The 70,177-nt window shown below is 35.5% G+C and overlaps 10 protein-coding genes, 1 long non-coding RNA gene and 1 pseudogene across 15 annotated transcripts; 10 read left to right on the forward strand and 2 right to left on the reverse strand.

Moving 5' to 3' along the window:
- The first annotated feature begins 3,862 nt into the window (after window positions 1-3,862).
- LOC125193217 (homeobox-leucine zipper protein HDG11-like) lies at window positions 3,863-7,433 on the forward strand. Of its 3 annotated transcripts, none has more exons than XM_048090977.1 (11): window positions 3,863-4,071; window positions 4,247-4,369; window positions 4,446-4,563; window positions 4,638-4,826; window positions 4,893-5,363; window positions 5,439-5,540; window positions 5,615-5,827; window positions 5,905-6,085; window positions 6,157-6,425; window positions 6,503-6,592; window positions 6,673-7,433. In XM_048090977.1, exons 1-11 carry the CDS (start codon window positions 4,016-4,018, stop codon window positions 7,036-7,038), a joined length of 2,178 nt encoding a protein of 725 aa, XP_047946934.1. In that variant the 5' UTR covers window positions 3,863-4,015; the 3' UTR covers window positions 7,039-7,433. The 3 variants fall into 3 exon arrangements, with proteins under 3 accessions (XP_047946934.1, XP_047946935.1, XP_047946936.1); XM_048090978.1 differs by having other exon boundaries at window positions 3,864-4,136; XM_048090979.1 differs by having other exon boundaries at window positions 3,864-4,018.
- Window positions 7,434-12,526: 5,093 nt separating this feature from the next.
- Window positions 12,527-16,601, forward strand: LOC125193215 (sucrose synthase 7-like). The gene is made up of 14 exons (XM_048090976.1): window positions 12,527-12,651; window positions 12,751-12,883; window positions 13,027-13,181; window positions 13,266-13,458; window positions 13,545-13,663; window positions 13,767-13,983; window positions 14,065-14,160; window positions 14,265-14,438; window positions 14,521-14,637; window positions 14,741-14,907; window positions 14,997-15,221; window positions 15,311-15,877; window positions 15,961-16,099; window positions 16,190-16,601. The coding sequence occupies exons 1-14, from the start codon at window positions 12,572-12,574 to the stop codon at window positions 16,448-16,450; spliced, it is 2,643 nt and encodes an 880-aa protein (XP_047946933.1). The 5' UTR covers window positions 12,527-12,571; the 3' UTR covers window positions 16,451-16,601.
- A 33-nt stretch (window positions 16,602-16,634) lies between these two features.
- On the forward strand, window positions 16,635-18,392 carry LOC125193218 (organelle RRM domain-containing protein 6, chloroplastic). Of its 3 annotated transcripts, XR_007171544.1 has the most exons (5): window positions 16,639-17,007; window positions 17,304-17,372; window positions 17,482-17,588; window positions 17,851-17,924; window positions 18,064-18,392. XR_007171544.1 is itself a non-coding variant. In XM_048090981.1 (4 exons), the coding sequence occupies exons 1-4, from the start codon at window positions 16,755-16,757 to the stop codon at window positions 18,154-18,156; spliced, it is 522 nt and encodes a 173-aa protein (XP_047946938.1). In that variant the 5' UTR covers window positions 16,648-16,754; the 3' UTR covers window positions 18,157-18,392. The 3 variants fall into 3 exon arrangements, 2 of the variants coding, with proteins under 2 accessions (XP_047946937.1, XP_047946938.1); XM_048090981.1 differs by lacking the exon at window positions 17,851-17,924 and having other exon boundaries at window positions 16,648-17,007; XM_048090980.1 differs by lacking the exons at window positions 17,851-17,924; window positions 18,064-18,392 and having other exon boundaries at window positions 16,635-17,007; window positions 17,482-17,838.
- Window positions 17,500-18,174, reverse strand: LOC125193220. The gene is made up of 2 exons (XR_007171545.1): window positions 18,033-18,174; window positions 17,500-17,690 (listed from the first exon to the last, which is right to left on the reverse strand). It is a non-coding gene; the product is annotated as an uncharacterized LOC125193220 (long non-coding RNA).
- Window positions 18,393-23,379: 4,987 nt separating the features above from the next.
- On the forward strand, window positions 23,380-26,035 carry LOC125192066 (glutamate decarboxylase-like). Its single transcript, XM_048089521.1, has 5 exons — window positions 23,380-23,717; window positions 23,789-23,989; window positions 24,085-24,553; window positions 24,977-25,029; window positions 25,407-26,035. Exons 1-5 carry the CDS (start codon window positions 23,427-23,429, stop codon window positions 25,872-25,874), a joined length of 1,482 nt encoding a protein of 493 aa, XP_047945478.1. The 5' UTR covers window positions 23,380-23,426; the 3' UTR covers window positions 25,875-26,035.
- A 1,901-nt stretch (window positions 26,036-27,936) lies between these two features.
- On the forward strand, window positions 27,937-28,833 carry LOC125195145 (metalloendoproteinase 2-MMP-like). Its single transcript, XM_048093338.1, has one exon. The coding sequence runs from the start codon at window positions 27,937-27,939 to the stop codon at window positions 28,831-28,833; it is 897 nt and encodes a 298-aa protein (XP_047949295.1).
- Window positions 28,834-32,262: 3,429 nt separating this feature from the next.
- Window positions 32,263-35,559, forward strand: LOC125195146 (metalloendoproteinase 2-MMP-like). The gene is made up of 2 exons (XM_048093339.1): window positions 32,263-32,579; window positions 34,728-35,559. The coding sequence occupies exons 1-2, from the start codon at window positions 32,263-32,265 to the stop codon at window positions 35,557-35,559; spliced, it is 1,149 nt and encodes a 382-aa protein (XP_047949296.1).
- A 1,884-nt stretch (window positions 35,560-37,443) lies between these two features.
- Window positions 37,444-40,749, forward strand: LOC125195147 (annotated as a pseudogene).
- A 2,174-nt stretch (window positions 40,750-42,923) lies between these two features.
- On the forward strand, window positions 42,924-44,010 carry LOC125197431 (metalloendoproteinase 3-MMP-like). The gene has a single exon (XM_048096168.1). It carries the CDS (start codon window positions 42,945-42,947, stop codon window positions 43,875-43,877), a length of 933 nt encoding a protein of 310 aa, XP_047952125.1. The 5' UTR covers window positions 42,924-42,944; the 3' UTR covers window positions 43,878-44,010.
- Window positions 44,011-49,587: 5,577 nt separating this feature from the next.
- LOC125195148 (metalloendoproteinase 3-MMP-like) lies at window positions 49,588-50,520 on the forward strand. Its single transcript, XM_048093340.1, has one exon. The coding sequence runs from the start codon at window positions 49,588-49,590 to the stop codon at window positions 50,518-50,520; it is 933 nt and encodes a 310-aa protein (XP_047949297.1).
- A 6,370-nt stretch (window positions 50,521-56,890) lies between these two features.
- LOC125195149 (homeobox-leucine zipper protein ATHB-40-like) lies at window positions 56,891-57,244 on the reverse strand. The gene has a single exon (XM_048093341.1). It carries the CDS (start codon window positions 57,242-57,244, stop codon window positions 56,891-56,893), a length of 354 nt encoding a protein of 117 aa, XP_047949298.1.
- Window positions 57,245-60,417: 3,173 nt separating this feature from the next.
- Window positions 60,418-63,089, forward strand: LOC125193518 (protein TIFY 6B-like). Its single transcript, XM_048091332.1, has 6 exons — window positions 60,418-60,831; window positions 61,099-61,277; window positions 61,350-61,440; window positions 61,528-61,843; window positions 61,936-61,996; window positions 62,092-63,089. The coding sequence occupies exons 1-6, from the start codon at window positions 60,667-60,669 to the stop codon at window positions 62,132-62,134; spliced, it is 855 nt and encodes a 284-aa protein (XP_047947289.1). The 5' UTR covers window positions 60,418-60,666; the 3' UTR covers window positions 62,135-63,089.
- The last annotated feature ends 7,088 nt before the right edge of the window (window positions 63,090-70,177 follow it).

Here is a 70,177-nt window from a genome sequence, read left to right on the forward strand (position 1 = left end):
ATATTTACACTGTTGGGGATATATAGAAGACCCCTGATTCTCAAGGATCTCGTAGGATGACATGCAATATATGTGAATTAATTAGATTCTTAGGCATGCTCATATGGATCAAAAATTACTTTATTGCAATTCTTCTTTTTGTAGACGAAAGCTTACAACTGTCGTCACTGCCCTAGTTGAATTCAACCTTAAATCTTCTAATCAATCATCCTTACTCATGGTTTGATATGAGCAATATCATATCAAATCTTAAATCTATGAAATATATATATATATCATATCAAATCTTAAATCTATGAAATATATATATATATATCACGGTGTGTGTGATCTAATTCTCAAATACAAGAAATTTAAAAGACCTTATTTATTGAACTAGTTAGAATAAATTTCAATTTGCTAGATTTTTTTAAAATAAAAATTTATTCATAACATCTCTTGGGGACAACATCATCCCCGACATCGTCGAGACACGATTCTTTAAAGTAATCACGCTATCCAAGATGTCATGATCATTGAGTTGCGAACACCCAGCACATATTGTAAATCAAAGTAACACATGGTTAATATCGTATGCTCAATGCTACTTATATATATTTATAAATAACAATCATTGAATCTTGTATTTGGTTTAACCAACATGAAGAGCTTACTTCAATGTGATATACCACAATTAGTCTAGTGCTATCAGTCAACCAAGATTGGAAGTGACTTCGAGTTAACATAAACAATCATTCAAAAGTGTCCATATCTATCCAGACGGACAATATTATTAACTTATATACTTCTACAAGTTATCAAATTAGAAGTCCTTTTTAACCATGAGTCTGCGTCAATTTGCAGCACAACCAACGTACCTATTCATGAACAAACGTGTGCATGGTATGTGCTTTAAAGATCTAGAACATATATAGTGCTTTATGCCAAACACATTTTTTCCTTTCTTTAAGCGTGATGATGAGGATGCCCTAAGAACTTTAGAATCAATTTGACATCTATCTGAATTTCGTTAGTTTATAATTATAATTTGATAATTGATACTCTAAATTCACATAGATTTACTATCATCTAAGTATATGATAAATAACCAAAAGTATAACCAAAGTTCTTAGATTTAAATCTAATAAAACACAATTATATAAAAAACGAATAAGCCAAACATGTTGGCATTGCAACTGCAATCTATTACATTAATTACTTGAAACAATTACGTTACAATTAATAACAGTACAATTTATTGTCAGAATTTTGAGCGAAAGTTATTGTGAATATATATTAGCGTATATAGACACGACGTTTGGGTTTTCTTGAAGTTACAAACAACCATTTTTCGGTAGGAAAAATCAAAATTTAATGAGATTCGAAAAAGAGGTTCCAAAAAAGAATTTAATTGAAATTATTAATTAACTAAAGTTTTTACTGAAGAAGATAGATATGGATAAAAAAAACATTAAAATCACAACACAAAAATATATTGTAAAATAATCGATAGTTTTTTTTTTTTCCGAGTAAAATATAACAAGAAAATAATTTTAAATAGGAGTATTTTTTTCTTTTTGAACGCACTTTTGATTTGTCTGACTTTGTACATAAATTTAATTGTCCCCAGATTGATTTATATGACAAAAATAGAGTCAACAAAACTGCTAAATCATAAGAAATTTCGGAGACAATTCAATTTGACGTGCAAAATCAAACAAATCAAAGGGTCATATAATTCCGTTTAGAAAATGTCATTTGCATATTTAAAAATCGGCTAAAGTTCGTGTATTCTAATATGAATGATCTCAACTACGAAAAATATTTAACCTTAATATGATTTCGCATAAATAAGTATACACGTGCCAAAATAGGATATAATAAATTAATTTATTTAATAGTAATTAATATATTAAATAAAATACTATAATATTTGAAATGAATGTTATGGTGGAAAATTATTTTGAATATAAGTTTTTAAATTACTATTTTTCGTATTTTTCTTTTAGTTTTCAATTTAGAAAACAAATAAAATAAATTAAAATCAAATTTCAAAAATAATATTTTTACTAAATGAAAATTCCTACATTAAATTTGAATTGTTACACATCCTATAAATTAGAAGAAGAATGTAGGTAGAATACTGTATTAAAAGTTATACTTTAAAAAACAAGGGTGGCTGGAAATGTTGCAATAAGGCAAGGAGAAAACTAGGCGGACCACCGGAATTTTTGACGGCCTTGATTTGTGGCGGAGCAGCAGCATTTTGCAGCCTTATTGCGAATGATCTATAAATAGGAACTTTGAGGATGATACAAATTTTAACGTGAAAATTGATAAAATATGAGAGATAAAAAGAAAAATAGTTAAAATAGTAGTATTAGTAGATGATGTGACTCAGTCATTAATAATGTAATGTCCTACGATAAAAACGTTTTAATAAATAGAAAGTGGATTAATTGCATGAGGCAAACCAAAATGATAAAGAAAAGATTTTTTAGGGATATACAAAATTGATATAGACATTGACAATTTATAGTTTTGTTCGTGGATATACTCCTAAGTTAATTGACAAAAATGATTAATTAATATTAATCATATTTTTACAAAATTAGCAGCAAATGAAAAATATAGTTAAATTTAAAATAATTATTATTATAAATAAATGCACAACAACAAACATAGGACTACTTATTACTAAAATTGGAACCTTTATTTTTACTTAATTTTCTTTTTCCACTTAACAAAAGATGAATAAAATCCCGTACCGCCCAAGGAAGAGGTCATCTTCCCTTGGTGCGAGGGAGTAATATTTTTCCAGTAATTATGTCAAAAGTTAAAAATAAGTTGGAATTGGAGTAAAATTGAATGAGTATACCAAGATAGATATGAATAAGGACTGACAATTTTTAACACAATATGATAATCCGACATAAACACGTACGAAGTTAACTCGACATGAACACACAGTTTTTGGGGTTGTATCCTTATTGGATCGACTCAATAAGAACACGATGGTTTCAGAGTCAGTTCGGATTGGGTTTGGATTATTGGTTAAGAAATAAAATTATTATTTTAATTAATTTAAGTAATTAAAAGTATTATATTTTAATTTTTCCCTGTAATATCAAATTTTAATAGTATAATATAGTGTTTTGGTCGTTATCGTGTTATGTCAAACTATATTGTATAGTAACTTACTACTATAAACGGTAAGACTGACAATTTTTGACATGATACGATAATTCGAACAAACACACACGAAGTTAATGAGTTGAGACTCGATATGAATCAGACTATTTCAAATTGAGTTAGAGTTTGGTCTTATTGGGTTGAGTCATTACAAGATTAACTCGACAATGGCCCAATACGTATGATTTAACAGTCTATTAGATGGAGCTAGAATAAATATATTAGAGATAGAAATGGTGTTTTCAAATAAAATGACGAGGCCTAGGAAATAACTATATCAAAGCATAAGAATGAAATGAAGCTAGAAATTATGATTCAATTTGCTCCTTAATTGTATCATACCATAGATCATGGACTAAAAATTATTGGATGCCCTGAATTTAGATCGAGATTAAGCCTGAGCCTACAATAGAGCTTTCATCACTCTAAAGTCTAATCTATAGTCTAATCTAACGCTAATTGGGGTAGTAAGTAGACTTTTTAGTTCATATTACAGCAATTAAAATTTTTCTCTCACACGAGTGATTCATATAGGTGGATGCATATATTATTATATATATACATAAATAAATAGGGTGAGTAGTTGGAAGAAATATTAGTGCAGCAGTAAGTAGTGTGTGTACTTAGGTAAGTGTGAAGTGTAAAGTTTGCAATGGTATGCCTCTCTTATTTTCTCCCATCTTAATTGCCCACACCTTCCTCTTTTCATTCCTATTTCCTTCTCTCCACCAACATCAACCACCTCTCTCTCTCTGCATATACATATATATATATAATATGTGTGTGTGTAAGTTGTTGTAAATTGTAATTGTAAAGAATAGAAGAGTCGCAAAAAAAGGAAAGCATGGTTGACCAACGCTTCTCTCACTTGACATGCTCCGAAATTCCATACCATTTCCCGTATTTAAATGACCATTTGTTTTCCGTTGCAATATTCTTCTTCAGTTTTTATTAGTATTATTATAGTAAGCGCAGTTATTACAGTTGTATTATGGGAATAGAGCTCCTAATCTGCCACTCTTTTCTCAATAACATGACTATTTATATCCATATTCACACCCCCTTGTTTTCCCAGTGATCCCGCCGGCGGCAAATCTTCTCCCATGGAGTTCAGCAGCGGCGGCGACGACCCCGACTCCCACCGCGGCAAGAAGCGGTACCACCGCCACACCGCCCACCAGATTCAGCGCCTCGAATCGTCTGTGCCTCATAACTCATATCATTCATTCTCCCTCCATGCACATCAAGAATGTTTTGTTCTTTCTTGGTTGCAGGATGTTCAAAGAGTGCCCCCATCCAGATGAGAAGACAAGGAGTCAGCTAAGCAGAGAGTTGAATTTGCATCCTCGCCAGATCAAATTCTGGTTCCAGAACAGAAGGACTCAAATGAAGGTCACATCTCTTTTACAATTCATCTAATCTCACTCTCCCTCTGACTCCGACTTCCTCTGTTTTGAATGGTGTAGGCACAGCACGAGAGAGCGGATAACTCTGCGCTGAGAGCAGAAAACGATAAGATCAGATGTGAAAACATAGCTATCAGAGAGGCCCTCAAGAATGTCATCTGCCCTTGCTGCGGAACCTCTCCTGCTTCTGAAGATCCGTATTTCGACGAGCAAAAACTGCGAATTGAGAACGCACATTTGAAAGAGGAGGTAATCAATTTACCTCTTTTCTCATTCTGTTTTTAGCAGATTCTGAATTTTTGATTGATTTTGCAGTTAGACAGAGTTTCCAGTGTTGCTGCAAAATACATAGGGAGGCCTATTTCACAGCTGCCACCAGTGCAACCCATTCATGTCTCCTCACTGGATTTATCCATGGCTAGTTTTGGGGGGCATGGGATTGGAGGCCCTTCCCTTGATCTTGATCTTCTCCACGGAAGCTCGTCGTCTGTGATTCCCACTTTGCCCTTCCCACAGTTGACCATTTCTGACATGGACAAGTCCCTCATGGCTGACATTGCAACCAATGCCATGGAGGAGTTGATTAGGCTCGTGCAGACCAACGAGCCCTTGTGGATCAAGGGCGCCGCTGATGGGAGGGAGACTCTCAATCTTGACAGCTATGAGAGGATCTTCCAGAGCCCTTACAGTCACATGAAGAATCCCGGTATTCGGATTGAGGCCTCGAGGGATTCTGGCGTTGTTATAATGAACTGTTTGGCATTAGTCGACATGTTCATGGATGCGGTTAGCTTCATTCGTTTCCCCTAATCTGACACGAATGATCTGTTTTTAGTAATGTTGCTGAATTGTTGTTTGCAGAAAAAATGGATGGAATTGTTTCCTACAATTGTATCAAGAGCTAAAACTATTGAGGTTATATCATCTGGGATGCTTGGGAGTCAGAGTGGCACATTGCAACTGGTAAGGATGATTATATACTATTCCCTATTTAGGTCTTGTGCAGCGATCTTCGTCTCATGGATGCGTTCTGACAGATGTATGAAGAAGTGCAAGTTCTTTCAGCCTTGGTTCCAACAAGGCAGTTGTACTTGCTCAGATTCTGTCAGCAGATTGAGCAAGGCTTGTGGGCAGTAGTGGACGTATCATACGAAGTTCCTCATCAAGACAGCCAGTTTTCGTCTCCCTCCAAAGCGCAGAGGCTCCCATCCGGCTGCTTGATCCGAGAGATGCCTAATGGCTACTCTGAGGTAGGTGTGAGGCTGAGGCCTAGACTTGATGAAATAAGTGGTGTAACTTACTAAGTAGCATCTTTGATTGGAAACAGGTTACATGGGTTGAGCATTGGGAAGTCGAAGAGAAAGCACCAATTCACAGGCTTTACAGAGACCTAATCCACAATGGATTGGCATTTGGTGCAGAGAGATGGCTGTCAACTCTTCAAAGGGCGTGCGAGAGATTCGCTTGCTTGATGGTGTCTGGAAACTCGCCCCGTGATCTTGGAGGAGGTAAGCCAGTCAGTTAGTCCCTAGTTTGTAGCAGCCTAAAAATGGATTGATGAATTTATGGTAAATGACAGTGATACCGTCGCCTGAGGGGAAAAGAAGCATGATGAAACTTGCACAAAGAATGGTTAACAATTTCTGTGCAAGCATCAACCCTGCCAATGGCCAGCAATGGACCACACTCTCTGGTCTCAATGAGTTTGAGGTGCGAGCAACGCTGCACAAGAGCTCCGATCCTGGCCAGCCCAGTGGAGTGGTGCTCAGCGCGGCCGCCACCATTTGGCTTCCCCTGCCTCCTACTAGTGTCTTCAATTTCTTCAGGGACGAGAGAACGAGGCCTCAGGTAAATACATACAAATGTGGCTATGTTTCTAGTTTTGAATGTAAAATTATAAGCTTTCAATCCTTTTTTCTTTGCAGTGGGATGTGCTTTCAAATCAGAATCCAGTGCAAGAAGTTGCCCACATTGTGAATGGCTCTCATCCAGGGAATTGCATATCTGTGCTAAGGGTATAAATTGCTTGATAAACTCGTTGTTTTGTACTAGTTTTTTAATAGTAGATTGACGTGTTTATTGTTGAGTTTTACAGGGTTTGAACACGAGCCAGAACAACATGTTGATCCTCCAAGAAAGCTGCGTGGACTCATCGGGCTCAGTGGTGGTGTACTGCCCGGTGGATCTGCCAGCCATCAACATGGCGATGAGCGGGGAAGACCCATCCTACTTCCCCTTACTCCCATCGGGGTTCACCATATCCCCCGATGGGAGGGTCCAGGAGGGAGGGGCATCCACCAGCATCAGCAGTGGGTCCCTCATCACCGTGGTGTTTCAAATCCTCGTCAGCAACTTGCCATCTGCAAGGCTCAGCCCAGAGTCAGTCACCACTGTCAACAACCTCATAGGAAACACTATTCACCAAATTAAGGCTGCGTTGAATTGCTCCACTACTTGCTGATTACCGTGCCACGTCATCATGTCCACGTCAGCATTATGCATTAAATGCTGCGGTTGGTTGGGGAGTGTTAATGCAGTGAACATGATTCGTTGCTGTTGCTGTTGTTGTTGCTGTTGTAGAGGATTCACGTTCTAGCATGATTATATTGGTCGGGAAGGGGTAGTAGTCAAGAACGCACCATATCGCTCGTTTTTTTGTTGCTGATCTCGTTTTAGCAAAGAAAATGGTGTATGGTTCGGGTATTGACTTCTGTTAATTAGATGATTTCGGTCTGAATTGGTTATGTTGATGGGTTGAATATGTTGGTTTGTCTGAAATTTGGACAGCTTTGAAACAAATTAATGTTGATGCAATATGATCATGTGTGGTCCAATGTAGAAATAAATACATCATCAGAGCTTGGCTTTAATTTTAAAGTCATGGCAGTGGGGGGCATGCAATAAAAAATTGACAGGTTGGAAATGTAGATTCACCTCTTTACCCCTAGAGCTCAAGGGAAGAAAGCATTTGAAAATTAGGGGTAGGGGCCAGCACATCTGTATTTCCATACCCATCAATTTCATTTTCTGCTTGCACAATTAAGTCTTTCCTTAGCTTTTGATAACGGTATTTTTATATTATTAATAGTTTCATTTCAAATAATATTCAATTACCTTAAAATGGGATAATATCAAACAAATTATTAAAGTAAATGTGAAACTCATTAATTGTGTAAGTAAAGTGTCTCTTAATATCCAGCATTGTGGATAATCTGAAAATTAAATTTAGCGACTTTATTATACGTTTTAACACCGAAAAAAATGAATCTCCTTAGCTTTTGATAACGGTATTTTTATAGTAGCAGTAATAGTTTTACGTACGTGTTTATTTCAAATACTAATATTCAATTACCTTAAATTGGGATAATCTCAAACAAAATTATTGAAGTAAATGTATGAAAACTCATTAATTGTGTAAGTAAAGTGTCTCTTAATATCCAGCATTGTGGATGATCTTACAAATTAAATTTATCGACTTTATTATGCGTTTAACACCGAAAAATGAATCCTCATTTAAATACTAGTGCGAGTAGTAAATTTGGATATAACAAGTCATTCTCTTAGGCTAGGGAATTAAATTAAATGTGTAGAATTAGACGTAGTCCTTTACGATTTAGTGAAATTAAATGTGCAGTGTAACGCACATTAAATTGTATTGAAGATTTATGGAAAGCATTTTCATGGCGACATTCACACCAAACGTGTATTACCGTTGGTGAAAATTAACATACCGTTTTTACGTTTTATTCTTAATTGCTGCCACTTTCAGTTTCACTTAAGTTTTAATTTCCTTATGTGGAAATTTATGCGAAATTATTGATCTCTTTTTTTTTTCTTCTAAAACTAATCAATGCGTAATTATATGGCGTGCTGATCAGAGATGATATGTAAATTAGGTGTACATAATTTTGGCATTTAAACTTTTTAAGATTTGATAGAGTAACTGGTGACGCAAATCATACCAATTAATTAGCCAATTTTTTACACTAATTACGTCTTAATTATCAAGTTCTTATATATGGAGTAATTTATATTGAGACTAATATTTTATTAATTTCCCATGCTTTATTAGTGGTAATTTACCAATGTACTTGCCAACAAATTATTGTTTATTTAATTTATTGTTGATCATCGACGGATTGTGTGTTGATAAAATTTTCGACACTAGTAACGGTCGGTAAATTTTTTGGAAGTACTGGTAATATTTTCAACGGAATCCATCGTGAGCTTGATTATGTACGTGGAAATTGAGTTACACACGACGTCGTATTCGGTTGAATTGAATCTTTGACGACATAAGAAAGCAAAACAATATATTCAGATTACAAACCAAATTTTGTACTATAAACTTGGTGTATTTAGAGGCAATTAATCCTCCGTAATGTTATATTCGTGCATACGTGATTATAATTTATCAAGGATATAAATTATATTACTAAATATAATCAAACATCAAGTGTAATTAATAAATCAAGGCGCATGGACCATTGAAGTAACTAAGGACGAGGCACATTCCCTTTATATTATGTACAGCTTCGAATTAATTGCAAGTTAGTTAATTGTTTTTAGTTGTTCTGACAAAATTAAATAATATTGAAACATCCTTAACCTAAGTCTGGGCCTAGGTAGGGGCAGGAGGGGGGTAGGGGTCCATGCAACTTCGCAAATTTCATTTTCTTATGCTCAACTATTCTATCAAAAAAAAGTATAGTACTAGAGAGATAGTAATGCACAAAACGTAGATTGCAAGTTGAAAAGTCTATGATAGTCATGCATTCACATAGACAAACAGCAACTCACGTAGAACTGAATATAAGTTTAAAGGAATTAATATATTGGTATCCCAGGATCAAATATTTAGTGTGTTTATTTCATGAAATTGGATCACTCAACTTAGTCCTAGATAAATAATCATGTGGTAATTAGTCATAGCCAATCACCTCCAACTAAAATAATCTCATGACAACTTAATCTAAGATTATAATATTGGTACCATTTTATCTAGTAAATCGAACACCTTCTAACAGTACTAAGTTTCATAAGTTGATAGATGAATATGATGATGTGAATAAATAAACCATATAGCTAGATTAGATGGTGTTGCACAATGATCATTTAATAGCATATGCCAAAGTCATTAAATGGGTGGATTTAAAGCTTTTTAGTAGTTGTTCATGTACCAAGATTGATCTTGACGTAGCATGCATATGAAGTTTTTAGATGTGTGTTTTCTGCACTAATTTTGAGTTAGGTAGGGCGTTCTATTTATGAGATTTGCTCATTTAATAATCGTGTCACACTATGTGGTGTTGTAATTTTGAATTCTACAAATGGTCACTTATGTATTGATGAGCCATTAATACCCTACCCGATAATGAGTGTATCTGTTATTTAACCGACCGCGTAAGTATATTTCACTTTATTTATCCAAAAATGCATCATGAAATGTTGCACATTGCATGTGAATGTGTGATATTATATCACTCTACGAGATGTATATTGTTACAAAATCACAAGTAGATATATTGAAGTAGATTTATTTATTTATTACGAATCTCTACGTACGTTGTAATTCAGATCACTCATATCTCGTTTGCGCTTGTTTTGGTAAAGGACATTGCCTTATCACTGGCGCGGTGTCATTAACCTCGGCCGTCTGCTCAGTCATTGAAGATGTGTCGAAAAAAATATAATCAAGTGAGGGGTGGTAATCATTCTCGTTAACCTGACTCCCTCCAGCCATCTGACGTCCAGCCATCTGGGCGCACGTACGCTCTGCTGCCTTATGAAGTGCTTCTGCCCCCAGCCCGGATGCTCTATCTTTGCCAAAGATACATTTCCATGTCTCCCAATACGGCCACGACTTGGTTCGCATAAATTTAGCTTCTTTGTCAGCCTATAAACATATAGTTACCAATGACGAAACTTGAGATATATCCGGCTACTCACCGCAACAATTTGCTCCCACTGTTCATCGGTGCAATCAATCCTATGATCACCATCATGATTGAATCCAATTCCAGTGCGCGAAAGGATTGATCTTAGGAGTCCATAGCTCTTTTTCCATGCTCCAATCTTAGATTGTATGTGAGGTTTCCCTTTAAGTCGGTGGTGGGGAACTCTTGATGAAGGCTATCCTCAATTTTGGCTAGATACCCCGTACGAAATCCGTTGTCGGATTTTCATCCTGTAGCAACCAATCCCAGTAAGCTTGTTGCCAAAATCTCCTCCTCACGCTCAACCCACATTCTCCGAGTGCGGTCGCCCTTGCGGTACTTCTGCCGCGGTATGTGATGAAGACCTATATCAAGCAAAAACCGAACAGCAGAAACTTTGGAGGACATGACTATAAATAAAGGGATTTTATCCACTGGGAAGGCACAACAAATACCTTCGCTTGCAGTTACACTGTCATGACCCATGAAACTACTCTTTGACCCAGACATCCCACCCTACAACCAAACCGAAATATTACAAATCAGACATCAGTTGTATCAACAAAATAGGCGACAAATGCTTCGCCCACACAATGGAATCAAACAGAGATTGCACATAACACTCTCAAATGAGTTCAACAAAATTAAAGCATTATCTTGATTACAAACTAAATTGTCGTTAATCCCCGAACTCAACCAAACGCATACCATATACCATAACAACAAACACAATCGAAACAACCAGTTCGATTCTGAAAACACATGAAACGCCTAACCTAATTAACCTGGGTAATCTGAATAAAGCTAGTAAGGAAAGGCATACTGGGCATACCTGCATTTTGACAAAACTCTAGAATGAATGCTCTCCGAAATTGAGTCTATCCACTACACGCCCACTAAATTATTGATATGTAGACACCGAAAAATTTAAATATACCCACTCTGCCGCGTTCATTTGGCTTTAGCAGGGAAATTTCAAAATTTTCACTTTTAGGGGCACTTCCGTCTTTCAATAATTACCTTTAAAATAAAGCCATTATTTTAGTGGTAAATGCCAACCTATTTCTAAAACACCGAACCCGAGAAATTATGCTCTCATTTGGTGGGCCCTATTGTAACAAATCTAATCCAGATTTATACCTAATAGCCCATATAAAAAATACTGAACACGCCCTAAGACAAAGATGCCTTAAAGGATGTCCGGATCCAGATTGTTGGGTCGGGTCGGGCAGGGTCAGATCATCACCATATTCGTGCAGAACTGCTGATTATCATTTGAGTCTTGGGCTTGGTATTGGGCCAGACTCAAGTCGTACAAAAAATCAATATAACGAAACAAAATTTCATGATATAATAATTAAAAATGTGCATATGAAAAATTATACTCCCACAAATAACACTATCATATTGGTCCACTCCAAGTAGTACGCGACTGTTATTAACTATGGTATCATACAAATATATACATATTAAATTCGAGAACAATTCATCAAGTACAAAATGCTCTATTAGCAAGAAATTAGTGGGTTGTCTCACGTAAGTGTCTCAAAAGAATATAAACTAGATCCTATAACTTTCTCTAAAGCAATATCGTAATTTAAAAAAAAGGTTACTCGTTTTTTTTTGTTAAAATGACCACACTCAACATTAACATTATGGTTTGAACTCAAACGTTTCAATCACAATGTGGCCACAAGTCAGCTGTGAACTTCTTAAAGAAAAGAATATATTTCCAAAAAAATACTTTCCCTCCACTTTTTAAATTGGTAGGGCAATTAAAGGAGGCAAGCTCCTGTGAAATTTTACCTGTTTGAAAAAGTGAATTCTTTTCTTCAAGACAAGTTTCTCTTCCCCACAATCAGCTCAAAGAATGTTCTTTCCTCTTGGGGCTTCCATCAGCTATATGCAGCAGCCTTCTCAATTATTCCAACATGCATCTCAAAACACATGCCATTTTCATCTCCTATATAAGCAACCCCACAATCATGTCCAAAAAACAGATAACCCCACAAACTTCCCTTCTTACAAAGGCGCCTTTCCAGTCTTTCATCAAGTGTGATGGCTTCAGCTGCTGCGGTGGATACTATGCCCGATGCATTGAGGCAGAGCCGGTACCATATGAAGAGATGTTTCACTAGGTATACAGATATATATATATAAATGATCCATGTAGATACTGGCTCTTTTCTTGTGTTGTGAGGATTTCTGACCTTGTTGGCTTTCTTCGAAATTTGAAGGTTTACTGAAAAGGGAAGAAGGCTGATGAAGCTCCAGCATTTGCAGGAGGAGATAGAGCAGACCATTGAGGATAAGGCGGAAAGATCCAAAGTTATGGAGGGTACACTTGGTGATATCTTGAACTCGACGCAGGTAAGGGTGGTGGTTTTGCACATTTCTGTACCATTTTGTTATCCTGCTCCTGGGCCACATTTCTAGGAGCTGATACTCGAGAGTCTAGCATAATGAGCTCTGCTTGCAAGTACTAAGCATTCAACTCTGACATTAATATGCAGGAAGCAGCAGTCGTGCCACCATATGTTGCCTTTGCAGTAAGGCATAATCCTGGTATCTGGGACTATGTGAAGGTGGAAGCTGACAGCCTTTCTGTCGAAATAATCACATCAACAGATTATTTGAAGTTCAAAGAAATGATATATGATGAGAACTGGTGAGTACCTGATAGAACTTAAGTCTTAATTTGTAGAGGATTTTTCCCCGAGCTTGGAAAAATAATGTTTTTATTTTTTCACAGGGCAAATGATGAAAATTCTCTAGAGATAGATTTTGGAGTATTTGATATTAGCACTCCAAAATTGACTCTATCATCTTCAATCGGAAATGGGCTTGGCTATGTCTCTAAATTCATGACTTCGGTGCTTGGTGGGAAACCTGAGAGCGCAAAGCCTTTGGTTGATTACCTGTTAACTCTTGAACGAAATGGAGAGGTAGGGGAGTTTAAGGATCAGACAGAACCTGCAGAATGAAAAGATACTTATTAGATGCATAACTGTTTTGGAAATTCCTTTTGCAGAAGCTTATGATCAATGACACTATTGATACTGTTATGAAGCTTCAAGAGGCATTGGTAATCGCAGAAGTTTTTGTATCTGCTATGCCTAAGGACACTCCATACCAGAATTTTGAGCAGAAGTAATGACCTCATTTTCTTTACATAGTCCAATTTTTTTATATTGAGAAGGGGGGATATAAAATTGAAATTTAACTTTGTTCTTCAAATCTACACATTCTCCAGGCTTAAAGAATGGGGATTTGAGAAGGGGTGGGGAGATAATGCAGAAAGAACTAGGCAAACAATGAGGATACTTTCAGAGATAATGCAAGCACCTGATCCTGCAAACATGGAAGCATTTTTCAGTAGGCTTCCGGTCATATACAATGTTGTTGTCTTTTCTATTCATGGATACTTTGGACAAGCAGATGTCTTAGGCTTACCTGACACTGGTGGCCAGGTGAACATGTCGTTTGGTTTATTAGTCAAGATTAGTAGTACTTTTCAGTGTGAACCTGCTGATCAAGAAATACGTCGACAGGTGGTTTACATCCTTGATCAAGTGAGAGCTATGGAGGAAGAAATGTTGCTAAGAATAAAGCAGCAAGGTTTGAATGTCAAGCCCCAGATTTTAGTGGTGAGTCTACTGATAAAATAGTAGCTAAAGTGACGTTTTGATAATCTTTGGGAACGCCACTAGAGGTGCAGATGGCTAAAGCTGTTTTGTGCATGTTTATGCAGGTCACTCGTCTAATCCCGGACGCAAAAGGAAACAAATGCAATCAAGAAATGGAGCTTATTGAGGGCACAACACACTCCCACATCCTCAGGGTTCCATTCATTACTGAGAAAGGAGTTCTTGGACCATGGGTGTCTAGATTTGACATTTATCCTTACCTGGAGAGATATGCTCAGGCAAGCTCTCAACACGAACTACACTGAAACGAGTTTCTTACTATGAATTAATCAAATTCTATGTGTTCTTTCATGGCTTTAGGATGCATCGGAAAAGATTGTTGAGCTAATAGAAGGAAAGCCTGACCTTATAATTGGAAACTACACAGATGGAAACTTAGTTGCTTCTTTAGTGGCTAGCAAGCTTGGAGTGACTCAGGTAAGCATTCAAACAACTTCTACTGCAATGCGCGGGTGTGTGTATGTGTTTACGGTTTTTAAAAGAAAATAACGTCCATATACGTACATGTCCTTGATCCTAGGGAACGATTGCTCATGCTTTAGAGAAGACAAAATATGAAGATTCAGATGTCAACTGGAGGGACTTAGACTCAAAATATCACTTCTCCTGCCAGTTCACTGCTGATCTCATAGCAATGAATGCTGCAGACTTCATAATCACAAGCACATATCAAGAAATTGCAGGAAGGTTAGAAAGCTTAAGAGTTTTTCAGAATCTTACATTACCAGCAAGTAGAAAGTTTAAGGTTGCTGTTTACTGATCTTTCAACCTTTCAGCAAGAACCGGGCAGGGCAATACGAAAGCCATGTTTCGTTCACAATGCCAGGGCTTTATAGGGCAGTTTCAGGCATTGATGTATTCGATCCCAAGTTCAACATTGCCTCCCCGGGAGCCGATCAATCTGTCTACTTCCCGTCCTCTGAGAAACAGAAGAGATTCACGAAATTCCAACCTGCCATCGAGGAACTGGTCTACAGCAAGGTGGAAAACGACGAGCACATGTAACTACATAAACTTGATAAAGATAAATAAACTCATTCTTCTCCCAAAATCATCCAACTGAAAAACTAACTTTATATGTCTTGGCCAGAGGATATCTTGCAGACAGAAAGAAACCAATCATCTTCTCAATGGCAAGGCTAGACATTGTCAAGAACATTGCAGGACTAACTGAGTGGTATGGCAAGAACAAGAGGCTCAGAAACTTGGTAAACCTTGTCATTGTAGGTGGATTCTTCGATCCATCCAAGTCAAAGGACAGGGAAGAAATGGCAGAAATCAAGAAGATGCATGCCCTCATTCAGAAATACCAACTCAAGGGCCAGCTAAGATGGATAGTAGCTCAAACTGACAGATACCGCAATGGTGAGCTATACCGTTGCATTGCAGACACGAAGGGAGCTTTCGTGCAGCCTGCATTGTACGAAGCATTCGGCCTGACAGTGATCGAAGCCATGAACAGCGGACTGCCCACATTTGCAACCAATCAAGGAGGGCCAGCAGAGATCATAGTTGATGGGGTCTCAGGCTTCCACATCGATCCCAACAACGGAGATGAGTCCAGCAACAAGATAGCTGATTTCTTCGAGAAATGCAAAGCGGATAGCAGATACTGGAACAGAATGTCTCACGGTGGCCTCAGACGAATTAATGAATGGTAATACACGCAGCCCTCTCGCTTGCACATTACACAAACACATTGTGATCACTTCTAAAACACCCATCTTTTCTCCCACGCAGCTATACATGGAAGATCTATGCAAACAAAGTTCTCAACATGGGATCAGCCTATGGATTCTGGAAACAGCTCATCAAAGACCAAAAACAAGCGAAGCAACGATACATTGACATTTTTTACAATCTCCAGTTCAGGAAATTGGTGAGTTTACCAAAATTCAAAACCCTCATATTCTTCACCAACTTAACTTTTGGATGAATACGGTTAATAATAACTTGGTAAATTTGGTAGGCCAAAAATTTGCTGATCAGCGAAGAAACCAAACCGGCAACTTCATCGAAAACTCCAACACCCAAACCGGCGGCGCCAAAACCAGAACCGGAGCCACTAGCTCCAAAGCCCAAACCGGAGGATGAAGACACAACGTCGACGGCGATTGAGAAGTTGGGAAATTCGAGAGCATCACCATGCGCTTGCCACTGGTTTTGCCTGTGCATCTCTTCCGCCATTGTTATGTATGCTTTGTTCAAGATGTATTCGATGATCAAATGATTAAGCTGCGCTGCTGCCGCGGATCTCACTTTCTCTCTTTCTTCTTCTTCTTGAAATAAATTGTTTCTGTAATAAAATTGAGGGAAGTAATTATGTAATTTTGTTTCTTTGAAATAAAGCTGGAGGGAAAATATGGTTGATTTCATTTTTACTCTGTTCGTCGTTATTTAAACGTATTTGAAATATCGCCTCTCAAAGGGGCGAATCTGGGTTTAGTCAAACTTGAGGGGCTCTAAATTAAATTATATCAACAAATTGAGTGCCTAATCGACTCAATCGCGAAACAGAATATTAGCCGGAGAAGATGGCCGCTCCCGCTCTCAGTCACCGCATTCTACCGCGTCGGTTTCTCACACCACCGCCGGTATCTTCAGTTACGTTGGTAGTGCTTGAATCGAAAAGACGGTTTCATCCTCCATTCCCCTCTCTGTTATCCATCCACAACAATCCTCCACACTTTCCCCCAAATTTTAATTTTCGCGTATCTTCATGCCTTGATTCTCCTTCGTCAACGCCAAGAACTAGATTGAATCCTTCTAAAAGGCTATTCGTTAGTGGTGAGTTGTTGCTCATTATATATGCGGCTGATTTCGTGGATAATTTTGAATTTGAGTGCTTCAATTTTATACTGACTTATGATTGGGTATCTGTATCATCAATAAGAAGCCATTTTGTTGTGTTTTCTGTTTAATTGTGTAAATAGTACTATCAATTCAATATTTTTAAACCAGAAAGCATATGTTAGCAAATCAGCTGCATATTGTTTGATAATGAATACGAGATAGAAAAATCAACTAAGCTGAAAGATTACACTGTGCATCCCAGATGTTTGATTTATTGTCTTGCTCTACAGGTCTCTCATTCCGGACAACGGAGGAGAGTCTAAGAAACGCATTCAAAAACTTTGGTGAACTCATTGAAGGTGACAAGATTATTTTTATACTTGATTTAGTTTTTGGATTCTTTTTCAAAATCAATAATGTCTGTGGATTTTGGTAGTTGTGGTAAAGGATATGCGTTGGTTATTGTAGTTAAGTTGGTGATGGATAGGATAGCGAATCGGCCTCGAGGTTTTGCATTCCTGCAATATAAGACAGAGGAGGAATCCAATAAAGCTGTTGAAGGAATGCATGGGAAGGTTCAGTCTTACTTCTCAATCTCATTCATCGAACTCCTCTTCTCTGAAACATTAGATTTCGATACAAATGAGCTGTGTTTTCTTGAGCTACCGACCATCTTCCTGCATTAGAGAATAGGGTAAATTCTTGAAGATAGGTGTGTGTTATTAGAAATTTCAGAAATGCATAGGAACACATACAGAAATGCATGATAATATTAATGATATCTTTTAATTGGAAATATTGTACATATTCCATTCATTTAGATTTATTTCTATGTAGGATCTAAAAGCATAAGCTGGTAGAGAGAAATATGATTTTGATGCACAACATTCATGAAGAGATACGTTGTGAAAGTAAGTGGGAACAAAAATCTATGGTTTTTAATTTCTTCTGATTATTTTGCCTCTCAGAATAATGCAGTTGGTGTTGTAATATACTAGTAAACACACAAAGTCACTAACCGGCCTTGTCTGATTTTGAACTTGTCTGCAGTTTCTGGATGGGCGGGTTATCTTTGTTGAGGCTGCAAAGCCTAGGGCCGAACATGGGCAAGAGATGAAGCAGCAGAACCCCAGGCAGAGGTGAAGATGATACCAGTGCTTGGCCAGGCCAGACAAGGCGACAGTGCGCTGATCAGAATGTCGTCACACCCCACTTGTGATCAAGGTCTATATGATGAGGTTAAGTTTTACTCTGTCTTCTTCATGTTCTTCACAACCTTGTTCGATTTCATTGTAATTGCATTCAAATCTTACTACATCATTGTATCCAAAACTAGTATATGACATTAACAGGCTAGTATGACTACATTTGTAGACTAATCAACAAACACACAACAGTCAGCACAGAAGGGGCGGATGTAGGAAAATATCGCGACGGAGCTAAAATAAAATTTCAGGCAAAAAGCTAAGCATAAAAACCAAAAAGAAGCAAAATTTCAGATAGCTAAGTTTCAATATCGGCACTTAAAAACACAATTGCATGAATCCGAATCGAATTCTAATTTAGAAAGGAAGTGTCTGGAAACACAATTTTATGTAAAAAATATTGTTCCAAAAAATATTGGAGATGCTCTTACAAAATATATTCTGTAGTTATATTCCCTGCCATAAATTAAGTATTCAATCACTTTAATCGTGTAAGTATTCAATCATTTTAATTGTATCACTTACAGTTATCTCCACGTTATTCACGACGATGAGCGACAAGTCAAAAGAAAAAGAAAAAAAAAGTTGGGCATATGATGCTGCCAAAAATTCGTGATTAATTATATAGATCCATCAAGACCATTCGAAAAACTTCGAAAAGCACATTTATTAGTAGTAGTAGGGCCAAAAGGAATCAATTTATACAAGACAAACTCAGAGTGTAAATGTTACTATTATTACTCACTCCGTTCCATAGTAATAGGGGCGTTTTTCCATTTCCATCCGTTCCATAATAATAGAGTCATTTCCCATTTTAGTAAAAGTCAATACATTTTTCCACACCTACTTTACTCTCTCTTACTTTTTTCTCTCTTCATCTCTCTACCTTTTTCATTTTCCACTTTATTCTCTCTTTACTTAACTCACCTAACACAATTTTTCTTAATCTTCGTGCCGAAAAGTTTTTCCTCCATTACTATGGAACCGAGGGAGTACTTAATTAGAAATAATATTATGAGAAAAAATGTGCTTGCATGTAATCAAATGAGATCCTGTACACGTTTCGGGGATGGATCCCCTGCTGACTGATGTGATAAAAAACACAGCAGGGGTTGCTGTGCATAAAACGCGAGACATAACTCTTGAAACGCAGCAAGGGGAGGCAAAGGGGACCCACGAACACATTACTCAATTATACTCTATGAATTAAGAATTAGAATATATGCAAGGAACTCTATGAATAATATATTCATTTTACATTTTCACTCGTCTTTCTCACACCGCATAACCCATCTTTTTAATTAATGGTTTTTCATTGTCAAAAACTCACTTTTTATTTTTTAATATTTTATTTTGAATGAAAAAAATGCACACACACAATATTATTTATCATTTACTCCCTCCGTCCCCTATTAGGAGTCACTCTTTGACCGGGTACGAGTTTTAAGAAATGTAAAGAAAAGTTGGTTGAAAAAGTTAGTGGAATGTGAGACTCATTTTTTTATATTGGTTTTATAATAAAATGTGAGTGAATTGAGTTAGTGGAATGTGGGACCTACTTACTATTTATGGTAAAAATGAAGTGTGACTCTTAATTGGGGACGGATCGAAATGGAAAAATGTGACTCTTAATGGGAGACGGAGGGAGTATATGTTTCAAAACTTCTTATTTTATAACACATGTACTCCCTCCGTCCCAAGATAAGTGACCTACTTCTTTTGGGCACGAGATTTAAGGAATGGTATTTAAATAAGTTAAAGTGGAGAGAGTGAAGTATGAGAGAGGGAAAAGTAGAGGAGAGAAGAGAGAATAAAGTAGGTGGAGAATAAAGGAAGAGAGATGACTTTTTGCTAAAAATGGAAATAGGGTCACTTATAGTGGGACACCCCAAAAAGGAATACAAGTCACTTATCTTGGGACGGAGGGAGTATTACGATATTATTTACTATAATATTAAAAACTATAGTAGTATAATATTATTACGCATGTACTATAAGTTTTTAACACATCTCGTTATAAAGAATTAAAATGTTAAAACTACTAATATCAACTAATTTCGGTAAACTAAAAATATAAATATTTGGATAAATGGTATACATAATTTATTTACTTAATTACATATTATACGGTTTATAAGTATGTACTATTAATCAATAGAAATAAAATGACACAGTAAAGCATAAGAGCACTCCCAATGGTGCCGGCTAAAAGTCGGCGTTTTTTCGCCGTCTATCGCCGAGTTATCGCCGACCAATGGGAGAGGTCGGCGATAATTCGGCGATTTTTCCTCCCGTTTTATCGCCAACCGGCGAAAAATGGCCGGATTATCGCCGACCACTGTGGGCGATAATTCGGCGATAAATATATATATATATATATATATATATATATATTTTAATTTCCCCCCTATAAATACACACCTTCTCTTCATTCTCTCCCCATCCTCATCTCTTTTCTCTCTTCATTTCCTCCTGTTTACCCATGTTTAATACAACGAACTTTATTACTATTATTTGTTTTGTCTTATAAATTAAATTAGCTAGCTTTATTATATACAAAAATAAAACAATTAAATTAGTGATGATGTAAAAATGAAATGTTGAATTAGGGAGAAATAAGGGAGAAACCATTGGAGCAGTTGGCTAAAAGTTGGCTAAAAACTGGAGATAAATTATGGTGCTGATGTGGCAGGAGTTAGGGAGAAATAAGGAAGGTTTTAGAAAAACTGTTGGGAATGCTCTAAGTAAGAAGTTTATTGAATATATTATTTATAGAATTCCTTGCCTATAGATAGGGCTGGCAAATCGTGCGGATTGGGTCGTTATCAGGTCAACCCGATAACGACCCAACCCAATAAGGCCAAATCCGAACCCAACCTGTTAAGGGAGCCCCAAACCCGAACACGAACCCAACTCGCCACCTTCAAACCCAGACACGACCTGGACACGACCCGAACACGATAATGACACGAACCACTTTGGGTTGATCCGACACGATAAGAACACGATATCGACCTGGACACGATAAGAACACGATACCGACACGAACCACTTTGGGTTGACCCGACACGATAACAACACGATAACAACCTAAGCACGATAACAACACGATTACATATTGTTCCATTTTAAAAAGCCATATAGCATGAAGATGTTCCATTTTAAACAACAAAACTCCAACAAAATCCAAAAAAACCCAACAAAATCCATAACTTTTGTTCCAAATACATAACTTTTGTTCCAAAACCCAACAAAAAATTTTGAAACAAGATAAAAGAACTAAAGAAGTAAAAAGAACAAAACAAAAAAGAGTGAAAATACTAATATTTAAATTAAATTTATTAAATCAAAATAAAAAGAATATAATAGTAATAAATTATATTATAAAAGTATTTGTTGATTAGTTTTGCTAGTACATAATATCTGAATTAACGTTTTGTATCTATAAGTATAAACTTACTTTTCATAAATTTATTCAAATTATCCTTTTATTCTAAACACTAATTGATTTAGTTTTATTTTTCACTTGGATCTCTCACGTACATTGTATTATTTCATTTCTTTCGACTACTTAAATTTTTGTAATTTGAAATATAATTTGAAGCTTGTAATTTCAAATATTTTCTATATATTATAACATGAAGGAATATGTAAAGTAGGGTCATTACATGGTCATTTAATATTATTATCTAAAATTACATGAATGAAGACATAATTATATATTTTGAATATATTAACTAATATACTTGAAGTGTCACACGCCTAGACGTTGATAGCAACAACCTTCTATCGTCGAACTAGCTCTTATGTATCATTTGATGCACTATAATATATAACAGATTATTAATCATAAATTAATTTTATAATATGGGTCTAAAATTTGTTGTGGTTTATCATAATATTTAAATATATCAATTTATATAGTAGTCATATAATTAAAGGATATGTTATAACTTACATGTTGGGTTCCACATGTTATCATCATACCATCTCTATTATGATATTATTACGCACTATGAAAATAATTATAAAAGTAATATTAAAATAATACAGTAAATGAAATATTGAAAATATTGTGATTTATAATATAGTAATACTAATAATTTTTCATGATCTTATCAATTTATGGAGCAAGTGCTATACATTTGAATGTTGTATTACTATTATATGTGTCGAGTCCAACAATGTTTCATCATTGAATGACCCATATTATAATGTTAATAATTTTAGATAGAATAATCAACCAATATGTATAATATTATTTTCAAAATTAAAAGTTAGAAATTAATGATAAAATATCAATGGTTTCAAAAATAATATGAGAGAATTTCCTAACAAAAGAGTGTTTTCCTAATTTATACTTTGTAAAAAAAAGCAATTTATTTATCTTTATATCATTGTGATAGTTTAAATAAAATGAATAAAAAATTATTCCATTATTATTCCATTAAAATACTATGGATGATTATTCTCTCTAAAATTTTATCTTTTAATAAGGGTCTTGGTACATATTGTACAACAATACAAATGAAAAATGAAAAATTATAAATAAGGTCAAATTAGTCACAAAAATATGTAATTAATGATGCTATCTAATCAAAATAAATTAATATTATCCTTTTTAAAATTTGAAGAGCATTTTGTGTATACAATTTTTGCAAATTTATCTTTACTCAAAATAAAAATAATAATATTAATTTTTAACGGGTTACCCGACCCGACCTGCATCCGACCCGATTTTTTCGTGTTCTTAGTGGGTCGATCCAATAATGACCCGCATCCAATAAGACTTGATCCAAACCCAATAATTTCGTGTGGATTCGTGTCGGATTATCGTGTCGTGTCAAAAATTGCCAGCCCTACCTATAGAGTATAATAGAGTAACGTGTACGTGGATCCCCTTGCCTCCCCTTGCTGCGTTTCAAGAGTTATGCAATGCACCCCCGCTGTCTTTTCCCACACATTTCTCTTCCATTTAACTGTACAATTAGAAGACTTAATTAATTAGATACATGAAGGGCATCCTCGAGAAAAGAGAATGAATAAATAAAATATATTGATGGGAAAATGACGAGTGGCGAGTTTGAATGGCACGTTACAGAAGTAGCTTGCTACATGGCCTTCTCACAGCGCTTTGACATATGATATTAATATATGTGCGTGTGCGTGTGTGTGGGATTGCCGAATCATCCATCATTTGCGATCATCATGGTATTGAGCAAGACCGCAGGCGACGCCGACGAGAATCTCCGGTGCACCTTTGCTTCGAGATATGCGTGCAGTTCCCTTCCCCGGTTGAAGATTCCAGAAGGGTCGATGCCCAAGGAGGCTGCCTATCAGATTGTGAAGGATGAGTTAATGCTGGACGGCAACCCTCGCCTCAACTTGGCCTCTTTTGTCACCACTTGGATGGAACCCGAGTGCGATCAGCTCATCATGGCCGCCATCAACAAGAACTATGTCGACATGGATGAGTATCCTGTCACCACCGAGCTTCAGGTTTCATCATCATCACTCATCTTGTGTCCACAGATTAATCAATTACTTAATTAATTAATTGTTCATTGCAGAATCGGTGTGTGAATATCATAGCACATCTGTTCCACGCCCCGGTCGGCGACGACGGAACAGCCCTTGGTGTTGGCACTGTGGGCTCATCAGAAGCTATAATGCTTGCTGGCCTTGCCTTCAAGAGAAAATGGCAAGCCAAAATGAAGCTGATGGGCAAACCCTTTACTAACCCCAACATCGTCACCGGAGCTAATGTCCAGGTATTTCTTACTCGGTTTTATACAATTTGATTGATTACAAGGATAATGCAGAGCTACTCTGTTTATATAGTCCAATTAAAGGTGTGTGGTGTCAGGTTTGCTGGGAAAAGTTTGGTAGGTACTTTGATGTTGAGCTTAAAGAGGTAAAGCTTAGAGAGGGTTACTACACGATGGATGCGGGTGAGGCTGTGGAGCTTGTGGACGAGAACACCATCTGCGTTGCAGCCATTCTAGGATCCACTCTCACTGGAGAATTCGAGGATGTGAAGCTGCTAAACGAGCTCCTGACGAAGAAGAACGAGGAGACGGGGTGGGACACCCCCATCCACGTTGATGCTGCCAGCGGAGGCTTTGTTGCCCCCTTTGTTTATCCCGACCTTGAATGGGACTTCCGTTTACCTCTGGTGAAGAGCATCAATGTGAGTGGCCACAAATACGGCCTTGTTTATGCCGGTGTTGGCTGGGTTGTCTGGAGGAGCCACCATGACTTGCCAGACGACCTTGTTTTCCATATCAACTACCTTGGTTCTGATCAACCTACTTTCACCTTGAACTTCTCCAAAGGTCACCACCTTTCACTGCTCTAATATTGCCTCTCTTTCGATAGAAATTTTATCCTAAAATCAATTGGTGATATAGTGAGCCATTAGACTTGGACTTATATAGTTTCAATTGTATCTTGCACCAATGTTTGATATTGTTATACTCCCTCCGTCCCAAAGAAATGAGCCATTTGGGTTGACACGAGCTTTAATGTATAATTGGTAAAGTAAGAGAGAATGATAAAAAGTAGTTGAAATTGTATAGTAGATTATGGGGCCTATAAATGGTAAACTAAAAGAGAGTGAGAAAAAGATTGTCATAAATGGATATGGACTATTTTTATGGGACGGATGAAAAATGAAATATAGCTTATTTCTACGGGACGGAGGGAGTATTTGTTTTCTTTCCTTTGCTATCACCTTCCACTCATTTTTTTTATTGCAGGTTCTAGCCAGATCATTGCCCAGTACTATCAATTCATAAGACTTGGTTTTGAGGTACATTTCCTTAGATTTCGTCAATTCTTCTCCATTATTATTTGTTAGTTCTTGATACTCCCTCTGTTCCGCCGTAAGCTAAACATTAAGAAAATGAAGTTAAGAGAAGAAGTGGAGAGAATAAAGTTGAGAATAAGGTAAATATCAGTGTTTATTTTGCCAAAAAAAGAAATGACCCACTTTAGGTGTGACGTCCGTAAAAGGATTACAAGTCGCTTATGGTGGGATGGAGGGAGGATAATTTTCCATATTAGGACACCTAATTCTTAGGTCTGCTTTTCGAATTTGAAGAATGTCATGACCTTAAAAAGAAACAGTCACAATTCAACATATATAGTAAGTACTATATGTATTCCATCTAACTGTTTTGTGGGTAGGGCTACAAAAGCATAATGGAGAACTGCATGCAAAACGCAAAGATCCTAAAAGAAGGGATCGCCAAGACCGGGCGTTTCGACATCGTCTCTAAAGATGTCGGAGTGCCGGTCGTGGCCTTCTCCCTCAAGGACAGCACCAACTATACAGTTTTCCAGATATCTGAATCTCTGAGGAGGTTCGGATGGATTGTCCCGGCGTACACCATGCCTCCCAATGCAGAGCACGTTGCAGTGCTCCGCATTGTAGTGCGAGAAGACTTCAGCCATACACTGGCGGAGAGGCTCATCTCAGACATGGAGAAAGTAGTGAAGGAGTTCGATGCGATGCCGCCTCGTGCTGCTGTAAAAGAAGCTCATGTCACTGCCGATGACGGTAAGAGGTCGGAGAAGAGCGTCCTCGAGGTTCAGAGGGATGTGTTCAGCTACTGGAGGAGGATCTCGGACAAGAAGAGCAGCGGTGTCTGCTAGAATTTCACACACATGATTCTGTGTGATCTTGTTACGATAATGCTTATGTTAAGGTTTGTTGTTGTTGTTGTATAATATGGTGGTTGTATGTGCGTAACTGCGTGCAATATCTGTTTTAAAACCATCTAACTATTAAAGATATCTCGAACTCAATTATTGTAGTCTGTGGATTTACAAAATAAAGTATAAGTAGGTTATATCATTTCTGATATAGTTTACTGATAAAAATATGCACTAGAAATGCAACTTAAATGAAATAGTTTCATCTCGACGAAAAAGTGCGACTTAGTGGCATGGCCGAGTGAAGTTGGGGAAAGTGTACTCGGCCAGGTGAAATGTTATGGAGATGACAATGTTAGCACTATCTATCTGGATGACATTTCGCCTTAAACTTCATTTTCTTTCTTCCTAACTTAAACTCTTGACTTAAGCACAAGAGATATATCCAAATGAGTCTAGAGCTTGAATCCAATGAAGAAAATCCGTCTCAGAAAATTTGTCACACTTCTTTTTTTACACTCGTTTTGCAAAAAATAATACTCTCTATTTCTAAAAATTTGTCACTTATTTCCATTTTCGTCCGTCCCTAAAAATTTATCACCTTTTATTTTTACCATTTTTAGTAATGGATCCACATTCCACTAACTCATTCCAACTCATATTTTATTAAAATATAAAAGTAGGACCCACATGCCACTAACTTTTTCAACCACTTTCTAATACATTTCTTAAAACCCTTTCGGTTTAAATGTTGACAAATTATAAGAGACGGAGAGAGTAATAAATCGTTAAAGTGGAGATAGCGTAAAGTAAAAAGTGAATAATGGTAATTAAAGTGGAGAGAGAGTAAAACAAGATAGAGAATAATGTAAGTAAGACTCTATTCTTGATAATGTAATTTAAAAGGTTGAATCATAATCAAAATTAAATTTAGCTACAAAATATTTTGATAATTAAATTTATGATTAAAATTTTTATAATAAATAAATTTACTAATATTATACTAGTATTTTTTTATTTTGATTGTTTATTTTCTAATAATTTAAGAGAAAGAAATGAAAAGAGGATTTGACTAAAAGTGATTGAAAGTGAAATGAAAAATATCATTTAAGGCACTCAAATTATAAGAAAATATCAAATCTAATACTAGAAAGAGATATTGAAAATATCATATCCAGTACCTAGTTATCACATTTTTATGAATGGATGAAATTGCCCTCTTGCTAAAAAATTGATTTGGAAGGTATTTTCACCCAAAAATCACCATAAATAGTGAAAAAGTGGAATGAGATTAATAGAACATGTAACCGAATACCATTTAGAGAATATTCTAACCAAGACTCCAGATGTAGGATTGACTAAAGTGAAAAACTGAGCCTTTTAAAGTCGGACGGAGAGAGTACTATTAATATAGATTCGTCTAATTTTTATTAATGAAAAGAGAAGAAAATATAGCAATATCAATTAAAAAAGTTTAATATGTCACGGTCTCAAAAGTCAAAATGTTTCTTTAGAGTTGAGAGGAAAAAAAAGTGTTCTCTTCGTTCCGTCATAGGTGAGTTATTTCCATATATAGTAATAATAAACCCTTTTTCTCACTTTTACTTTACTCGCTCTACTTTATTCACTTTCTATCTTATTTACTCTATTTTTTTTTTCTCTCTCTTACTTTTTTATCTATGTATTTGACATACTAAATATCTCATTTTTAAATTTCGTGCCAAAAAGTTTCACCTCAGTTATAAGGGAATGGAGGGAGTACTACCATATGTTCAGTTTCAATAAAAGAATAAATAAATTGAAATCAATATATATTATAATATTTACACGTGAAAACAATAAAAAATCATTTAATATTTATTTAAATCTATATTTTATCTATATTATGATGTATTAATTTAAAAATCTTTTCATGATTATTCATTTAAGATAGTATATTACATTGCATGTTGATGTGAGCGTGACTTGCGGGATATAATACCTATAAATATGTTCGCACAAGATATAATATCTATCAAAAAAACAAAAGTGATTAGAGTGCTTAGATAGTCCTTCGCTTGTCATGGCCCTTAACCTTGTTAACATCCTCCTAATTTTCACTCTAATTGTTTCAATTGGCTATGCTAGTTATATACACCCCTCTGCTTTTGATTTCATAAAAAACTTAGAAGGTTGTGGCAAGGGAAACACCACCCAAGGGCTCTACAAGCTCAAAACCTATCTCAAAAGATTTGGCTATATTCAACATCTCCCTGAAACCGAAGCCAACAACGATGATATCTTCGACGACATCCTAGAGTCAGCAGTCAAAACCTATCAAGCCAACTACAAACTCAACCCCACGGGAATAATAGATGCGCCCACAATATCAAGAATGACTGCACCGCGATGTGGGGTCCCTGACATCATCAATGGCGTGAACCACATGCAACATGGTTCGAGTAATTCAAGCATGATCCACACAACGTCCCACTACTCCCTCTTCACTGGGACTAAGTGGGAGCCATCTAACCGGCATTTTACCTACAAGTTCTTGGGAGACTTCCCCGAAACAGCTAAACTCCCAGCTGCACTAGCCTTCAAAAGATGGGCCTCGGTCACACAATTCACTTTCTCGGAAGTTGGGGGCGCTGAACTTTCTGACCTAACCTTAGAATTTGTTCGAGGTGACCATGGCGATGGTGCCCCGTTCGACGGGGAAGGTGGATTACTAGCCCATGCATACTACCCTACGGATGGAAGGCTACATTACGATTTGGATGACAAGTGGTTTTATCTATTCATAAATAAAAAAGCTTTTGACCTTTGGTCTATTTCTCTTCACGAAATAGGGCACCTTCTTGGCTTGCAACATTCCACATTTAAGACAGCAATTATGTATCCAACATTTAGTCGTGGAGAGACTAAAGATTTGGATCAAGATGATATTCAGGGAATTAAGGCTTTATATAATCTCTAGATTACATTTAATTATTTGTCTTTCTTTCAATTGTACTCTATAAAAAGTTTGTTTTCAAAAACCTTTTGTATTTATTTTATTCTAAAAATGTGACAGTAAAAATATGAAAAGATTAGAGATTATAGTTTAATTTTTATAAGAGCAATTATTTTTTAAAAATAAATTAATAAAATATTATTTATCTTATTTTAGTTTCTATTAACATGAGGTATTTGTGTATAGTTTGTATATATACTTTAATTGATAATTTGATACCCATTCCATCCCACAAATATAGGGACTTTGTGGACGACACAAGATTTAATGCAAAATTGGTAAAGTAGTAGAGATGTAGAAAGAAAAAATGATTGAAGTTTTGTTAATAGAGAATAAGTTCCACCTTATAAAAAAAAAGACTTGCTAAAAATAGAAATGTGCTATTTTTGTTGGACGAACCAAAATGGAGGAAGAAGACTATTTTTATGTGCCTGAATTTGTTATTATTGGGCGTTTTTGACCAAACATGTGATTTTTGGAACGTTGGATGCTCAGAAGGTGAGTATGACATTTTCTGGATACCCCCTCCGTCCGCCATTAAAAGTCCCGGTTTACCATTTAGTCTGTCCGCTACTAGAAGTCCCAGTTCAGTTTTACTATAAATGATAGATACACACCACTTTCCATTAACTCATTGCACTCACATTCTATTATAAAATTAATATATAAAAATGGGTCTCATATTCCACTATCTTTTCTCACTCACTTTCATCTATATTTCTTAAAATCCGTACCAAACTCAAATGAGACTTCTAATGACGGACGGAGGGAATACTATTTTATAGTTCACTCATTATAAAATGACTATAAGAAAAACTGTAAATTATAAAAATGACTACAATAATATCTACTGAATTTCTGAGTACCGTTATTCAACAAATTGATTATCATTAAGTCAATTTCATTTTATTCTCTACATCTGGAATAAAAAAATAATGAAATGGAATTAAAACTAATATAATATTAAAAATAAGTTAAAGCAAAAAAATTTATTTGCGTCGAACTATTATATGATTAAATAATTCTAAAAGCTACAGAGTATAAATGCAATTACCTATATATGTACTTAATTTCTACTATAAGTACCCTTCATGTTAATTAAGAAAGAAATAGTAACAATTAATATTTCCCTAATATAAAAATACTCATCATTAAAGGTAAATTAAAATACTAAAAAATTCATATATCCGCTTTTGGATATTTAATGGAAAAAAACATGATAAGGAAAATAGTATTAAAGGAAAATAACACAAAAGAAAAATGATAAATAAAAAATATTAAATCATTTTGGCTATAATATTTTCTCATGTAGTTCACAGTTCAATTATAAAAATGGTTTATTATTTTAATTTATTGTTTATATATTACATTGTTTCATCGTAACAACATTGATGATATATATTGCATATAATTTGGAATAAAGCAAAATTGACTAAAATCTGTTTTCCCCCCTACGCGAATTGCTTTTGTTCCTATACATTAGTGTGTGACCTTTTGGTCTCAAACAATATGTTTTAGTATAAACTTAACTTTTTTCCGTTAAAACTAGCAGTCAAACATGTTTGACCAACTTATTGATTTAATTATAATCTAATTAATTTAATATTAAAACTTATAAATATTTTTCACTTAAAATAAAAATTGATTAAATTTATAGAAAATTTACTTAAATACTTATGAATTTGATTCATATATATTCTCTATGTAATAAACACTAAAATTTTGTGCAAAAAAAAGGGGAGCTTTTCATTAGTCGTATTAAACGGAGTATTTTACTAAAATTACAAATTTTTAAAGTTATTTTTGTGACGATTTGTGGAAAGAAAAATTTCCCTTTTAACTTTTATTCTAAGTAAATTTCCTTTTAATTTAATCAAATTTTATTTTAAGGAAAAAATTATTTTATAAATTATAATATTTCTATTAAATTAGTTAAGTTAATTAGATTATAATTAAATCATTAAGTTGGTCAAACACGTTTGACTGTTAGTTTATATGTTTGGACAAATGGGATCAAAATATTACACACGCTTAATGTATAAGACCAAAAAGTTTTTTTAGGACAAATATTGGGGACCAAATTTGGACTTCAGTAATTTATACCTATAAATACGCACGTTCGTAGTCATGCAAACATACAATCTAAAAAACAAGAGTACCTACGTAGATGATCCTTCCCTAGTCATGGCCCTTAAGCTTGTTAGCATCCTCCTAATTTTCATACTATATGTTTCATTTGTCTATGCTAGTCACACTCCTCTGCTTTTGATTTCATAAAAAATCTAGAAGGTTGTGGAAGGGAAACACCACCCAAGGGATCTACAAGCTCAAAGCCTATCTCAAAAGATTCGGCTATATTCAACACCTCTCTGAAACTGAAGCAAACAACGATGTCTTTGACGACATTCTAGAGTCAGCCGTCAAAACCTATCAGGCAAACTTCAAAATCAAGCCCACAGGAATAATAGACGCGGCCACGGTATCAAGAATGACTGCGCCACGATGTGGGGTCCCTGACATCATCAACGGCGTGAACCGCATGCAACATCGTTCGAGTAATTCGAGTATGATCTGTTGGAATATATGCCGGTCAATGGACTTTGACCAATTATAATTTCAACGAGACATTTAATTTTTGTGAAATTAAATGATGTAGCGTCGATCTACGTTCGGAGTAGATGACCGTGGTATATTCATTTTCTCAAATCCGATTCCCGGTGAGTGAGAAATAATGGATTAAAGTTGTGCAAAATTGCAAACTTAATGAGCTATGAGAGAAGTTTAGGGAATAATTAAGAGAGTTAATTATCCCACATTGGAAGTTACAACCTTATTTTAGACCACCACCATTTCCACGTCAGCGAGCCAAGACACCTCGTCATGATCGAATCTAGAAGTTTCTAGATTCAACTCTCAGCTCTGTAACGCCTCGTAACCGAAGACCGTTACGGTCTAGCATTGATGACAACCATCAAGGCTGTGTTGACCCCTGCAGTGGACTGAGCCTATAAATAGGCTAGTCATTCTAGCATTCTATACACCAGAAACTAGATAGCACTCCGCATCATACACTCTCTCCTCTCTTCTGCATTGTTTTTTCTGTCAAAAGCTCTGCCCTCTCCTCCATCCAGTTCGCCGGAGCTCTGCTGATAGCGGTGCTGCTTCATCAGAGACGTAGCCATTTTATATTTGGGGACGAAACGCCAATCCGAAGAGCACTAACGGGGCGTATCTCGTCTTGCGGAAAGAGGACTCCTCGACTCGGCTAAACACTTTCACGGTTTACTTGTTTCGAATTTTTCTTGTAATCGTGTTTCAGTTTTTCCATTTGTATTTCTTCTTGGGTTGTATTACGCCCGGCTAGTTTTATATCTTGTAATTCCAGAAACCAACATGATCCACGCAGTGTCCCACTACTCCCTCTATACTGACGTAAAGTGGGAGCCATCTAACCGACATTTGACCTACAAGTTCTTGGGAGACTTCCCTGAAACAGCTAAACTCCCAGCTGAACTTGCCTTCAAAAAGTGGGCCTCGGTCACAAAATTCACTTTCTCGGAAGTTGGGGGTGCCAAACTCTCTGACCTAACCCTAGAGTTTGTCCGAGAGGACCATGGCGATGGTTACCCGTTCGATGGCGAAGGTGAAGTCCTAGCCCATGCATACTACCCTACGGATGGAAGGCTACATTACGATCTGGATAACAAGTGGTTCTATCTTTTCAAATAATAAGGCTTATGACCTTTGGTCTATTTCTCTTCATGAAATAGGGCACCTTCTTGGCTTGGATCATTCCACAGTTGAGGCAGCAATTATGTATCCATCATTTAGTGTTGGATCAAGATGATATTCAGGGAATTAAGGCTTTATATAATCTCTAGATCATTCACATCCAATAATTTTATTATTAGGCAATTTTAAAATTATAAATTATAAAAATGACTATATACTTAGTATATAGGACTAATAGGAGTACATAATTTCTTAGTAATCTCATCCAACTAATTGACGGTAATTACATCGATTTTCTGTGTACTCTACATCTTGACTTAAAAGATTATGAAACAAAAAGTAATACTAGTATAAATATAAAAAATAGATTAAAATGATAACAATTATTCACATTCAACTTTAATATTTAATAGTTCTAATAATCTAAATTATAAAAACGGTTACATGTATATATAGTTTATTTTAATAAATAAAGATAAATTTGATACTATGTAATAAGTAAGAAATAATTAAACCATTAAAATCATTCACATCTAATGATTTCTTAGTACTATCATCCAACCAATGAATGATCATTAAGTCGATAGACTTGTGTACTCTATATCTTGACTTAAAAATCATAAAACAAATTTATTTTTTGTGTAATTATAAAAAGTGAAACAATAGTAGTCATTCATATCTAACTATTTTATTATTGATTAATTCTAAAAAGTACTACATGTATATATATTTACTTTTTTATTATCACCCAACTAATTGATAATCATTAAATCAATTTTTTTTCTACACATCACTCAAAAACATGCAATATAAATAAATTCGATAAGTACTACTAAAATAAATACATTAAAGCGATAATACTCAGTCACATCCAATAATTTTATTATTAAATTATTTTTAATATTGTAAATTATTAAATGATCACAAGAAAAATTTAAATTATAAAATGACTACAAGAATATGTACTTAATTTCTGAGTATCTTTATTCAACAAATTGATTACCATTAAGTCGGTTTCCTTTTGTTCTCTACATCTGTAATAAAAAATCATGGAATAAAATTGAAATTGATATAATATTAAAAAATAAGTTAAAAAGAAGTTTATTTGCATCGAACTATTTTGTGATTAAATAATTCTAAAAATTATAAATTATAAATGCAACTACCTATGTATGTGCTTTAATTCTACTATAAATACCTTTCATATTAAATAAGAAATAAATAATAATTAATATTTCCTTAATATAAAATACTCATAATTAAAAGTAAATTAAAATAAAAAATATTCATATATCTGCTTTTGGATATTTAATGACAAAAGGAACAAGCTAAGGAAACTAGTATTAAAGGAAAATAACACAAAAAAGATAATGCAAAAAATGTTAAATCATTATGGCTATAACATTTTTTCATGTAGTTCACAATTCAATAATAAAAATGCATTACTACTAATTTAATTTATTTTTTTGTATATATTAAATTATTTCATTGTAACTACATTAATGATATATATCGAATAATAATTTGGAATAAAAATTAACAAAAATAAAATAAAAAACAAGTTATGAAAAAAAGAGTACAAACTAAAATAAAAACTAGATACTAAACTATTAAATGATCAAATATTAATTTCTTTTAAAAAATATATAGTACTTTATTAGATTATAGTAGTAATTATTCATAATTACATATAGTAATTTAATTATGTAGTGTGTTAATTGATACTTCATAATCTAAATCAATGATATTTTCCTAAATAATAAAGTAAATAATATCCAACATTTAATTAATCATAAAATTATATCCTAAAAATAGAATTAAATTAAAGGTTATTTTATATAAACAATTTTTGTTAATTTATCTTTTTCATCATTTAAAGATCTTTTCACTTCCATTTAAGATGGAGTATTTATAAGTGGCAAATAATAAAAGAACTTATGCAAGCGTGTCCTGTGGCAAATAATAAACAAATTTATACCTATAAATACGCACGTTCGTAATCGTACAAATAAACAATAAAAAACAAAATTGATTAAAGTGTGTACATAGTCCTTCCATTTCATGGCACTTAAGCTTGTTAGCATCCTCCTAATTTTCATACTAAATGTTTCAATTGGCTATGCTAGTTACATAAACCCCTCTGCTTTTGATTTCATAAAAAATCTAGAAGGTTGTGGCAAGGGAAACACCACCCAAGGGCTCTACAAGCTCAAAGCCTATCTCAAAAGATTTGGCTATATTCAACATCTCTCCGAAATTGAAGCAAACAACAATGTCTTTGACGACATCCTAGAGTCAGCAGTCAAAACCTATCAGGAAAACTACAACCTCAACCCCACAGGAATACTAGACGCGGCCACAGTATCAAGAATGACTGCACCGCGATGTGGGGTCCCTGACATCATCAATGGCGTGAACCACATGCAACATCATTCGGGTTTGGGTTCGAGTATGATCCACGCAGTGTCCCATTACTCCCTCTTTAACGGAAAGAAGTGGGAGCCATCTAACCGGAATTTGACCTACAAGTTCGCGGGAGACTTTCCCGATACAGCTATAGTCCCTGCTGAAGTTGCCTTCAAAAAGTGGGCGTCTGTCACAAAATTCACTTTCTCGAAAGTTGGGGCCGCCGAACGCTCTGACCTAACCCTAGAGTTTGTCCGAGGTGACCATGGCGATCGGTTCCCGTTTGATGGCGAAGGGGGAGTCCTAGCCCATGCGTACTACCCTACAGATGGAAGGCTACATTACGATCTCGATGAAAAGTGGTTTTATCTATTCATAAATAAAAATGCTTTTGACCTTTTAAGTATTTCTCTTCATGAAATAGGGCACCTTCTTGGCTTGCAACACTCCAAAGTTGAGGCAGCAATTATGTGTCCAACATTTAAACATGGAGAGACTAAAGATTTGGATCAAGATGATATTCAAGGAATTAAGGCTTTATATAAACTCTAGATCAGATTACTATTCATTTGTACAACAATTGTGTTCGATCGTGTGTACTTCAAACTCATTTTCATTTCCTTGTGGATATTATGAATAGAAAAAGATCTGATTCAGTGCAAAACACAAAAAATTGGTTTTTGATAGGTGAATTTGATTTGAAGTAAAAAATTTGATTAAATTTCTCACACAATTAATTACCAATTGTCATATATTTGACTCGTTTCGATCTCTTCAATTACGCTGACATTTGCTTTCTCTCACCTTTATATGTTTAAGAATCATAGAACTAACGAGTCCAAATATATTCTTTTCCAATATATGCCATGCCAAGAGACTAATTTTGGTTGATGAACCGAAATGAAAACATAGCACTATTTTTTTCTAGACGGGGGGGAGTTGTCTTTTATGTGAAGATGACATTATGTTTTATGAGTTATGAAATTCTGATGTACGGAAAATAATATTCTGAATGAATTATAATGTGGCTGAAGAAAAATAATACTTCCACCGCTCCATAAAAATAGGCTAATTAGAGAATGACCTGAGTTTTAATGCGTGATTGATAAAGTACGAGAGAAGGAGGAAAAATAATTGAAATTATGTAGTGGATTGTGGAGCTGATAAAGTAAAAGAGAAGAAAAAAAGGTTACCACTATTTCTATCGAACAGATGAGAAAAGAAATTCGGTCTATTTCTATGAGACGGAGGGAGTAGTATTTTTTTATGATGATACTATATTTCTGAGTGGATATTGTGGTGTCCACTGCAAAAAAAAGGCTATTTACCGAGCACCGTTACCAAGCACAGTTAAATATGCTCTGAAAATAGCGAGCACCATCAACTATGCTCGGCAACATACCGAGCACAATCGAAGGAGCTCGGCAATATCAGACACGGGAGTGTTAACACCGAGCAATTTCGGAGCAGGTCAACGTGCTTGGCCTGACAATCAATCAACAATGGCAAGCACCATTTATGTACTCGGAGAATGGCGAGCACAACAAAATGTGCTCAGGATATATTAAAATAAAGACTTATGAAATTATTCATAGAATATATACATTTTCCACTTATTTAACAACAAAAAAATATAAAACATGTCAATATTACGTATCAATATTATGAAGCAATACAATATTATGAAGTCGGCGGTGCACCTATACCAAGTTGAGCTCTCATATACTCAATTCCGGCCATATGGGCTGAAACTTGGCCAGGAGTCATTTTTGAAAGGTCCGCCATCGTGGCGACCAGGTACATGGACATTAGGGTGTGTGAGCCCGTGCCCGTGCCAGAGCCCGAGCCCTCGCTCGCCTGGCTTGGTCCGCCGCGGCCCATCCCTCTCGCTCTCGCCGCCTACGCCGCCTTGGTCCCTTGCGGCCGACGTCGTGCACCGGAAGAAGACCCCCGTGCATCATCGGTTGGCATGACCTCACGTGAGGTGTTGCCTTCGCTGCCATCACTAGACGAGTAGTGGCCACGCGCCGTGCGCTTCGTGCGTTTCGAGCCCGACTCGACACCGCCAGCCCACCTTTCAAGGTGGTGGACTTGCGACCAAACATCGACAAGCTTGAAATCTTTGCCGACGTCGTCTTTGAAGACCCGCAACGCCGCTCTCAGAATGTCGGCTCCACTGGCTCCGCTCTGATAATTCGCCTCTTCTCCCCTGTATATCGCGTAAAATTTTTTGACATCTTTGTTGCAACGGTCCCAATGACTGCGGAGCATCTTCACGTTGCGGGGAACGGTATTCTTCGGCCTTCGTGCGTTGTAAACTTCGGTGACTTTTAGCCAAAAACACTTGTGGGTTTGTTGATTCCTCGACGACAAGCATCGTACGAGACGCTGATCCAAGCGTCGTACAGAGCCAACGTCTCGGCTTTGGCTGTATGGATGACGGCTGCCGTCTCCCACAGCCTCTGCATCCGCTTCCTCCTCTTCCTCCCCGGCATTGACGCCGAGCCTGAGGCTGATCCTGCCGGAAGCTGGAGCCGGAGCCGGAGCCTCCACCAATTGGCCAGTCGGACAAAGCTGCGTTCAGGCGCCAAAAAATTCTCCGGAATTTGGGATAATCCCGGCGATTGCCCGTACCTCTGGGGGGAAGGACGATAGTATGCATCCACATCAAAATGTGGTGTTTGGTACGCCGGCGGGGTGGTCGAGCCTTGGGTGCCCGGCGACGAACCGGGAGTACCCAAACAGTTGTACATGCTCGCCCAATCGTCGAACGAGTTCAAGTCGAACCCGCCACCCCGCCGCCTGCCGGAGCCGCCGCCGCCGCTGGAGTTTCCTTTGCCGGACATTTTTTCAACAATTTGAGAGTAGTGTTTGTGTGTAAAATGAAAGAGGAATGAGAGTAGTGTTTGTGTATAAAGTGAATGGAGTATGGAGTATATTTATAGAAGAATAAAAAATAAAAAAAATTTAAAAATTCGACCGTTTGAAATTTTTTTTATTTTTTTTAATTAAATTCAAATTTTTTAAAAAAAATTATTACGTCATAAATACGACGCCCACTCGCGGGCCGGCAAGTGGGCGTCACGTTATGCTCCAACGCGCGCCACGTGGGTGCGCGCGTCGCCTCGCCGGGTCGCGTGCGACGAGATGTCTCGTCTCGTCGAGACGAGACGAGCCTCGCAACGCTGTCTTGATGCTGGCTCGTCTCGTCGAGACGAGACCGAGCCCGCATCGAGTCAGCGTTGCGGATGCTCTTACATTTTTAAGAAATGCCGAGCACCGCACATGTGCTCGGAAATTTCAAAAATTATAATTGGAAGTTACTATATCAGTTAGAACAAAATGATTTCCGCGCAAATTTCACTTTCACCGCCTCTATAGAAAAACCCTAAACCTCTCTTCTTTCTGATTCTTCATCCCACTCCGTTGTTAAATAGTTATCGGCGGCGAGATTCGACCGTTCTGGTGGCGTTTAAGCATTTGGAGAAGATCGTCGAGCCGAGATCGGTGAGGAGGTTATGTAATTGTTGGTTTTTATTTGTCAAAATTTGATTGAAATCGGTGAGGTATCATCGATTTCTATTGTACTATTATCTAATTCGATTGAGGTTTGGATTGTTGACTCTGGTGCTTGATTGATAAGCTTTTAAATACTCTGAATTTTCGTGCTTTAGAGGAGTCGATTAAGGTTTGGATTTTCGTGTGTAACTGGAATTAGATATTCTGTAGATCAAAATGGAGGATTATGATGACTATGTGTTAATGATTCCATTAATCATATATACTAGTTTGTAGATGGTTATTTTGATGCGTTGAATATGGAAAAGTGTGTTTTTTTGATTAGGAGTTGATAAAATAAAATTATATGCTGCATTTTACAGTAGACTGGCATATAAGTTATTGAGTATCATATTCTACTGTAAGATGATTTTGAGCATGTTTTGGTTAAAACTAATTGATGTTTTGGAAGATAAAAACTAGGGTTCATGATTGGTAAATGTTTTTCTACAGAAAGTTTCTAGTGCTTCAAATGCTAAATTTGTGGATTGCATTTGTTTCCTGCGTTACATAGTAACATCTTGTTTCAATATTTTATACAGGGGCAACATATATGTCTTGCTCAGCAGATCCAGCAGGTGATGGACACGTTTCAGCAGTTCATTATCACCATGAAGGAGGTTGCAGCAAAAAATCTGATTTCCAACTCCATATTCTACATTTTGATTGGGAGCAACGACTACATACACTACTATCTCCTAAATGAATCCAAAGTGCAATCCTTGTACTTGCCTTGGAGCTTCAACCAGTTCCTAGCTCGAGATTCAGGTAAGGAATCTTCATCTGCCCTTTCAGCTTCTACATTCACTTATTATTGAGATAGACTCGTCTCGGGTAACCTGTAAGGACTATGCTGCATTGCTTCTTACACTTCACTTCTTTTGGAATCGTTTCTTCCTTGTTATTGTGATCTTTTTTATGTTTAATTGAGTGTTGTTACTTAGGTGATTAAGGGAATATCGAATTTGTTATCAAAGATTGTTGCTATACTTGTATTGCAGAATCTGTACACTGCAAATGTGAGAAATGTGGTTGTAATGGGACTAGCTCCTCTGGGATGTGCCCCTTATTACTTATGGCTGTATGAGAGCGAGAATGGAGAGTGTGTAGAGATGATAAACGACATGATAGTGGAGTTCAACTATGCTATGAGATACATGGTCGAAAACTCAACCACGAGCTTGAAGGGGCCAACATTGTCTTCTGCGATGCATTTGAAGGCTCAATGGACCTAATGAAGAACTCTGATCGTTATGGTGAGAATGTTAATCGCTCTGTTTCATATCGTGCTAGGAGAACTTACGGCTAATTCTAGATTTTGGTTTCATTTCCAGGGTTTAATGTCACGAGTGATGCATGCTGCGGCCTAGGCCATTATCAGGGTTGGATACTGTCCATATCTTCTGACATGGCTTGCTTGAACGCCTCTAGTCATATATGGTGGGATCAGTTTCATCCAACGGGAGCTGTCAACGAGATCCTTGCTGATATTATCGGGTCTGGCCTCCATGTCAACATGTGCTACCCCATGAATTTGCAGGAGATGGTATCACACTAATTCAAACTTAGTTTATCTGCTATTTTAATTGATGAAATCTGGATATTGTGTAAATTGCTCACCTTACCAACAATGGCCTTCCCTCCATACAGAAGCTGAGATGCCGTTCTAACTATGAGACCCTTTGCTACATCCCTGAGATTGAAGAGTTTTGAATGAAACTGGTTGAGCGCCTCAGAGGCGAAGACGTACCTTAGATTGCTCTTCACTTGAGGTAATTAAAGTATCCTACTAGTATTACTTTTTACCTTGGTAGGTTAAAGAAGATTAATTGTTGACCTAGTTTGATTTTGTTTGGATCAGGTACGAGAAATACATGCTTGCGTTCACCAGGTGCAACCACAATCTTAGCTCCTCTGGAAGCAGAGGAGCTTCGCGAGATGAGGTACAACATGAAACATTGGAAGGAGAAGGAGATCGACAGCAAAGAGAGACGGTTGCAGGGAGGCTGCCCCATGTCTCCGAGAGAGGCAGCTTTCTTGCTCAAGGCGATGGGGTATCCTTCTTCAACGAAAATCTACATCGTTGCAGGAGAAATATACGGAAACAACAGCATGGACGTGCTACGCGAGGAGTATCCAAATGTGTTCTCTTATTCAACCCTGGCGACAAAGCAAGAACTTCCACCCTCCAAGCCTTTTTAATGAAAAAAAATTGTAGTTTAGTGTAATTTTGTAAGACAATCTTATCTTTATATATTTTTGTTAAACAATCTTATCTTTTTAATGTTATGTAAGCTTTGTTTTTATTTTTTATTATTTATTAATTTTTTTAAATAATTAAAATTGTAGAATATATATATTAAAAAAATTCCAGGACAACATACTTTCCGAACACATGGATGTGCTCGCCATTATGTCGAAGCACTGCCTGTGCTCGCTACACTCAAACCTCATCCCTCAAAAATACCGAGCACCCACAGGTGCTTGCTGCATTCCTAGCGCATATATGTGCTCGCCAACCTGCTCGAAGTAGTGGGGTGATCGCTACATCCAAACCCCACCTCTCGAAATTGCCGAGCACATGGAGGTGCTCGCCCTGCCGAGCACATTGAAGTGCTCGCCACTGCCGGGTTAGTTGACCAATTCGCCGAGCACCAAGAAGCGCTCGGATAAAAATGCCGACGAAGGGAAAGCCGAGCACCTAAAGTACTCGTGAAGTGCTCGGTAACGTGGGATATGCCGAGCAAATTTCCCTTTTTGCCGAGCACTTTGGTGCTCGGGAAACAGCTCTTTTTTTGTAGTGTCAAAGCAAAAATAATACTCCCTCCATCCCACAGTTGTTGAATCATATTCTAATATTCTTTTTTGGGTCGTCGCAAAGTAGTTGAGTCCTTTTTTGGGACACAGTTGTTGAATCATATTCTAATATTCTTTTTTGGGTCGTCGCAAAGTAGTTGAGTCCTTTTTTGGGACAAAATATCTACTGTATATTTTTTCTCATACTTTACTCTTTCTTTTCTCTCTTACTTTTCCTTTTCTCTCCGTCCCAAGATAAACTAAGCAATTCTTTTGGACATGGAATTTAATAAATCGGTATTTAAATAGTTAAAGTGGAGAGCAAAAAGTAGATGAGTGAAGATAGAATAAAGTAAGTGGAGGATCAAGTAAGAGGGATGATTTTTTGCCAAAAAATGAAATGACTCACTTATAGTGAGACATCCCAAAAAGGAATATGACTCGCTTATCTTGGGACGGATGGAGTACTTTATTCTATATCCATTTAACTTCTAAACACTCATTTTTATATATTCATGCCGAAAAAAAATGCCCCAACTAAAATGAGATGAAATAAGTATTGTTTTTCAGCGATAATAATATTATATATATATATATTTTTTAAATCTGAACATGTACAAATATGATATGGTTAGAATTCTCATAAAATTAGTATTGCGAAAAATAATTAAAATTGAGAGACACACGTAAAATTTTACTACTATAATTTTGAGAGACCATGTTAAGGAGAAAGAAGTTATTAGATTTAATTAGTTAACATAATCAACTGCGTAATGTTTTTCCCACCTGGATAAAATTAAATGCCTCGAAACGATACAGGCTATTAACGAAAACGTTTTGAACCATTAATTCTGGATCATTTATTTTTTAATATAATGACCTAGATTAGTAATAGTTGTTTTCTAGAGTAATAGTATCATCCAAGCATTGTGTTTTTAGGTTAGTGAAACTGTGTGAACCAATATTATACATCATTGACCAATGATTATAATGATTATATATATGCAAGTTTGCAGATGATCAATTCAAATTATCTTTAAGATCACTACTCAGCATGTTAGTAATTAAGATTAGACTTTGAAACCCAAAATTAAATGTAAGCTTAGCCGCCCAATCATTCAACAATTTAATAATATGGCACGATTATTCACAACATATATTTATTACCCTGTTTATACGTGATCATGTGTAAAAAATTATACATACACACATATATAGCTGAATCTAGAGAAGTCGTCTTCAAATTATATCAAGAAAAATGAAGATTGGTTCTTGAGTAACAGGAAAAATAGAATAAATTGGAATCTTGAAGTACGGAGTAATTTTTATAGACCGGACTTATAGCCTAGAATTTAGCAGTCACGATTTTAAAATTAAAAGTCTTACAAGTCCATTCTACCTTAATTGAATTCCTTAATGAAGATACCTGGCTAGCTTAGGTTAGACCATTGAGGTGATTAAGATTGACTTTTTTTCCCATTAATTTGTCCCATGCGAATTATATGTGTATAAATAGATCTCTAGCAAGAGCATTAGCATCACTCACAACATAACATACACAATCTCCCATACTCACTAATTACATGGCTCTTAAGCTTTTTCAGTTGCTTTCCCTTGCCTTTCTTGCTTTTCTATTCATTCCCACTATTAGCCATGCCATGAGAAATAGCCCCCGTGACAAAAAACCATCACCTTTTGATTTCATCAAACAATTAAAAGGTAGTCACAAGGGTGTTAACACAAAAGGCATCCATCAACTCAAAGTCTATCTCAAGGAATTCGGCTATCTCGAATATCTCAATCAAACTCATGCCAATGACGATGATTTTGATGATATCCTAGAGTCAGCCATCAAAACCTATCAAGAAAATTATGGTATCGAACCTACGGGAAGGATTGATACTATAACTATATCAAAAATGACAACCCCGCGATGTGGGGTGCCTGATATTGTGAATGGCACTAACTACATGCATCCTCGCGACAAGAAACACAAGTCGGGCTCAAGCAAGGTCCACATGGTGTCCCACTTTAGTTTCTTTCCGGGAAGCCCTAAATGGCCATCTTCTAAAACTCATCTCACTTATAGATTCTTGTTCAACTTTCCTATAGAGGCTATGGCCCCTGTGGCACGTGCCTTCCAAAAATGGCAATCTTCCACACATTTCACCTTTGCACGTGTCCAAACCTATCAAATTGCTGACCTGGTTATAGGGTTCCACCGCTATGACCATGGAGACGGAGCCCCTTTTGATGGCCCCGGTGGAACCATAGCTCATGCATTTGCACCAACTAATGGAAGGTTTCATTATGACGCGGACGAGTGGTGGTCGATTGGGTCAGTTGAGGATGCATTCGACTTGGAAACCGTTGCACTTCATGAAATCGGGCACCTTCTAGGGCTCGGGCATAGCTCAATTGATGCATCAATCATGTATCCCTCGATCAGTGCAGGCGAGATCAAGAATTTGCATGAAGATGATATTCAAGGAATAAGTGCTTTATACAATCTCTGAAACCACCTCGGAGTTAAATAATTCATCTCTTAATGTTCTTATTAATAAAATATGCTGGTAAATTCCCTATGTCAATGTTTCTCATTGTAGCCATATTCTCACAATTTGCAATGTAATCTAGTTTTTGTTTAAATCGAGATGACTTTTTAAGTGATGATATTTGGTACTCCCTCCGTCCGCGAATAGGAGTCCCAGTTGAGTTGGGTGCGGGTTTTAAGAAAAGTTTGAATGTAATAATTTAAGTGTGTGATAGTGGAATGTGGGACCCATTTATATTATTATTTGTAATCAAAGTGGATTAAAATTAATTGCAGCTTCTAAATTAAGGGAAAAGTGGGGTCATTTTTTATACTCCCAAGATAAAATGTCTAACCGGGACTCCTAATGGCGGACAGATGAAAATGGCCAACCGGGACTCCTATTCGCGGACGGAGGGAGTATGTAATTTAGTTTGTTGTTTTATGAGCAAGATCATAAAATTAATTGCGTCGAACATGAATAAAGATGATTTATGATTTTCATTCTACCTGCTAAAAAATTGATTTCACGATGATAAAATAAGATATACTATAGTACTACTATTACACAAGACTAAGGTGTACCCAATATACTTATTATGGCTTTTGTTGACAATCGTATTCAGAATTCGATATACAACACAGTTGTGAAAACGGCTAAATTTTGTAGAGAATGACTGAGAGTATAGTATAAATAAAAAAGCTAACTATATGTGACGAAGCAATGAATTTTAGAAAATAAGATGCAAGTAAATTACTCCCTCTGTTTTTTTTAAAAATAACAACTCTTTTCATTTTAGTACTTTTTTAAAAATAGCAACTTTCAAACTTTTTATTTTAGGAAATCTTTACACCCATATACATCAATTTATTTACTACTTATACCACTACAATTAACAACTTAAAGTGTGCCCTATAATACACTAAACATTAATTTTATTATTTTTTCTCTCCCTCTCTCCTACTTTACCAATTTTTTTCTCCCTCTCTCTTACTCTACCAATTTTTCTTTACCTCTCTCTTACTTTACCAAATTGTGTATTAAAACTCGTGCCGTTTAAAAAATAAGACTAAAAGTCTGATGTAAATAAAATAGTCGTGGGAGTAAAACTCTTGAACATATAGTGTAAGAAAATAAATTGAAAAAATGGGATAGAAAAATATGGGATTTATAAGCTGAAGTATAAATAAAAGGAAAGGAAAAAATGGGAATTGTAGGTGAAGGATAAACAAAACAAGGAAAAAAATGGAATACGAAAAAATGAGTTTTGTAAGCTGAAGTATAATTAAAAGAAGGAAACAAAAATTAGGAATTGTATGAAAGAAAAATAAAACAAGGGAAAAATGAGAACTGTGGCCTCTAGGATTCGAGAGCAGTAACCAATAAGTACACAGACCTAAGCGCTAACCACAAAATTTGTTTATTAAAAGCATAGGGACGTGATCAAATGAAAATTTTAAATATTGTACAAATTTAAAATTATGATTTGGACCATTGAAAAATGTCAACAGATCACAAAAAAACATCAACAGCAAAATGTCAATAGAATTTCAACGGTAGTCAATGATTGATGTTGTGTTGATACTGTATTGGCATTAAAATCTTGAAATTTTACACTGTGTTGATATTGTATTGAAACAGTGTTGAAGTTGTGTTGAGGAGTTTTGAGTTTGTACAATATATAAGTTTGCATTTTATTACTACCCTAAAAGCATATGTATAAGAGTAAATGCCAAAATTGGTACTGAACATATGTCTATTTTACGATTTTGGTCCTAAACATTATCTTTTGAATTTTTTGGTCCTATACATTTCAAATCGGATCACAATTGGTCATCCGTTAATAATTTCGTTAAATTTATAACGGTCAACGGGTTTAACCCAATTTTGACCAACTAATTAAGCTTTTAATTGTGATTTTTAACTCACTAATTATACCCTTAATTATTTTAATAATATTTTAACATATAAATTAAATAATATTAAAAAAATATGAGAAATTCAAAGAAACAACATCAATGATAGAACTATTTTTTCCCTATCCCAAACTAATTTCCGTATTCTCCACAAAATCAACATAACTATAATAATAAAACCAATTCATGGGGGCCCAGTAGCCCCCAGGCCCATAGTGGCTTCGTTCCTGGATACTGCTAATGTCTGTGACGTTGGTCACTAGTTTTATCTTCCATTTGCCGTAATGGATTTGGTTTATGTATCATTTTGATGTTATGTTAGTTTTGGCTTTGGTGTTGGGTCAACATTATTTTATGGCATGTTTGATAGGGGTGAAAATTTATTTAGAGATGGAATTTTATAAACTAAAAATTGTAGAAGCTTAAATACCGTGACTTAATCTCGATCACTATCTAGACAACTAAGCAGAAAATGATTCTATTACTACTAAAGAAAAATAAATTATATGTTAAAATATTAATTTGGAGGAAAACACTATCACATGGGTGTACCTATTGATTACGTAACGATAACTCTATGTCAATTTGTGGTTAATCAATCTACGAGTTATGCCGAGTTGCCGACTAAAGTCTCAAGATTTATTAAGCTATCACTAAGTTAAAAAACATGTCTTCTCTCGAAACCACGATCTGTAGGGTGCAGGCTAGGCCAAAGTGCCCTTATAGTGTAAGAGTGTAAGCACATAGCTCCTAATAGCACATTCGATTTACCCTCGTACCATATTGATTAAGGCGTTGTCTACCTCCATTTCACTCAATTTTATTCAACTCTAGTCTACTATAACTATTTTTTTGGGTGGGCCTCTAAAGTTATTAAAATAACCGGTCCAACAATTAGATAAGTGTGATTAAGTAATTGTATTGGGCTCAATATGGGCTTTTGGTTTGCCTAACGATATTAGCACATTAATCGACCCATGTCTGCATTTATCCGATAATTAAATTAATTTAATAAGCACGCTGTGACAGTTATAAAAATAATTCGGTCAGATAAGCAACTTTGAGAACATCGAGTACTTCATAAATGCACAACTCATGCAATGCATTAAGTCTAATTTGAAATAAAATATTCCCTCTTGACAAACTCATAGTTTAGTATGGTTTTAGAGGTGTTTAACCCATGTTTTTGTTGAATTAAGGTGTTTATAATAGGTTTTCACCCATGTAGACATTAATTAGATGAAATAATGAGTTTGTTGGAGTTTTGAAGTTCAAACAGGTTAAAACGGAGCAAAACGGAGCAAATGGATGATTCCAGGGACTTCGCCCGATCGGGCGTATTTCATCCGACGAAACGCCCGATCGGGCATTTTGAAGCATAGTGAAGTCCAGAGAGAAAACCCGTTCGGGCTTTCCGCATCCGACAAAAAGCCCGATCGGGCATTTTGGATGGCATCGCGATATTTTCGGATTGCCCGATCGGGCGTCCTGCATATTGGAAATCGCCTGATCGGGCGTTTTTACGCAGTATCCATTTTTGCCCTTTTTTCTCTCCAAGTATAAAAGGGTTCTCACTCATTTTCGAACCCTAACTTCCCCCACTGCAAATTGAGAGAAAAATCGAGAGATCCAAGAGGATTGAAGGCAATGAGGCTTCCATCTTCAAGAGATTGAAGAAGAAAGATTCTCCCCAACATCAAGTCTACCTTAGGGAGTTCTATTATCTTTTCCTACTATGTTTTCCTTTGATGTTTTTGTATTTTCCTTTGTCTTAGCTTCCATTATGAGTAGCTAAGTCTTTATTAGGGATATTGGTGAAGTTTGTATGGAATCAATGGGTTAAACCTTGATTTATGCTTATCTATTTCTTTTGTGGTGGTTTTGTTGGTTATTGTGCTTTTTCATTGTCTAATTGATTAGCTACCAATTGGATATGTCTTGTTCTAATTTTTGTCATTGAGAGATGCTTGATTAGATTGTTAAATAACCAACAACTCCGTGCGTTGTATGTGCTCGAGAGAGGCATAGCTAGAGAGAGGGCTTGGGTCCGTAGGTTTTAGGAGTCGGTTTCGAAGTGTAGGGAGGAGACTCCGACATTAGAGGCCGATCAACGCGTTAGGTGCACCCGAGAGGGGGTCTAACCAATTTACCCGATCTTCCTAGCCACACATAAGACCATTTATATGAGCATGATCCCTAGGTGAACACCCGTGATCCATACCAACGGATCCATATCCCTACCTTTCCAATTTGAGTGAAAACTACCCTTTATTTGCTTTAGTTTCCTAATTTGCTCTTAATTGCTTACTTGTTCTTTGATCTTAGTTAAGAAAAACCAAAAACCCCTTCTATTAGTCTAGATAGTGTTCAAAGTTGCATCGTAGTACTCAAGTCGGAATTTAGTCTTCGAGGATCGATAATTTCAACTTGCCACGTGCTACATACCCCATACACTTGTGGGTGACATATTTATTGCAAATTTAGCATGAGTCACCTCTGCCCCATAAAAAGTATGAACAATGGATATGACATAAGAATTAAGAAAAAATTGGTAAAATAAGAGAGAAGAAAAGAATGATATGGTAAAGTAAGAGAGAGTAAGAGAATATAGTTAAAGTAGTGTTAGTACATAGTGATACTTAAATCATTAAATTGATGAGTAAAACTTTCTAAAAATGGAATGCACATATTTTTTGGGACGGACGAAATGGAAAACGCACATATTTTTATGGGACGAAGGGAATATTAGAAGTCTAATTTATAACGAGCTTTGATATAAAAACTAAAAAGCTTATAGGAATATTTTATTTACAATTTCTTGTGGACTCTTAATCATAGAAAAGAGAAATTATGCAATCTTATATACCTAGACCTAGAAGTACATTAATTAAGTTGTTGGAAAATAAGCAGTAGAATTTCAACGTCGTCGAGGGAGTCAAATCTTTTAAATTTCAACGTCGTCGAGGGAGTCAATCTTCTTTAAATTAATGCGGCTAAATGGAAAAAGACAATCATAAATCTGTCTAATTTCCACCCCTCAATAAAGTTAATTAATATAGTAACTGGGAACACTGTTTTAAAATTGGTAGTTGAATTAAGCAAAGTTAAATATTTGACATAACTTTTCATCTCGAAGCAAATGTTAATAATTTTCAAAATAAAGACTTCATCAACAGGTTGATTATACTATTGCTTATTAATCTCAATGAGAAACCTAAAAGGCTGCTTTGTTTCTCACTATCAATAATGTTGCCTTGAAATTACTAATAAATAGATCGAATTTACAATTACTCCTACATTTTAATTAACATGTTCGATTCTGTTAATACTCTCTAAACATAAGATTTTTAAAAAAATTGTGTTGTTTGTAAACCCAACAGGAAGCCATCATATTGAAACCATCGAACCTTTAATTTGATTACGTATGTTCAATCCATATATAACTATTTGAAGCTGTAATTTAATTATACCAAGTCTTGTTTAGAAGACTATACAAAACTTGTTTATTAGAACGAATAATTTGTTGTAGATGACCTAGTCTTTATTTATTATCTAATTGTAATTAACGTATTCTACACCCAATTATTCCAAGTCATAGTAATTGAATGAAAAACAAAAGAAGGCAACCGCAATTGTCCCCATTACCTCGTCAAAGTCATTACAAAAAGGAATAATATACCCCACAAGAGTCATTATAAATACGTAGAATGTAGAGCATAATTAACATGTATCGCAAAACAAATCCATTACATTTACAATTCTTCAAATACCTATTCATGGCTTTTAAGATTTTTGAGTTCACCTCCTTCATCTTTCTCATTTTCATACTACTTGCTCCAATTGGCCATGCCAAAAGGAGCAACCCAAGTGACAAAACCTCCTCCCCTTTTGATTTCATCAATAAATTAAAAGGTTGTCACAAGGGAAACAACACAAAAGAGATCCACAAGCTGAAAGCCTATCTCGAGAAATTCGGTTATCTCAAATATGAAAGCAAAACTCATGCCACTGATGATGATTTCGATGATATCCTAGAATCAGCCATCAAAACCTACCAGAAAAATCACCACATCAAACCCTCGGGAATCGTAGATGATGAAACGATTTCAAAAATGCAAGCCCCACGATGTGGGGTACCTGATATAGTTAATGGCACTAACTACATGCATCCGCGCAACATGAACCACGAGCCGGGATCAAGCAACATCCACACAATATCTCACTTCAGTTTCATTGAAGGAAACCCTAGATGGCCATCTTCCAAAACACATCTCACTTATAGATTCTTGCCCAACTTCCCTCCAAATGCCATGGAGCCCGTGGCACGTGCCTTCCAAAAATGGGATTCTTCCACACATTTCACCTTCGCACGTGCCCAAACCAATCAAAATGCAGATCTGGTCATAGGGTTCCACAACGGTGATCATGGAGACGGGTCCCCTTTTGATGGCCGCGGTGGAACCCTAGCTCATGCATTTCCACCAACTAATGGAAGGTTTCATTATGATGCTGACGAGAGGTGGTCCATTGGAGCAGTTGAAGGTGCATTCGACTTGGAAAGCGTTGCGCTTCATGAGATCGGTCACCTTCTAGGGCTCGGACATAGCTCAGTTAATGCAGCAATCATGTATTCAGGGATCGGAGCTGGACTAACGAAGGGTTTACATGCAGATGATATTGCAGGAATAAGAGCTTTGTACAATCGTTGAAATATTATATTAAAAATATCATATTAATTTCTATATTTTTATTTGAAAATAATATCCCGATGTTGAGATGTTATTAATATAATCTATGCTAGGTTCTCGTTGGCTTCTATGCCTCTTCTCATTCAACCATCAATTAAATTGAATAATTTTATCGTTGGAATTTTTAATAGGAAATTAAAGTTTCACTATGATCAGTCATTAAATTGTTGTTCTTGTGGGATGTAATATTTTCACATACGAAACTGATCAATTCCAAATATTAATTTCGGTTCGGCTTGTAATATATGCTGGTTCGATTAATGCACTTCTATTATTTTAGTTTGACACATGCAATATGATCTAGTACTTCTATTATTTAAATCGTGGATTGAAGTTTTTTTTTTATTATACTATTTGATTATTTTTATGATAATCTGAATTTTCAGACCTATTTATTTATTTGTTTGTTTGTATTGAGAGCAAGTAAATATGGAATTCTGAATTGATCAAAGAGAATTTGTATGATTGGATTGATTTAAAAATCTAGTTAGATAGAAATGCTAATCCAACTTGAAATTGATAAATCGATCAGAACATTGAGATATACAATCAAGACTATACATAGAAACATGTCAATATTGTGTTTAGCCTATTCGGATAAAGCATAATCACAGAAAGAACACATGCAAAGGTGTTTTATTCACATAAACAACGACAAATTACATCGAGTTCGAATCGATCATTGGCGTAAAATTTGATGGGCGAGACATCTTTCTGGGGTTGTGGTGTGCTTGGAACAAAAGCAATGGCGTAGATGATTTGGAACATCGTTTCTCTTAGTTAATAACCCTAGAAGAGAAAGTAGGAAGAAAGTACTTACCTCTCAATTCCCAGCCTTTGAAGAATCACTGGCGGAGTAAAAACCCCATTCATCTTGTACTACAACACACTATCTTATAAGGATACAAAATTAAAAACGCAATTACTTAGCGTTGGAAAATTTTGAATATCAACAGAAATTAAGGGCACACAGAAAAATATCCTATAAGCTAAGGGCATAATTGTCCACTGAACTTAAATATTTTGCTTTTTTGAGATAGTATTCATTTGGCTTTTAATTTTAGTTAGGACTCCAATACTGAATAAGACAGTTTTAAATCGTATGTGGTGTATTTAGAACATAAAACTTAGCGTCCTTAATTGACTGAAAATTGTTCTTAGACAATTTTTTTTTGGTAGTGACATTTTAACACACTTACAGGTAGCGGCAACGAGTTATCAGAAAAAGAGTAGGATGAAGCAGCAGCAGAAGAGACTTAGCCAGGACTGGATATGGAGTATAGCCTTCACTGCATATATAATTAACACAAGCTAGCTATACTCCATACCCAGGCCCAGATAAGTCACTCCACCGATTGTCCGACGTTGTATCGAGATCAAGAGACACATGCAGAGTTTATTTAGAGCAAGAAGATTTTGAAATGGTGTAGAGGTAAACAAAAGATCCTACTTGTAATTTGGTACGACGAACATGACATATATATACACATACAGACACGCCCAATTCATACTAATCTATGTTTATAATAATGATCCAGGACATACTTAATATTATATACATTTGTGTTATAGGTTGGTAGATATGGGCCAAATGGAGCCAATTATATAAGTTGAAGGTTGTTTGAATTATCATCAAGATTCAATGATTGCTCTTCATTTTGTTTATTTATAACTCTTATATGGCCACCTTTGACAAAATTGAGTATAATTAGTTGAATCAAACTTCACTCAAACTGTAGCATTTGTATATATACTAGTTTTAAGTTAATTACTACTTATTGAGCTTCGAGAAGCCGACTTTGATGTTTTCAAATGTAAGCTTAAAAGAAGTTTTATTATCATGTATAAATTCATTATCATATTTGAAATTTGATAGTCGGAGATTTTGGTATTCCGATCGACAACGAATCACTCCGTATTCAAGAAAGTAGTAGTACTATGATTTAAAAAATATATAGAATCAAATGAGTTATTTGTATATTAGTCGAACAAATTCAAGTAAGAAGTTATTTCTCAACTCATAGGCTAAAAACTCAAATTTAGTGTAGTGTGTTGTAAGTTGTAAATAAAGAAAATTGTTACTATAATTGTTTACAACTTGATATGAATAAAATAAACAAGAATATTTTTCAAGAATCGCATATTCAGTCATTAGACAACAGGTTTTGCTTCTGTATGGAGTATTTGATGTGAAGGCCAAGCTAGTTGCTACCTGCTACCTAATTAATCTGTCTTTCTTGTATTTAGAAATTTTATTATCTCATAAATTAAGCCATCTCTTGCGTATGCAAAACAGAAAAAACAGTCGAATAATGGCCTAATAAAACAATTTAGATGCTTACATCTTGTTCATAATTGATTTAGCCATGACAAATGCACGATAAAGAATAGAGCCGGACTCTTGAGTTAGCCTAGTTAGTAAATTGAATGAGTTTGTAAATATTGAATTACTAAGGTTAACTTAATTTGTTGAACATTAATTCTTGTCTAAGACGATTCACAGTGCATGTAGACTATTGCACGAACACATAATTCATATAGGTCTACAAATTCCTCTTTGTAACAACAAAAATAAAAATAAATTAGTAACAGCGCAATGAGACACATAAACGGCACTTTCAACTATGATTTGAGAAATGTCTCAAATCACAAGACATGTCAATTAGTTAGGTGGTACTAATTCAAGTTTTCACATCAAAAATAGTGTTTGATTACTGAGAACTACTGATTAGCTTTTTTAATCAGAATGATTACAAAAGTGTACAAATTCTTACATAATCAGCTAATTCACAGTCACAACAAAATGCCATTTTTGCATATGTTATTAAGATAGTTTTTTATTGCATGTAATAATCAATCAATTTAACTGCATTACGCAAACCACAGTTTTAAATATTAGGGCATCCGCAATGGGGCGGACGATGCGACATCGCCCGTCACATCGTCTGCCATTGCAGCATCGCGGACGATGGGTAACCCATCGTCCGCGCCCGATACATCGTCTGGGGACGATGCGCGGAGGATACCCATCGTCCGTCGCATCGTCCGCCACTGTGGACGAGGCGGACGATGGGTCACGGACGATGCGACGCGGTTTAGTTTTTTTTTATTTATTTATTAAATTTTCAAAACCTATATATATCAAATTCACTTCATTTTTCTCACTTCACTCATCAAATTCACTACATTTTCAAGCAAAATGGATTCCGGAGATTATCCGAATAGTCCGATGTTCGGTGGTGCACGATGGCCGGGTACAGAACCCGACGAATACCGGCCATTAGACACCAGCGCCGAGTACGATCCCGACCTTTCCACCGACTCATACGGGCTCTCCGATATGGAGCCGTCTCCACACCGCCCCTCCGCCGCCGCCGCTCCCCCACCGCCGCCGCTTCCGGGTCCGCCACCAAAAAGAAGCGGACAAAGGCACGAACCCAGAAGTTGTCTACAACGGAGGTGTGTGAAGAGTTCGCCCCGGGCAGGACGAACTACTCCGACCCCGAATCCATCGTCTTGACGAGATGTTGGATTGATGTTCGGAGGATCCGGTGTACGCCAACAACCAGAGGGTGACTGCGTATTGGGAGCGCATCGCCGAGAAATACAACGCGGCCAAGCCGGCGAACGCGTACAAGCGCCACAGGGAGCAGCTCCGCAAGCACTGGGATCAAGTAAAGAAGCAGGTAAATTTGTTCGCGGCGGAGTACGAGAAGTGCGAGAGGGAGCAGACCAGTGGCGAGAGTCTCGCGGATGTGCGCGACAAAGAGATGCAGTCGTACATTTCATTGCACGGCGATTTCAAGCACTACCAGTCCTGGGCGCTCTTGAGGGACAAGCAAAAGTTCGTTGGTGATGTGATTCCCCAATCGACGGCGGCGAGGAGGAGGGCGTCGAAGCGCACCTTCAATGATTATACAAGTAGCGATAGCGGCGCGTCTCCGATGGACCTCAACAGTTCGGTGTTCGAGGATGAGAGTTCCGGCACACCGATGTCCTCCCGGCGTCCCCCTGGCGTCAAGGCTGCCAAGGGCAAGGGCAAGGCCACATCCTCCTCCGTCGCACCGCCTGAGCAAGCCCCGTCGCCGACCCCGAGTTCGACGCCGTCCGCGACTTCGACCGCGGCCCATGCGTACGCGGATTTGGCGGCCTCCTCCGACTACCGGACGTTGTTGGACGCGCACACCGCCCTCATGCAGGCGACCAACCCGGCTCAAATCGAGGGCATCCAGCGGATGATCGATGGCCTCAGCCGCAAGTTGGGACTTCTTTAGACTAGCCTCCTTTTTTTGTATTTTCAGCTTTTTTTTATTTCTTATTTTGTAACTTTTTTTTTAATTAAGTAAAATTAGAATTTCCCTTTAATTGTGTTGTTTTTATTTGTTTAATATTTTTATTTACATTTGCAAACATAATAAAAACATAAATACAAAATAGTGAAATGCTTAGAGCGTCGCTTAGGGCGGGCTATAGTCCGCCCCACTACAGGTGAAATATGAAGAGGATAAAATACTGAAGTGGCGGTGCATAGGGCGTCGCTTAGGGCGTCCCATTGTGGATGCCCCAGTGCAGCTGCCGCCGACAGACTCAGCAGCATAAATGATTAATTAGGCTCTCGTCGTATCCATCTACATATCCAATGGCTAATAATTAAAGTATAAGTGTCGTCTATGATAAGTCAATAACAAAGACAACAATAGAGAGGCAAAACCTACAAACAAAATTGCTTATGATCACACACATTAAAGCATTAATAATTCTTCTCGTCTATTGGACCAAGCTTGTAAATATTGTCAAAGCCGGCCGTCATGATCAAGACAAGGGAGAAAGAATTGTTTTGATTTAATTTCGATGATCGAGATTTTTTTTGTCAGTGGATATAATACGAAAAATAGTTATATACTAGTACTCCACATGTCCCTCAATAATTTACACCAATTTTCTTTTTCGTTCGTCCCAACTAATTGACACCCTAACTTTTTACTATTTTTGGTAATAGACCTCACATTCCACTAACTCATTTCACTAACATTTTATTATAAAATTAATATATAAAAGTAGGACTCATATTCTACTAATTTTTTCTACTCACTTTCCACTAAGATTCTTACAATCCGTGTCAAATCAACTGGTACTAATTAATGGGGGACGGAGGGAGTACTATGCTATATGGAAATTGGATTTCTTTATGTGATAATATTCCTATATTAGGACTTTGACAATTACTCCCTCCGTCTCGGCTAAAATGACATATTTTTTAGTCGGCACGAAATTTTAGGAGTTGTTGATTAATATGTTTAATTGGAGAGAGAAAATGTGGGTGTGGAATAATAAATAGAGAGCGAAAGAGAGTTGAATATACATGAACTTTAGATTCAAAAGTAAAAGTTTTGAATCTACTCGTGAACTTTTACTTTTACTACTTTCATTTTTTCTAATCTATATACGTGAACTTCGAATTTTCTGTTTTCCCCTCGGCGAATATTTCGATTATATTAACATTATTTTTGTGAATTTCCCTAATTTGTCTTTTTAAAATTGCATTTGTTTAACATTTGTGTACGTAACAATTCTTTTGTTCTTTTGTGCATGGAGTAAATAATCACATGAGTTCTCTCAAAATATTTCCATATAGCTCAATCTGAAAACTCATCTTGTTGTCGAGACACATGTGTTTGTTATACTCATTCTATAAGTAAAAACGCAAGCGCTTGCAATACTCACATACAATCTTCTAACAAAGTGTTGGCCATTAACTAATTTTAGAGAAAAATCAACGGCTGAGGATAAACCAGAAAATAAAAAAAAAAAAAAAAATCAAAGTTCAGTTGAAAGTCAAGAAAATCTCAAATGTTTCGGGAAATGTAGAAAATTTCAAAAGTTCGTGTATTGGCAGACAAATTATCTTATTTTATCTAAAAATGAGCTCGTTTCAATCATCATTGTTTTTTTGCTAACCTAACCTAATACTTCCACCGGAAACGTAAGCTTCAATTTAGAGAAATTTTAATTTCAAGAAAAAAAATCTGAAAAGACTAAAATCTGTGTATTTAGATTCAAAAGTAAAGGTTCCAAGAAAAAACTAAAAAAATACGTGTTATAATAGTTTGGTAGGATAGATAGCTCATCTATCTTAAAGTTACATGAACAACCGGAATTGAACAAACTAGGTATGCAAATTCTAACTTAACGAAATACAACCCACAAAAAACGAACATATTTAATCTCGTCTTCGATACAAAAATAATATATCTAAATGATAGTAAGTTATTAAGGCGACATGAAAATATAATTAAACAGACAATCAGAAATGACAAACTCATAGGAGTATTCATAATCCGAAGTGTGTGACCATGCAACCTCCAATTTCCTCTCTTAAAATCCGAATCTCAGCCCTAAGTCCATTCTCTCTCCTTCTGCTCTCTTCAACCTCTTGCTCAAGCTTCGCCTCTCTCTCTCTGCTCTCCCGCAAAGCCTCCTCCAGCTCCAAATATCTCCGTTCCGACATCCTCTTCCTCTCCCTTTCTCTCTCCCGCTTCCGCCTCCGATTAAACCAGCTCGTTACCTGCTCCACATCCAGTCCTGTCTGATTTGCTAGCTCCGCCTTTTTCTCTCTAGACAGATGATCTCTCTCTCCAAATGCCACCTCTAGAGCATCGATCTGAAATCGCTCGAACCTGTTCATTCCTTGATTTGATGATTTAACGATAAACACTTATTAACCTTCCCAATGACATGTTTTTATTCTCCTTATAAGATGAATTCCACATATTTATAGAAACGATGTTGGGATCGCGGAGACATTTAGGGTTTTTGCAGACAAACGGATGAAGTTAATTTGGATTTAGGAGCGACGATTTGTCCTAAGATTGAGTGCCAATACAAGTATAGTTTCTTCGTCAATGTCTTTTTCTTGACACCTTAAAATGAAATTAAACTTTTTCGGGCAAGTTAAAATTTATGTACATAATAAAATATTTCATCGTTCATATATATATATACACGTTGTGTACGTATTCACTCTGATTTCTTTGTTTGCTTCGCACATTTCACAAACAAGATAGGTTTAATTTAAACTTTGAAATAAATCATTTTTGTGCTGGACTAATTTTGGATTGTGTTTAATATCATACGTATGTTTACGGTTTCGAATTTAGAATGACCTAGTTGGTGGAACAAACGAACTCATGATTCAAAGGTCTTGGGACCAAACTTGCTAATACTCATCAAGTACTATATAAATCTAAATTTTTGTAGTGCAATTTTATTTAATTGGTGGGATAGATGATTTAATTTTGTAGATAGCCATACTCATAAGTCACAAACCCTTTTTAAAACCAACTATTTAGGGTTTACATATTTTTTTTCCCTTGACATGGCGTATAATAGAGTTTCCTAGGCTGGAAAATTAGATTTTAAAAAACCCCAATCAAGATAGCATGGTGAGAGTTTTAATTTATCAAGAAATCTCCTCTATTATTTAATAAGGGCCAATCTGCTAATGAATGACTAATATATTACATATGCCTTTTGTATGGGCTTAGAAAGCCTATCTAACCGGCAAATATTAGTGAGTGGGCTAATAAATAGCCCAATTATATTTATAATGCTATTGGATTTAATTTATCTATTTGGTCAACTTTAATAAGTTAAATTCAATAATTGATCAATAAATCATTTGTACTTTTATGTATCGTGATTTGATGCCACAATCTATACGTGTCAGCTTGATATCTCAAAGTAGAAAACGGGATCAAGATAGTAAGATTCCAAATCTATTTAGATCTAACCATTAAGGAATAAAATAATGTACATGCTCAATATACATTATTTAATCTAGATTCAAAGTGTAAAAAAGAACAAATTAAAGGGCGGGGTGAGGGAATTTAAAAAGGTTTTAACTCCTTAAATAAATCAATAATTAATTACATATTTATACTTCAACATAATCACATCAAACATAAAATATATAATCATCTAGTTAGAAATTATTGAATTTAATTATGTATTATCAAATTCAAACTGAAAATTAATGTATAGAACGTAATTTGTAGACGTCCAAGCGTAATCAAATTTTATTCTATTTTGATTAAATAAAAGTGAAACCATGATTAAGTGCATTTTATTAATTTCCCATCATATGCAATGTCTTTCCACATTTTATAAATATTTTTTTTCTCTATATTAAAAAAGATAAACAAATTGGAACAAAACTAGGTAATGACTTAGGAAATGACGTATTGAAGCCAATATTTAATTGTTTTTGAAAGATTAGGGTTACCATTCCCCTCCATTATTTATTCTACAGTAGTTCTTAACCGATCGAGTTGTATAATATTGTTTTATATGTATCTAGTTGGTTGCTAGTGTAATTAATTGGAGTATTCTTTATTGTTAATGTTAATGTTAGGTTGGTAATTTAAATCAAGCTAATAAGTTTGACTTTTGATGCTTCTTTAGAACAGTTCAATGTACAGAAATTATTCGAGTTTAAAGTAAGAATATATATATTTTAGAGGACTTTCGACTATAAATATATATGTATATCATAAATTTAGATTGCTTAGGTCATGAGTGGATTAATTATCCTAAACAAAGATCGTATATTCGAGTAATTGGGAGTTCCTCTAAAAAAATAAATTTCTTTATGGCCATCTAAGATGTGAAGAACATTTATTTAGACTGAGAGATTATGGATACCATTACCCTTCCAAGTCAAAATAACTAAATAAGACTGTCCGGGGATTATATTTATATGATTGGGTTTTATACAAAATATCAATTGAATTGACTCACAATATTCTAATTGTGTTGCTTGGCATGCATCTTGAATTGATATTCGAATAATTGAAGATCTCTAACTCTATACCGCGATACCTCTTAGACATGGGTTTTAAAATGGAAACAACTTAATTATTTTCTAAAGAGTGAATTTGAATTTCATAATTAATCCCTAATCTCATTATGGCATAAAATTAATTTCTCTTGAACTTTAATCAATTATTTTATACGTGTTTCAACATAAGGTGAAAATAAAAGAATTCAGGTTCAGGTGCAAAATATTCAGCTTAGGCACCTCTACCATGACTTATTGCAATTAAGATCCCTAAAATGTGATTTTTATTCAAGTTCAGATATTTAAGATGCAACCCTATTTTCCAGGAACGAATTATGAAATTTACATTTTTTCTAAAACTGAAAATAGTTGTTTACAGTGAGCTTCCAGTTTTTTCTTCCTTGTATCTTTTCTGGTTGAACTTCAAGATTTTGATTTTATATGTTAATTTCAAGTAATCTTGCTTAATTAGATTTTCAATTTTCGGTGAAATGAATTTCATTGCAGTTTATGATTATTCTTGGATTAAATTAATTATATACGTGTTGAGTGGATGAAGGTTCACGTTTTGCAAGAAGAAGTCTAAATGCGATATAAAATAATGAGCTAATAAAGATGTAGTTTGCTAATAATTAAATTGTTTAGTAGGAGTAGTAATAAAAAAGAAAAGGAAAACAGTCCTTTGAAACTTTTCATTTCCCTTTAGTTGGTTGTGCAATCTAACGTGCTTTCTTCATTGTTTATAGTATTAAAGAATCGATTTTATTATGAAATTAGTTGTGCACCCCTAGAAGTCACCAGAAGACAAGAATAAATTAGTCTCCTAAAGGCTAAAAATGATTCCAAATTAAAATAAGCAAGTTTTTATATTCCCATGTATGCTATATTTAATATTATATTAACCACTTGGAAGCCCATATTTCTCGCTTTATTACATTGATAACTACAATTATGTTATCTTAATGCACATGAGAAACTTACAATTGAATATTTTGAAGCTGATTTACAGCTATTGAAGGGCGGCATTTCAATTTATTTAATTGGGATCGCAATATTATACTTTGTCACTGATTAACGTTATAATAATAACAAATTTCAATATTTTGATTTTCCATGAAGTTTCTGGATCTAGACAGCTCCTAATTCTTGCTTAAGATGTTAGTATTTCATTACATTAGTTAGCAAAGAGTTGTGGTTGATTGGATACTTGTTGGAGATTTGCATACTGTTTTTTTTTTGAAGATTTGTTAGCTTCATTAGTAAGTGCAGCAATGGAATGGCCATTGCCAAACAAGAGCTATGCCAATCCTCAGCTCTTGCCCTTTCATGGTTCTAATGCTAAGACGGGTTTCGACTCTCTCGCTTCTGCTGGTCTGGTGACGATAACCACCAAAGAAATCGACTCTGATCGCACTTCTTACTCTACCGTTATGCAGGTTAGTTTCGATTTTCTTTGCTAATAACCATTGAATGGAATTTGATAAGTCGATCCGCTTTCACTGCTACATCAGGAGTTACTCCATGTATTGCTCGACGTATATCAAATAGTAGACTTGCTTGTGTATTTTATTGACCTTGTTTCATTTCTCAATAGATACTTTGGTAGCCAATATCTTTTTTTTGTTTTGTTTCATTTCATTATTTTTTTGTTTCACATGTTTTCATCATTTAGGCTCAATTGTTGATTCATTTTGACTACTCAGAAAAACATTGATCAAGGAGGAGTGCGGTACACGGTCACAACGTATCCCGCCAATCCAACGAAGGTAACGGTATCACCTGCCTCTGTTCATCCATCTTTTCTGCCCCTTAGCCCACAACCGATTTCTGCTATCCCACCTCTGTCTTCGAGCAGCCCTGTTGTCGGAACTACAGATTTAAGGTATTATTATTGCATTTATAGACCTGAAATCTTTTTCTGAAGAAAATGACAAAAACTACATCCATTATGCAGGAATTCACCCAAGATATCAGGGGCTCCGGCCCAACTAACGATGTTCTATAACGGCTCAGTTTGTGTATACGACAATGTTTCTGCAGATAAGGTACATCACATTATGTTGTAGCTGCAAGAATTTGTGCTTATTTTGCTCTTCTGGTTTTGTATTTTTAATATATGAATAAATGTATAGGCTCAGGCTATTATGTTATTGGCTGGAAATGGGCCTCCCACGGCTTCTAGTTCACCGGCCGTTCAAGCAGTCACGCCTAGGCCTTCAATTCTTGAAAGTTATGTAGTGAATCATCCCTATGGCGTTGCATTGCATCGGCCTAACCCTGCAGCAAATGCCCCTATTAGCGTTTCTCAATCGCTCAGCTGGGCTGGTGCTATCAGTGACATGAATGCTTCTAAACAAGGCAGCGTTCTTGTCTCGTCTAACAAAGTCGAGCCATTGAGAGCAGTTAGTTCGCCAGCATCCAGTTCTGCATCCTTCAATAATTCGTCAAGTATTCTTCTGTTTCTATAAATGAATCAAATCAACTCATGCTATCTCCCTTCTCTCCCTTTCTCTAATATGCTGATTTTGCATTGTGATCAGGCTCTGTACCTCAATTTAGGAGGAAATCGTTGGCTCGATTTCTAGAGAAGCGCAAGGAGAGGTAAAACATTGCTCTACTTTGTGTCAAACTGTCTAATGAGTAAAGATTCAAATGGTGACATTGAATTTGAACGGGTGACGGTGTTTCGATTTTAGGGCAATCAGCACAGCACCATATGGTGACAAGGAATCACCATAATGCAAAGCACTTAACTGATCAAAGGGCAACATGCAACCGAACAGATACAGATACACGCTGCTGCATTCGTACGAGTAGTAACTTGATTTTGATTTGTGTTGTAGGTGTTGTTGCTGCAATCCAGTTTTGATGTTGGTATATATGATCCAACAGCTTTTTGTTCGATCACACTAAGAATGTTTTAGGCCACACTTTCTTAACGGCTAAATTCTATAAATGGGGTCTTCTACAATAATCGTTCCACCAATAGGTAGGTTTTTTTTTTGTTTCTGGAAATGGGTGATTTGAAATACGCATTCTAAGAATGCGTATTTCAAATACGCATTCGTGGAATGCGCAACTAAGCTGAATTCGGCAGTCAACCAGAAAAGTCAAAATTCAAACTAAATACGCATTCTTAGAATGCGTATCTCCCCTTCATAAAGTTCGTCCAAAACAGAATCGGGCAGAAGCATTCTGCCCTCTGCGCGAACTCCAGCCTCCTTACCCACGAATCCCTTCCAAGAATCGGGCAGAGGTATACATACCGTGGGGGGGGGGAGAACGTCGGCGGCGGCGGCAGGTCGACGGGAGCGGCGGCGGCGGCGAAGAAGCAGCAGAATCGAAGAAGCAGCGTGTCTGTTGTGCGTTCTGTTCTGGCCGATTTGCCCCAATTTAATTCAAGTGAGATATGCATTCTAAGAATGCGTATTTAGTTTGAATTTTGACTTTTCTGGTTGACTGCCGAATTCAGCTTAGTTGCGCATTCTAAGAATGCGTATTTGAAATACGCATTCTTAGAATGCGCAACACCTATTTACAGAAATTCAAAAAAAAACCCCTATCGGTGGAAGCCGATTTCCAGAATGCACTATTTATAGAATTTAGCCCTTTCTTAACTACACTGTACAAAACGTAGCATACCTATAATTTTTACTCTTGTTTGTAGCAGTGTAATGAAAATTTCATTTCCGTACATGCTTGAAAAAAAAACAGAACCACCTTGTATATTTTTTCACAATTCATGAGCCCAACTTTAAATATGGATTATTGATTTTCAATGGTTTAAATTTATAATCTGTTTAACCAACACCAGACCAGAACCGTCAAAACTAGCATACAACCATCATGGTTCGGTCCATTTCTTCACGGTCCAATTACAGGAACTGCTGTATCCAGAATCGTGAACGCATCTAGATAGAATCCATGATTTTCGCAACCTGCAACCGATCTGCCAGCATCCTCCATTGTTCGCTGGATAAAACTACCAATTGTAGAGGTCTTTATGTACATGTATAAATTTGGCAAGAAATTGTAAGTTGGAATATTAATTAGTATAAGGGTGTATTCACCCTATAAGATTTCCAATTCTACAATCTCCTAGAATTGAATTCTTTCAAGAATTGATACACTATATCCCACATATATATATGGAAAAAAATAGCCCTAAATTCAAAGTTTGACTAATCAAAAAGGAAAATAACAAAATTAACCTCCAAAAGAGTGAGAGAGAAGGTAATGAGGTGGAAGGTCTGGGCAAATGTGGAAAATTAACTCCTATTCTTGGTGGAAAAACTAAACAAATCTTGCCTATTGTCCAAGATTTCAATTCTCGTTCATTTCGTATGAACAGGACGATCCTCTCTCGAATTCTAAGGCTTAGTCTAATTAATTAGTGGAAAGTGAACAATCATAGTTCTCCCAATTGGCCAAGAATTGCCCAATACTTCCAAAATGAACACGCCCTAATAGTCATAAGAAAAAAAAGTAAATATACATAAATTATATACTCTCTTTAATTTAGTTCTATTTTTAGGATATAATTTTACAACTAATGTATCTTGAGTATATTAGTATTTTGGAGAGTTTATAAACTTTAAGAAATCATTAAACTTAAATAAAATGCATAATGCATCCTACGAAAAATTCTGAATTCTTTTACTTGATAAAATGAAAATTAATTAGTCAATCCAAGAACTAATTTATTTTGCCCAGCTTAATCGAAAAAATTTGTTTGTTTTCCCTTGGCCTAAACCTTACGTTGATTCCCATATCATTAATTTAAATTGCTGGGCCAAGTCTTTTGCTTTCAGCCCAAATAATTAATCTGGTCCAAAATGGGAGCAATCCAACAAGAGTGGTACTATCGCCGTTGCTCCATCCCCACCGTGGCCATCGCTGCTTCGCCAGTTCTTTTCACTCTTTACTTAACTTTTCTCAATATTTTTTTATTAATTTCTAGGATAATTAGTGGGTTAGGCAGATGAAGATCTTGCAGCATCTGTGCTGTAAAAGGTGGTTTATTGATTCAAGAAAAGATGAAATGGGCTCATCAAAAGTGGACTCAAGAAACAGGTGTGGGCTTATTTCTCTCATTTCATTTCACTAGGTTATTTTTCTCAGTTGATAGGCCCAAAAGTGAACCCTAGTTTTTTTTGGGTTTCATTTCACTTGTTTGATAGATTATTCTGTAGCTTATTTTAACTTTATCGACAATAAATTACGCAACATAAATTCAAAATAATTAACACTTTGAACTTAAATTATTTCTTAATTTATAAATATCTATTCAATTATTTCCAAGTTATGTTTATTTTTTTAAATTAAATTAATCTAAATCATTATTTAAATCTATTAATTGTTGTTTTTATACTTATATAGATATAGATTATATTCATATTTTAATGTAACGGTATTTTTTTTTTAAATTTCTCACTAATTCTATAAACTTTGTTATTAATTATCAGAAGTTGTAATCATATCATAACATAAAAGTGAAACAGAGCTCATTTCTATCAAATTTAATGCAATTGGATAGTATCAAAATTTCCATGACTATTTCACCTTTTGTCTTAATTCATTAACAAATATTTTAGTTAGCTTTCTGTAAGATATACGCATACTTCTTTTCTTCTTTTCTCAGATTTTTATAATAACAATGAACAATATTAAGTAAATATACTGGGTCCTATTCTAATGCTTATAGCACTCTAATTTAAAATCAAGACTAAATCTTCATTCTTAGATAGATTTTAAAATGAGTGGATGAGATTAAATCTTACGAATCTCATTAAATAGTAGACAAAATATCAACAAATGGGTAATATCATCATTATGTTATCATATGATAATTTTTCATGAATGTTTTTTTATATCAACACAGTGTATTACAAATATCAACAATATAACATAAGAATATCAACACTAATACAAGAAAATATGAATAATATGACATAAGAATATCAACGCTAGTACAAGAAAATATCAACACATATTTATTGAGATTTTTACATGGTTTTATTGAGATTTTTTGATGTATTTGTTGATGAAAATCTGGTTATCAACATTTACGAAAACTAAAATAAAAAATATCAAATTTCATCATCCGAACGTCGTCGAAACATATGCAATTGAGATCTCGTTGGAATCCTTATAAAATTATCTTTAATTTGATATATTTTTTGTGAAAAAATAATTAAAATCAAAAGAGTTACGTAAATTTAAAGTTTTAAGATGATTTTAATGAGAGAGAATTGACATTAATATCCTCTAATTTTATTTATTAATTTTCTTAATTAAAAATATAATCTATGTGACATTATTTCAACCACTGGATCTTTTAATCTAATGGCTAAAATTTAGTCCTAGTTTGGGATTGTTAATTAGTTAACAATTGATCACTCTTTCTATAATGAAATATTTAAATTATTTTTACTCTACACGCTATATATATAGTGTAGTGTAATAATTAAATAACAATACTAATACAATATAATATAAATATAGTGATAGTATAAAGTGAAATACAAAGTTAATGATAATTTTAAAAATAATGTTATGAAACTGTAATAAAGTTTATAATACGACAATATCAAAAAGATGAATAAATAATTATTATTATTATATAGTTACAAATATTTATATAATATTTAAATATATCGACTCTAAGTGACAAATTTTCTTTTTTAGGATGTCTTACTCTAAATGACACATTTTCAAATATGAAAATATATCCCTCTCTATTTTTTCTCTTTTTCTTACTTTACTCTCTTTACTCTACTCACAAAATAGCAATGCATAAAATATCGTGTCCAATTGAAAATGTTTCACTTAAAGTGGGACGAAGGGAATAAAAGTTTAATAATCTCATTATATTTTATAAATTAATAATTTAAAGGTGTGATATAATCTAATGATAATAGTAAAATGTTGTTAATATCACTATTATTATTAACATTATGACTATTATTAATCGTTTAAATTATATCTGAATCTATAAATCATCATTATAGAATTTGGTCCGAATAATTAGTTTGAATTGAAGAAATGGTGGAAGATTAAAGAGTCGGACATTAAATTGGAAACATAGAATTTTCAAGGGAAAGGGCTATTATGTAAAATACTTATTCACTAACAACTAGGCTTAGTTTTTCTAATATTTTATAATGTTTAGTACCATTAGAGCATCACTAACATAGGCGGGCCGGACCGCACCTGAGTCCCGGCCTGCGATCTGCGTGTTGGAGGGAGGCGTTTCGCGGCCTGAGCCGCGCCTGGTGACAGAGGAGCCGCCCGGAGCTGTGCCCCGTTGCGGCTCGGCTCGACGTTGGAGCCTCCGGGGCCGTGCCCTATTGCGTCCTGGCCCGGTGTTTGAGGGCCTTCAGTCCAGACCCGAACCTCCTATATATTTTTTTCCGATTTTTTTGGCTTATTTATATCTCATTTTTTCAATATTCTTCCACCAATTTCTCACTTCAATCCTCTAAATTATTTCAATATTTGTTCTTCGTATGGATTGGTTTAAAAGCGACAAACGACAGTTGAACGAGTTCGTCAACGCAACAACTGGTACCTACCGGCATCGCCCCATGCAAATGTTGGGCCTAGTCCACAATGACTTTTCCGTATTTTAGTTGTTCAACGTTTTCTATTTTACGAGTAAAATATGTTGCAATTGTGAATTGTGCAATTTAATACTCCCTCTGTCCCACTTTAGGAGTCCCGGTTTACTACTTTTAGGTGTCCCACTTTAGGAGCCCCGGTTGGAATATTCCATAATTGGTAATAGGCCCCATATTCCACTCACCTTTATCCACTCACATTTTATTATAAAACTAATATATAAAAGTAGGACTCACTTTCCACTATCTTTTTTCACTAACTTTCCTTTATATTTCTTAAAACCCGTGCCGAACTCAACCGGGACTCCTAAAGTGGGACGAAGGGAGTAGTTGGGGCCTGCAGGGATAGAGTAGTTGTGGTCTGGTCCAGAAACTTAGGGAAATGATGACGTAGAGAGGACTTGGAACCTGAAACCAGGCCGAGATTATGGATGATCTTATACCCTTATTGGATGTCCATAATGTGGCCGCATAGCATTATTCATCTTTAATACTCTCTTCGTCCCAACTAAGTTGAGTCATATTTCTTTTTTGAACGTCCTAATTAAGTTGAGTCATTTTCTTTTTTTAAAAAAAATAAAACATCAATCACTCTTACTTTATCCACTATCTACTTTACTCTCTCTTTATCTTTTCTACTTTATTTTTTATCTCCTACTTTTTAAAAATTTTAATCTTAGTTGGGAGTTGGCAGTGGCGTATACACGTTGATATAAGGGGGTACAACTGTACCCCCAAAATTTTGTACATTAATACTATATGTAGTCGAATTTCCTTCAAGTTCGTCGATGGCCCAGTGGTAAGATACCTCATCCTCCAAGCTGTACACCCGTTTCGAAACCTGCTAACCACATTTCCAACTTTTAACGTTAATTTAAACATTCTCTTCTCCAAATTAGCTTTATTTTAATCTATATCATATCTAATTCAATTTTATTTTGGTTCTCAATTCATATTTAAGTTTTATTAATTACTTTGTTTTTAACAAATACGTTTACTAGTTTAACCACTAACTTGCTCTTTTTAATTTAATTATGCATTCTTTCATATTTAACTTTCATTAATTAATTTTTTAATAGATACTTATATGAATAATATAAAGTATATATTTGTAATTTATAAAAAACTCAATGTAAATTATTAAATTGAAATAAGTATTATAAAATACTCCATGTTTATAAAACTAACCTCCTCATTATATTCATATCTATATTATATATTACTAATTAACAAACATGAATACATGTATTTCAAATATATAATTTAGATGATATTATAAAATAATTTATTTTTGTTTAAAATAAAGTTTTTGATAAAAAAAATAAAGAAAAAGATTTATATAAAAATAATAATTGAAAAAGTACAACAGAAAAACAAAAAAAATTAGTCACATTTTAAAATTTGAAGTCGTTGTAATTATTTTTGCACCCTTAAATTCAAAATCCTGGATACGTCACTGGAAAAGGGAAAGTACTATTATCTTGATTATTAGGCTAACGTGACATGTATACTTTTAATTCTCTTATTTTAATTAGTTTAAAGTTGGTGTCTCGTTAGACGAGCATTTCACGTGCAATACTACTAGTTAACTGAGCATTTCACGTGCAATACTATTAGTTAAATGTGCCATTTTAAATGATATAATGTATTAAATGCGGAAACGTTCATTTTCTTCTCTGAAAAAAGAAATTTCATCTCTTTCAGTCCATTTCCCCGAAGTTGGTTTGGTGTAATTTATGTTGATGAATCTCGATTCCCACGATAATATTACTGAACTGCATTAAAAAAGTGTATACTATTTTCATACTCCTATATAGTAGAAGAATTTTTTCCTCATGTGATTAAAAAAATAGTGTTAAATTATTAATAAAGAAAAAATAATAAAAAATAAAAAAATAGAAAAATAAAGAGAAAATAGAGTTAGAGAGTTTAAAGTAAGTAAAAAATTTTTTTATTGAGAATCCAAAGCCCAAATGCGAATTTGACTTTTTTTTTACAGAGGAGTAGAGGAGGAGAGAGGGTAAGGAAGATGGGAATGATACTACTTTACAGCTGTAATGTGGGGACCACTTTAATTTCGTCTTCTTTATAGTCTGTAATCGGATTTGGAATAAAACATCCATGTAAATATTGTGAATTTGTGATTTTGTCATTTGATTCAATATTATGCTTTTTTTTACTTATTACGTATTTATATTTAGGTGAATTGTTTAGTTTATTCCAATAATATATTTTGAAATATCTTGGTTTTGTTGTGTTTCTATATTAATATAAAATTATTAATAGCAATTTAAATTATAAAATTTACTACCTCCGTCCCCCAAATATTGACACACTTTGACCCGACACGAGTTTTAAGAAATGTAATGGAAAGTGAGTTGAAAAGTTGGTGGGATGTAGGTTCTACTTTTAAAGTATTAGTTTTATACTAAAATATGAGTAAGAATGTGGAATATGAGGTCCACTACCAAAAATGATAAAAAGTGAAGTGTGTTAAACTTTTAGGGATAGACTGAAATGGTAAATTGTTTCAAACTTTCAGGGATGGTGTTGATATATGCTCAATGCAGCTCAAACATTATACCCCAACACTTAGTTTTTGTGGGAAAGATTTAAATGTGGGTTTAAATCTCGGCCCTTGATCTTTAGTTGATAGATTGTATCAGAACTGTTAGATCAACTTAATTAGTTGATTTAGTTTTCTTTGTTTTTTAGCTGGTTTGAAATAGAGAAAGAGGGGCACCGAGAATTGTAATTCTTCTCATTCAAATTTCTTAGCTCAATAAAATCTCTCTCAAAATTCTTCCCCAAATTCTCTTGTGTTCGTGTGAATTCGATTCAACTGTTAACAAAATGGCGCCGTCTGTGGGAAGCGCAGGCAATTGAGATCGTTTTGGTTGGAATCGGACTCGCGAAGAAGGATGGCTTCAAGATTTGAAGCCGAAAAGTTCACCGGTAAAAACGACTTCGGTCTATGGCGGATGAAGATGCGCGCGATGCTCATTCAACAGGGTTTATCGGCGGCGTTGGAGGATGAGAAGGGGAAAGCTCCGGCGGATCAGAAGGAGAAGGATCCGGCGGATCTTGATGAGAAGGCAGCTGCGAAGTGAGCTGAAATTATGGCAAAGGCGCACAGCGTGGTGGTTCTATGTCTTGTTGACAA

Source organism: Salvia hispanica, chromosome 6 (assembly GCF_023119035.1).
Source record: "Salvia hispanica cultivar TCC Black 2014 chromosome 6, UniMelb_Shisp_WGS_1.0, whole genome shotgun sequence".
Taxonomy (NCBI): domain Eukaryota; kingdom Viridiplantae; phylum Streptophyta; class Magnoliopsida; order Lamiales; family Lamiaceae; genus Salvia; species Salvia hispanica.

Coding starts and splice junctions, on each gene's coding strand:
- LOC125193217 (XM_048090977.1), top strand. CDS start 4,016: ATGGTTGACCAACGCTTCTCTCACTTGACATGCTCCGAAATTCCATAC. Junction 4,072..4,246: donor GAAATTCCATACCATTTCCC/GTATTTAAATGA, acceptor TTGTTTTCCCAG/TGATCCCGCCGGCGGCAAAT. Junction 5,364..5,438: donor TCGACATGTTCATGGATGCG/GTTAGCTTCATT, acceptor TGTTGTTTGCAG/AAAAAATGGATGGAATTGTT.
- LOC125195148 (XM_048093340.1), top strand. CDS start 49,588: ATGGCTTTTAAGATTTTTGAGTTCACCTCCTTCATCTTTCTCATTTTC.
- LOC125197431 (XM_048096168.1), top strand. CDS start 42,945: ATGGCTCTTAAGCTTTTTCAGTTGCTTTCCCTTGCCTTTCTTGCTTTT.
- LOC125193518 (XM_048091332.1), top strand. CDS start 60,667: ATGGAATGGCCATTGCCAAACAAGAGCTATGCCAATCCTCAGCTCTTG. Junction 61,844..61,935: donor ATCCTTCAATAATTCGTCAA/GTATTCTTCTGT, acceptor CATTGTGATCAG/GCTCTGTACCTCAATTTAGG. Junction 61,997..62,091: donor CTAGAGAAGCGCAAGGAGAG/GTAAAACATTGC, acceptor TTTCGATTTTAG/GGCAATCAGCACAGCACCAT.
- LOC125195146 (XM_048093339.1), top strand. CDS start 32,263: ATGATCCACGCAGTGTCCCACTACTCCCTCTATACTGACGTAAAGTGG. Junction 32,580..34,727: donor TACGATCTGGATAACAAGTG/GTTCTATCTTTT, acceptor TGGCTATGCTAG/TTACATAAACCCCTCTGCTT.
- LOC125193218 (XM_048090980.1), top strand. CDS start 16,755: ATGGCCGCTCCCGCTCTCAGTCACCGCATTCTACCGCGTCGGTTTCTC. Junction 17,008..17,303: donor TAAAAGGCTATTCGTTAGTG/GTGAGTTGTTGC, acceptor CTTGCTCTACAG/GTCTCTCATTCCGGACAACG. Junction 17,373..17,481: donor CTTTGGTGAACTCATTGAAG/GTGACAAGATTA, acceptor TGGTTATTGTAG/TTAAGTTGGTGATGGATAGG.
- LOC125193215 (XM_048090976.1), top strand. CDS start 12,572: ATGGCTTCAGCTGCTGCGGTGGATACTATGCCCGATGCATTGAGGCAG. Junction 13,459..13,544: donor CTCTTGAACGAAATGGAGAG/GTAGGGGAGTTT, acceptor TTCCTTTTGCAG/AAGCTTATGATCAATGACAC. Junction 15,878..15,960: donor CTCAGACGAATTAATGAATG/GTAATACACGCA, acceptor TCTCCCACGCAG/CTATACATGGAAGATCTATG.
- LOC125195145 (XM_048093338.1), top strand. CDS start 27,937: ATGGCCCTTAACCTTGTTAACATCCTCCTAATTTTCACTCTAATTGTT.
- LOC125192066 (XM_048089521.1), top strand. CDS start 23,427: ATGGTATTGAGCAAGACCGCAGGCGACGCCGACGAGAATCTCCGGTGC. Junction 24,554..24,976: donor CACCTTGAACTTCTCCAAAG/GTCACCACCTTT, acceptor TTTTTATTGCAG/GTTCTAGCCAGATCATTGCC. Junction 25,030..25,406: donor TCATAAGACTTGGTTTTGAG/GTACATTTCCTT, acceptor TTTTGTGGGTAG/GGCTACAAAAGCATAATGGA.
- LOC125195149 (XM_048093341.1), bottom strand. CDS start 57,244: ATGAACAGGTTCGAGCGATTTCAGATCGATGCTCTAGAGGTGGCATTT.